This window comes from Ipomoea triloba, chromosome 10 (genome assembly GCF_003576645.1).
Source record: "Ipomoea triloba cultivar NCNSP0323 chromosome 10, ASM357664v1".
NCBI classification, from domain to species: domain Eukaryota; kingdom Viridiplantae; phylum Streptophyta; class Magnoliopsida; order Solanales; family Convolvulaceae; genus Ipomoea; species Ipomoea triloba.
Genome location: NC_044925.1, coordinates 8,443,962 through 8,498,962, shown reverse-complemented (window position 1 = coordinate 8,498,962; position 55,001 = coordinate 8,443,962). Strand labels below are relative to the sequence as shown.

Below are 55,001 nucleotides of genomic sequence, written 5' to 3'. Positions count from 1 at the left end.
ATCGACACACCACACTCGCCGTCCCCGTTGTCGCAACGCCTATGGCATTGTATTAAACTACGTAATAAAAAAATTATTTTTTAATTATTTATTTATAAATTTCGAATTTTATTATTATATTTCAAATTTTAGGGTTATATTCCAAATAGTAATGGGAGGTTCCTGTGTCCTTGTAAGAAGTGTTGTAATCAGAAAAGGTTATGTGAGGGCGACATATTTGATGATCTAATCTGTAATGGGATTAACCCATATTATACAAAATGGATATGACACGGTGAAAGGGATGTGGCTACAACATCTACCATGTATGTTGACAATGAAGCAAATGAAGATGATGAGTCTAAAGATCCATTGGATGAAATGTTGCCCGATGTTGGAGAAGAGTTCACTGATCGGTCAAATGAGTTGGATGAATTATTGAATGATTCAAAACTACCTTTGTGGTCGGGTTGTAGTAAATATACCAAATTGTCTGCTATATTAAAATTATTCAACTTGAAAGTTGGGAATGAGTGAAGTGACAAGAGCTTTACTGCATTACTTGAAATATTAAAGGATATGCTTCTAGATGGAAATGAACTTCCAAAGAGTACATATGATGCTAAGAAAATTTTGTGTCCAATGGGTATGCGATATAAAAAGATACATGTTTGCCCTAACGATTGCATTTTGGTTAGGAATGATTACAAAGACTTGCATACATGTCCAATATGTGGAGCATCACGTTACAAAACAAGGGAGAATGTTGCTGGCACTGTTGCAAAAATCCCCGCCTAGGCGGGCGCTCCTAGACCGACTGGGCCGAGCTGGCCAACCGCCTAGCGCCTAACTCAGCCAACTGGGCCGAGCTGGCGGCCTACTAAACCGAATTTGGCTGAGTTCACTCGCTCAACTCGACAGACTTAGCCGAGTTAACTCGAGTGAGTCGGCATTGTTAATTTTATTATTATATTTATATATATTTAAATTTATTTATTTATATAAGTAAGAGAAGTAATATATATATATATATATATATATATATATATATATAGTATGACATACACCCACACACATGAAAAAAAAAAATTTATAGGCCGCCCGCCGCCTAGGTACCGCTTAGGCGCTAGGCGCTAGTCTACCGCCCGACTAGTCCCTAGCGCCTACTGCAACCATGGTTGCTGGCAAAGCAAGTTTGAAAATTCCACCTGCTAAAGTTCTGTGGTATCTCCCGATTCTCCCAAGATTTAAGCGTATGTTGACAAATCCAAGCAATGCGAAGAACTTAACATGGCATGCAGATCCTCGAATTTCTGATGGCAAGCTTCAATACCCTACTGATTCTCCTCAATGGATAACATTTGATAATACATTCCCTAAATTTGGTCACGAGTCGAGAAATCTTAGACTTGGACTTTGTACTGATGGTATGAACCCTCACTGGAATCTAAGTAGCAAGCATAACTCGTGGCCAGTTATGTAGGTAATTTATAATCTACCTCCTTGGTTGTGTATGAAACGCAAATATATATTATTATGCTTGATGATTTCTAGGCCAAAATAACCAGGGAATGATATGAAGGGTTTAAAGAAATTATGGGATGAAGGTGTGTTAGTGTTTGACGCATACCGAAAAGGGAATTTTAAGTTGCATGCAATGCTTTTTGAACAATCAATGACTCTCCAACCTATGGCAATCTGTCTGGATATAGTGTCAAAGGTCATAAGGCATGCCCCATATGTGAGGATAATACATGTTATCATCAACTTGTTCATGGTAGAAAGACAATCTACATGGGGCATCGCAAATTTCTTGATAAATTTCATCCTTATCAAAGAGTAGAAAAGGCATTCAATGGGGTTCAAGACTATACAAATGCTCCACAACCATTGACTGGGATCAAGTTTATGAACGAGTCGAATGCATGAATGTTACTTTTGGTAAGGCTCCAAATCTTAAATCTCAAAGAGGTAAGAGGTCAAAATCAAATATTGAGATACCTACAAATGAGAAGAGTTCGTGGAAAAAGAAATCTATATTCTTTGATCTTCCATATTGGAAGACACTAGATGTGAGACATAGTATTGATGTGATGCATGTGGAGAAAAATGTATGTGATAGTCTTGTTGGAACTCTTTTAGACATAAAAGGTAAGACTAAAGATGGACTCAATGTTAGTTGAAATGTGTTATTAGTTTGATGAATTCTGTTATTAGTTTGATGAATTGATATTTATTAGTTTGATGGTTATTAGCTTGAAGTTTATTAGTTTGATGAATTGATATTGTTTATTAGTTTGATGTTTAGTTTGATTAATTGTGTTATTAGTTTGATGAATTGATGTTTTGTTTGATAGTTATTACCTTGAAGTTTATTAGTTTGACGAATTGATGTTTATTAGTTTGATGTTTAGTTTTAGTTATTTGTGTTAGGACTCCTATTGAAGTATACTTCTATTCTTAGTGTAACTCTAGGCATTGTATATATTTACTACATGTAATCTGGTACATTTGAGATATATAGATAATTCAATCCTAATCTAGTATCATCGCTAGGTTTTCACTCATGGTCGCCAATGACGGCTCTGACGGCATTTCCTCCTAGCGGACCATTTCTGATGCGGCCGTCCCTTCTTTACCTAACTCGCTGTCCTCGGCTTATCACTTTGTGAGCATCAAATTGACTAATCGTAATTTTTTGTTCTGGCAAGCACATCTTGTTCCTTTTTTGCGTGGTCGGAATCTTATGGGTTACATAGATGGTTCCATTCATTGTCCATCGGCTGTGTTGACGCTGTCCACTGGAGAAACCTCCTTCGTTGTCAATGTGGTTCCAAATCCTGCGTATGCTACGTGGGTGCAACAGGACCAGGCAATCTTGTCTATGTTAGTCTCTTCTTTGTCAGAAGATGTGATGCCGTTGGTGCTTGGTCGACAGACTTCCATTGGATGCATGGCGTTCGATCGAATTGGCTTTGGCATCTTCTTCGCGTGCTAGGGCTGTTCATCTGCTTGGGTAGCTCCAAACGTTACAGTAGGGAGATGCTTTAGTGGTAGATTACTTAGGCAGGGTGATAGTACTTCTTGAAGATCTCGTGCTCGCCAGATGTCCCCTCTCCATCGACAAGAAGAACATCTATGTTTTTCACAACCTCCAACTTGAATTTGGTCGTTCACTGCCTATTTTCCACTCGAGCTACGCCGATGACTTTGGAGGAGCTTGTTGATCTGTTAGGTGCGCAGGAGTTCGCGCACGCTGATGAGCTTTCACCGGCGAATGGTGGTGTTGCTTTGGTGGTGCTTGTTTCTCACAGAGGTGGTGCAAATTCTGGGAGAGCTGGGTGACGTGGCAGTCAATAGTGACGTGGTGGTGGTCGTAGTAGTGGCTCTGGTTTTCATTCGCATCAATTTAATTCACAGCAGTTTGGTTCTTATTCTAGTGGCAATGGATTTAATTTGGTTGGGCAGTAGCAGTTTCGTAATCCTGGGCGTAGTCAGCAATAGTTTCGTAATTGTGGGTGTGGTCAGCAGTTGTGACGTGTTATCGTCGCTATTCTGATAATGGTAAGGCCTTGCCTATCTCTAGTGTTAGCTATACATCGTTTTCTACCCCCTCTAGGTCGTTTAGTATGTCTCGTGTTCTTCATGTTCCTAGGCTATCTGCTTCTTTACTGTCTGTTCAGAAATTTGTGTCTGAGAATAATGTGTTTTTTAAATTTTACCCTTTGTATTTTGTTGTAAAGCGGTTCTTCTGTAGGGTAAGCGTTCGGGTGGCTTATACTCTCTATCGGTGTCTCCTGCGTCTCTTTCTTCGTCTGCTTTCCTTTTGGCTCGTGTGTCGTCTTCTATATGGCATGGGCACCTGGGACATCCGCACCATCGCGTTCAAGGTCGTATTTTGAAGTCATGTTTAATTAGTTCGTTTGGTCGTTTAGATTCCTTGTGTAATGCGTGTCAACTGGGGAAATCTGCGCGTTTCCCCCTTTCTTGTGTTGAGTCTTCTAGTTCTCATGTTTTAAACTTGGTTTATACAAACATTTGGGGCCCTGCGCTTGTTCTATCAATTAATGGCTATCGCTATTTTGTGGTTTTTGTTGATGATTATACTCGTTACACTTGGTTCTATCCCATGCGTCTAAAATCTTATTTATATGCGATTTTTGCTAAGTTTCATGCTTTAGTTGAACGTTCTTTTGTTTGCCGCATTAAATCTATTCAATCTGATATGGGTGCTAAATATAAGAAGTTACATTCTGAGTTGCTTCACCTTGACATTCATCATAGGCAATTTTGTGCTTACAGTCACAAGCAAAATGGTCGCGTTGAGCGTAAGCACAAGCACATAACCGAACCGACCGAAAATAAAAAATTTCAATCGGTTAGGATCGGTTATTTTTAACCGAACTTAATTACCTAATGGGCTGTAATTTCTTTAAAAAATTAGAATAAACATCACAAAATTAAGAAATTTGTGAATTAGTGAAGCAAATGATTTATACTACTGTAAATTAGTGAATGAATTAGTGGAAGAATTTGTGAATTAGTGAAGCAAATGATTTATACTACTGTAAATTAGTGAATGAATTAGTGGAAGAATTTGTGAATTAGTGAAGCAAAGAATTTTTGATTTAGCCTTTTGGCTCGTGTGCCGTCTTCTATATGGCATGGGCACCTGGGACATCCGCACCATCGCGTTCAAGGTCGTATTTTGAAGTCATGTTTAGTTAGTTCGTATGGTCGTTTAGATTCCTTGTGTAATGCGTGTCAAATGGGGAAATCTGCGTGTTTCCCCCTTTCTTGTGTTGAGTCTTCTAGTTCTCATGTTTTACACTTGGTTTATACAAACATTTGGGGCCCTGCGCTTGTTCTATCAGTTAATGGCTATCGCTATTTTGTGGTTTTTGTTGATGATTATACTCGTTACACTTGGTTCTATCCCATGCGTCTAAAATCTTATTTATATGCGATTTTTGCTAAGTTTCATGCTTTAGTTGAACGTTCTTTTGTTTGCCGCATATGGGTGCTAAATAAAAGAAGTTACATTCTGAGTTGCTTCACCTTGACATTCATCATAGGCAATCTTGTGCTTACAGTCATGAGCAAAATGGTCGTGTTGAGCGTAAGCACAGGCACATAACCGAACCGACCGAAAATAAAAAAATTTGATCGGTTAGGATCTGTTATTTTTAACCGAATTTAATTACCTAATGGGCTGTAATTTCTTTAAAAAATTAGAATAAACATCACGAAATTAAGAAATTTGTGAATTAGTGAAGCAAATGATTTATACTACTGTAAATTAGTGAATGAATTAGTGGAAGAATTTGTGAATTAGTGAAGCAAATGATTTTACTCTGCAGATGTTTAATGTCATGTTCAGACTTTATTGTCCAAATAAAATTGGTGTTCAATTGTATCCTGTTTAAGAGTGTTATTAATTGTTCAAACAACAAAAAAAGAATCAGAAAAGAAGTTTTCTTATATTTATGTTTATCTATTGAGAGTAATAAAGAATACATTTGTGTTTTTTTTTTTTGTTGCTTTAAAAAGATGATTTACAGTACTACACTACATCCTATAGTACTACACCTCGTCTACACTACATTCTACAATACAGCATTAAGCAGTAAGCAATTAACAAGTAATAAGAAAACTAATGAGTAGCTACATGGGTCGCACTTCGCAGGTTCGCACTGGCTCAGTATTAAACTAACAAATGAATTATATTATTTTTGAACGATTATGGGTTAGGCATATAGATTAAAATGTTTGGGTTACCCTCGGTTTTTCGGTCGGTTTCTTTATTTTTAGTCCAAAATCAATAACCGACCGAAAAACCGAAATGACCAAAATTTTTTAAACACTATAACCGATAACCGACTGAAAACCGAAATTTTTGGTCGGTTCGATTATCGGTCATCGGTTTTTTGGGCGTTCTTCACTCTTTGCTCACCCCTAGGCACATTGTTAAGACTGGTCTTATCTTACTTGCTCATGGATCTGTTTTGCCTTGTTTTTTAGGACTATGGTTTTGAGTTTGTGGTGTATCTTATAATAGAATGCCTACGCTTGTTTTGCGTAATAATAGTCCTCATTTCTTGCTCCATTGCTCTCTTCCGTCCTATTCCTTTTTGCATATCTTTGGTTGTTTGTGTTATCCTCATCTTCGTCCTTACAATCGTAATAAAATGAGTTTCAGGTATGCTCCTTGTGTCTTTCTTGGGTATCATGAGTCTTTCCGAGGGTATCGATGTATGGATCTAAACACTAACAAGGTCTTTATTTGCAGGCATGTTCATTTTGATGAACATGTTCCTTTTGCTGCTAAACCTGTTTTGCGGTTCGTTGCTGGTTCACATTCTCAGCATTGGGGCGTTGTGTGTGTACAACCTCTTAGTGTTGGTTCGGTGGTGCTCCCTTCTCCTGTTGACAGGCCTGTGGTGGCTACTCGAGTGTCTTGGCCTATGGTGGTCTCTCGCTCTGTGGCCCGAGAGCGTGATCCTTTGACGCGAAGCAAGGCTAGGGCCGAGGGGGCCGAGTTGGTGGCATTGTTAGTTGTGGTGTGTCCTGCGGAGTCTACTTGCTATACGCAGGCAGTTCGTTTTCCTGAATGGAGGGAGGCTATGGATGCAGAGTTCAATGCCTTGTTGCAGAATCAGACTTGGCGTCCTGTGCCGTTTCGTGAGAGTATGAATGTTGTAGGGTGCAAGTGGGTTTTTCACACCAAGTGGAAGGCTGATGGCTCTGTGGAGCAACACAAGGCTAGGCTGGTGGCTAAGGGGTTTAACTAGGTGGCTGGGCAGGACTTTTTTGATACGTTCAGTCATGTGGTTAAGCCCACTACGATACGTTTCTTATTATCACTTGCTTTAAGCTCTAGTTGGGTTGTGCGGCAGCTTGATGTGCACAATGCTTTTTTGAATGGTACGTTAGCTGAGATTGTATACATGAGTCAACACCTGGGGTATGTCAACTCGGACTATCATGATCATGTTTGTCTATTGCAGCGGTCTTTATATGGACTTAAGCAGGTGCCGCATGTTTGGCTTACCCGCCTTCGTTCTTTCTTGTTATCTGTTGGGTTTCAATCATCCAAGACGGATGTCTCTCTTTTACTTTTACTAAGGGGGGTTGAGAGTTTATTTGTTAGTTTATGTGGATGACATTTTGGTTTTGGGGAGTGATTCTTCCTTGGTCTCTTTGCTCATATCTAAATTGTCTATGGCTTTTAAGATTCGTGATCTAGGTGCACCAGGGTTCTTTCTTGGTATTGAGACTTTGGCTGTTGGTGGTGGTATGTTGCTTTCTCAGAAGCGGTACATGCTTGATATTTTGAAGAGGGCAGGCATGTTTGATTGTAAGCCGTTGGCAACTCCAGTTCCTGTTTCTCGCTCTTCGAGTGACTCCTCTGAACCGTATGTGGATCCCACTAGATACAAAAGTTTGGCTGGTGCCTTGTAGTATCTCACTGTGACTCGTTCTGATATTTCTTTTGAGGTGATGCATACACCGACTATGGCATATTAGGCTCGGCTGAAGAGGGTTCTGTGATATGTGAAGGGAACTACGCACTATGGTTTACAACTGCGTAAGTCTTCTCACTCTGTCATTCATGCCTATTGTGATTCAGCCTAGGCTGGTTGTCCTGTGGATAGGAAGTCCACAAGTGGTTTTGTTGTATTCTTGGGTTCTAATCTTATCTCGTGGGTGTGTAAGAAATAGAGTACTGTGCCTAGGTCATCTACTGAAGCTGAGTATAAAGATATTGCGGATGTGTGTGCTGAGGTTACCTAGGTTGTGTCGTTACTCCATGAGTTAGGTGTGCCTGTAGTTTCTCCTCCAAAGTTGCGGTGTGATAATCTTTGAGCCACCTACATGTGTGTCAATCCTGTGTTTCATGCTCGTACGAAGCACATTGAGATAGACTATCATTTTGTTCGTGACAAGGTAGCTGTAAGGGAGCTTCAGGTCAACTTTATTTCAACTAAAGATCAACCAGCGAGCATCTTTACTAAGCATTTGGCTGCGCCTCGTTTTGCCTTTCTGTGTGACAAACTTCAGATCGCTGCTCCTTCCAGAGCTTGAGGGGGAGTGTTAGGACATCGTAGGGGTTTTTTTTTAAAAAAAAAATATACGACGTCGGTTCTTAGCTAAGAACCGACGTCGTAGGGTAATTATTATTTTTTTGAAAATGTACAACGTCGGTTCTTGGCTAAGAACCGACGTCGTATGGTAATTATTATTTTTTTTTTGAAAATATACGATGTCGGTTCTTGGCTAGGAACCGACGTCGTAGGGTAGTTATTTTTTTTAAAAGAAAATATACGACGTCGATTCTTGGCTAAGAACCGACATCGTAGGGCAACTATTTTTTTTAAAGAAAATATACGACATCGGTTCTTGGCTAAGAACCAACGTCGTAGGGTAATTATTTTTTTATTTTTAAAATATATGACGTCAGTTCTTGCTAAGAACCAACGTCGTAGCCTATATACGACGGCGGTTCAATACCCGACGTAGTTTATTTAATATATTATGTCTAGAAGAACAACGTCGAAGAAAAACCGACGTTAAAAGTCTCAAAAAATTGACATTAAAAGCCTTATTTTTAGTAGTGAAGGCCTTGCTTTTTTAATTTGTAGCATCCAATACTTCATTAATTCGATTTGTTTCTGGTGGCAATGTTTTCTTGTAAAACAACAAGAAATTGATCATCTTAAGAATGTATAGTGATCTCCACAGCACAACCTGGGGAATGTGGTTGAGTGAAAAAGACTTATAAATCCGTAACCAAATGTCAAGGGTTCGATACTTGACTTTGGGTATGTAGCAACCTTAAATCTCTAGGTTAGCTATGCAATCCTTACTTTGGGAGGTAGCAACCTTAAATCTCTAGGTCAGCTGTCTGAACCGTGAGTAGTGGCATCTTCCACTCTAACTCCCGTTCCCCATAAGCTTGTGCATGGATGCAGGGTTTTTGTGCTTAAGGTGCATCAGTTACTTAGTTGAGAACTTAATGTGCATTTTTTGTTAAAACTTAAGGTGCATCCCTCGACGGTCGCCGAGCGGCTTAACTCGGTCGACTAGGTCTAATTTGGCCAAGTTAATTTTATATATATATGACATCAGTCGCCTCCGCGAAGGCTCGAACCCACTCCCTTCCATATAGGAGTGTAAACCGAGTGCCACTAGACCACAATGTGTGTATTTGTAATACTTAAGATGGTCCATTTTTATAAACTGAAGGTGTGTCATTTTAACACTTGAGGTACGTTGTTCTAACACTTAAGGCGCACGTTTTTTTTTTAATTTCATAGATTTGAGCCGTTGATCTAGATTTGATCAACGACTCAGATCTCACTGCATTTTCGCTCCTGAGACTTCCTACGCACCTGATTTCGACCCTATATATATATATATATATATATATGTATATATATATACATATATATATATACACATATATACATATATATATATATGTGTGTACATATATATATATACATATAAACATATGTATATACATATACATACTATATATGTACATACTATATATGTATCTACATATATATATAGTATGTATATATATATATGTATATATATATATATATATATATATGTATATATATGTATATATATATATATATGTATATACATATATATGTTGTGTGTGTATACATATGTACATATATATATATATATATATATATATTTATATATATATACGGGATAAGGGTCAAATAAGCCCTCAAACTATACTGAATTGTGCAATTAAGCTTTTCAACTTCAAAAAACTTCAGTTAGGCCCTCAAACTTGTTATTATTGAGCAAATAAGTCATCGAATCTATTTATGACTTATAATTGCATATCAACTACAATTTTGGCCAACTTCGACGAATCTCCGACGAAATTCCAGCCAACTACGACGAATCCCTATATATATATACACACTATCATTTAATTAAGATGATGACACCTGATAATTTTATTTTAATGTTTTAAATTAATGTGTTCATATGAAGTCACTATATTTAGTTTATTTTCAATAGGGGTTCTTGGAACCCACCCATATGGGATTCAAATGACAATATTGTTCAAGTGAAGATTTATTAGAAAACTCCCTTTTATTCACACACAAATTTTTATGACAAGGTTTTGAGATGTCTTATCGTCCTAACAGTAAACGATAAACAAATTTTGGAGACAGATTTGGAGGCTCTGAACAAATTAAATTTGCTTTGATCTTGAGTTTCTATTGATGGATTTAATTAATTTGCGGTTCAAATTAATAAACCCAATAAATAAAGGAAATAATAAATGGATAATAATACAACAGGAAAGGCAAAGAATATGTATATCACGGAAATAATCTTGTATTAATGTGTTGTAATGCTCTTATCATAGATACATGATGTCCTAACAAGACAAAGAACTATGCCTTTATAATAGCTAGTCTCCTAACCGCCTCACTAAAAATGGAGAGTTGGTTGTAACAAACTTGGACCGCGTCTGGCCGAGCACCCCTGGACGCCTCGCCGACCACCTCGGGCACCCCAGCTGAGCACCTCCAGGTAGGGATGTTAATGAACCGAACATAAATGAACGAAGGTTGTTCGTACGTGTTCGTTTGTTAAAGATTTTGGAGTGTGAGTGTGAGTGTGAGTGTTCGCTTGTTAAGGTTTTTGAAAATCTTGTTCGTGTTCATTTGTTAAGCGTTCATTAGTGTTTGTTAATGTTCACGAACACGTTCACGAACTTGTTCGTTAATGTTAACGAGCACATTTACAAACATGTTCGCAAACGTTAACAAACATGTTCATGGACGTTCATGAACAATGAATAACCAAACACCTGCATATGTTCATGATCACAATTCGTTCGTGAAAAAGACATAATCTACGTTCACAAGCATGTTTGTGAACATGTTTGCAAACATTATTAATGCTAAACGAGCTTGTTCGCGAACATTATTAAACGAACACAAATAAGCACAAATAGTTTGTCGAAAGCTCTGTTCGCTAACATCCCACACCTAGCCGAGCACCCCAGAGGTGCTAGGCCGCGGCCTTGGGCATGACCCAAGCATGTGCTCAGCTTGGGCCATCCGAGTTGAGCACGGGGCTATACCTCAGGGCCTTGGGTCCACTTGAGCCATGGGCTCTACCCGAGTTGCCGAGTTGAGCATAGACATTATTTTGAGTGGTTTTTAGATATTATATTTAAAATATTTTTTGTTATATTTGGTTTAAATGGAATAAATATAATTTTTACTTTTAAATCTAATATACGTAAGATTTACATTTGATATCCGAACCAAATTTATATCCGTAGATAGCATAACTAAAAAAAATATATAAACCAATAGTAAATAATGTCTTACTAAAAAATATATATATAAACCAATAGTAAATATATTTACCAAAAAAAAATGTCTTACTTTAAGCATAAGTAAAGTGTTTATATTAGTACATGTAAGTAAAAGAAGATAGAAGATAGTGAGAATATGATTATAAATCCAAATGGGTGATAGATAATTTTATTTTTCATTTAGAAAACATGTTCTGTTTTCTCCTTAGTATGCTTAATTTGTTAAAATATGGTTTGCTGTATCAGCAGCTGGTTCCATTATTATAGTGTAAAGTGAACTAAAATGTCTGTTTGTAAGTGATTAATGAAAGTTCTTTTTTTTTTTTTGAAAGAGTATAGTTTTTAATCACACAATAGGGAGACAGATGGAAATGAGGCAATTCACTCAAGATCAAAATTTAAACTTGAGATTATATATGTTTCCCAAAGGGCAATATAATGCTGCGCTACTGCCCATGGCCAGAGATGAGAGATAGATGAATCTCTTATCTATATATGGATCTCCCATCTACATATAGATATTATATATTACAATTTAATCTTTTGAAACATATATCATTAAAAAAGCATACACCCAGCCAGCCAGCTACCTTAATTTATTATTTCTTATTTCCAACTAAGATTAAACTTCGAAGAATGTAAGTGTAGACTTCTGCTTTTCTTCTAGAGCTTTGGATTTATCAATAGCCAAACAAACTCTGATGCAGTGATTGAGATCGCGATTCATTTTAATAAGAGAAGAATAATCATGTTTTAAATCTAGAAATACACTGCTGCAATCTTCGAGACTGGTTAATGCTGAGGAGAGCTTTATGTTCAAGCTATTGTTCTTGTCTCCGCTACGGGCCACCTCCAAACTCTCCCTCAATCTGATATACATACCATACCCATATATTAGTACTCGATCAACATAATATAATATATATAACAACAACATGTGCTAACAAATTCAGGAATAACCCTAACCGGCTAAGGATACAAACTTGTAATCATAAAATCACAAGTTCAAACCTTACTCCCTTGGATTGAGCTAATTAACTATGGGTAACTTAGGCTGGTTTATTTCTTTGTGGTCTTTTATCAACTAGTATCACAATGCGGGATTTACCTCCCCAAAAAAGTTGTGGGGTTTCTCTAGTTGCCAAGATGACTAAGAATACAAACTTGTAATCAGATCCTTTTTTGATTAGGACCACAATGCAGGGATACGAACTTGTAACCACAAAGTCACCAGTTTGAATCCTTACCCCCTTGATTTAAGCCAATCAACTATGAGTAACTTAGACTGGTTTACTTTCTTGACTTGTAACCACAAAGTCACCAGTTTGAATCCTTACCCCCTTGATTTAAGCCAATCAATTATGAGTAACTTAGACTGGTTTACTTTCTTGTGATCCGCTGTCAACTAGGTTCACAATGCTTTCTGAAAAGGTTAATTGTGGGGTTTAATTTGTTGACAAAATGCCTAAGAATACAAACTTGTAACCAGATCCTCCTAATGCACACTCTTAAATAGTGGTTGCCATTTTTCTAGTTACCCAAAAGAATTAAACAAATCCAAAAGAATTAAACAAATTGAAATTCAAGTGCGCGCATATATAGGTATATGTATATACCTTTCTCGGGTGTTACTGTAGGCGTAAGTGCAGAGGCTATCAATGGTTTTTCCGAGAGTGGCCGACTTACTTTTATGGATCATAGACCTGTAATCACTATTGGTGATTGAAGCTACGTGTTTCATAGCCTCTGATATGGCCATGGCCATTGCCTGGTTCCAGTCCGTGGCTCCCTGCACCACTCTCTCGCAGAACTTTTTGTCGTCTGCCGTGACGCAGAAGTTGCTACTGTCCGCATACGCAAGGCTCGTCAAGGTTAGATACACGCCTAACCATGCCACACTAATAATGCATCTCTTCACACCCACCATTTTCAGCCTTACTAGCTTCTCAAAACCTTTTATTTTTACTTTATTCGATCTATTCTATTTATTATGATTTTCAAGAATTCTGATCTGAATTGAAGTCAAAAAATATATATGTGCGTGCGTGGGTACTGTTATACAGAACAGAAATTATAGGATGCTCTCACCATGCTATGTGGCTTGCCATTATATTCTCATCTTTTCAAGCTTTGAAATTTTCAAAATGAACTGACAGTAGTTAACCACAAAACTTAATTACTTTATGGTTAAAATATATATAATATGACTATTAATACATGATGAATTATTGGAAATAATGGACATATCTAAATCTCAAACTTATAAAGTTATTAATTTAGAGTCATTTTCATTTTTGGTCCTACTGTTGTTGTTGGAGCATTGTCAATTTTAGTCAACTTTATTAATTTTTGTCATATTACGGCCAGTCTTATTTAGTCTTTGTCACTTTTAGCCCACCGTTAAAATTTTCGTCAAATAACCGTCCAAAACATGGGTATTTTAGTATTTTCATGCTTTGATTATCTCCTTTGCCATTTACAGTGGTTTTCCTTGCACATTTTCATCCAATGAAGAGGTCCGGCGAAAGCCATGCCTTTGTAATGTGGCTCATATGGCTTTCGCCTGACCTCTTCATTGTATGAAAATGTGTAAGAAAAACCACTGCAAATGGTCAAGAAAATAACAAAAACATGAAAAGACCAAAAATACCCTTGTTTTGGACGGTCATTTGACAAAAATTTTAACGGTGGACTAAAAGTGACAAAGACTAAATAAGATTGGCCGCAATATAACAAAAATTAATGAAGTGGACTAAAATTGGCAATGCCCCAATAACAGTAGGACCAAAAATGGAAATGACTCATTAATTTAAGTAGTTACTATAAAATTATAAGAACTTGATGTGTGTTGTAAATATAATTTTTATGGCCATTATCTTTGTATATATATATTCCTTATTATATACAGTTTTTCCCATGTTGTGGGTGTATATATAAAGTTGGCGATTTTTGCATTCCGCAGTTCTTCTTGTCCTATTTTCTCTATCTTCATCTCTGTGTTGTTCTGAGCCCAAAATTACGATAGATTTACACCTGTGAAGATTAAGCTAAGAAAATTAGCATTTTAAAACGTTGTCAACACGACTTGCTACGATAATGTCTAGCTAGTCACTACGATTTTTCTTCTTGTTTACTCAATGAGGGATGAATTAACATTGTGTTTGGTAGATAGTACAAACACCCATACTATCCCTACAGACAGAAGGCACTTATTTAAGTACTCTAACTAAGACGAATGACAATATTACAACTATTGATAATAGTTAACCAAAGAATATATATATATATATATATAGGCCACTGCTCTCGTAAGTCCACCTTTCCCCATGAGTCTGTGTGGACAATCTAGATCCATGTATCTTTGAATTACTTATGGCTAAGATTTAAAGGCATTATTTTAAAAACATTTTTACTGTTGTAATTCTAAGGGTTAATTTGTAATTTTGGAATGATTATTTATTTGGATTAATTTAATTATATGTGATTTGCATGTTTTTAGGAACATATCATGCGTTAATTATGGATTTCGAATTTCAAAATGGGATTCTGAACTGTGCATCGTGGGTTTTTATCTGTGCATCTCCATGGTAGTTGCCAATTATGTAGATTTTTTTTTTGTGAATTTTTTATGGGATTCTGAACTGTGCGTCATGGGGTTTTATGTATGCATCTCCATGGTAGTTGCCAATTATATAGAGTTTTTTTGTTATGGGATTCTGAACTATGCATGGCGGGTTTTTTTGTGTGCATCTCCATTGTAGTTGGCAATTATGTAGACTTTTTTTTTGAGAATTTTTTTATGGGATTCTGAACTGTGCATCAAGGGTTTTTATGTGTGCATCTTCATGGTAGTTGCCAATTATGTAGATTTTTTTTTTTTTTGCGAATTTTTTTATGGGATTCTGAATTGTGCATCGAGGGTTTTTATGTGTGCATCTCCATGGTAGTTGTCAATTATGTAGAGTTTTTTTTATGGGATTCTGAACTGTGCACCATGGGTATTTATGTGTGCATCTCTTTGGTAGTTGCCAATTATGTAATTTTATTTCTTTTTTGCAAATTTTTTATGGGATTCTGAACTGTGCATCATGGGGTTTTTATGTGTGCATCTCCATGGTAGTTGTCAATTATATAGGGTTTTTTTTGTTATGGGATTCTGAACTGTGCATGGTGGGTTTTTTTGTGTGCATCTCCATGGTAGTTGCCAATTATGTAGATTTTTTATTTTTTTTTGCGAATTTTTTTATGAGATTCTTAACTGTGCATCGAGGGTTTTTATGTGTGCATCTCCATAGTAGTTGTCAATTACGTAGAGTTTTTTTTTATGGGATTCTAAACTATGCATCATGGGGTTTTTATGTGTGCAATTAACCCTATGAATAGAAGAAAAGAATAAAAACAAAATAAAACGTAAATAAACTCCTACAAATCACTTGTGCAATAACCCCAAAATCTCCAAAATATCCCTATCAAATAAACATTGTCCAATTAACCAGCCAAAAAAAGTGAATAATATTAAAAACAACCGTTTAATACACACCACTGATCATAGGCATTGAAAGGTCCAAAATTGTCCACACGGACTCATATAAAAAGATGGACTCATTTGATCACTAGTCTATATATATATATATATATATATATATATATATATATATATATATATATATATATATTTATTTATTTATTTATTTAGATATTTATATAACCGTTAATAGAAATTCTATAAAATCTTTAACAATTAACTAAATTGAAGTATTTCAGTTAAAAAACGGATAATCGAATCTTTTGGTTTGTTCAGTTAACCGAACTTTTACCAAAGTTTGCACACTGCTAGTTATAGATAGTGGGCTTTCGCCAGTGCTTCACCAATCCTTCTTTAAGGGTACTAAATTCAAAATTGAAGATGCTTTATTGTGTCCATAATCTAAACATACCTTGCTAAGCTTTAAAGACATCATATCAAATAGTTTTCATATCGAAACCAAAACTGTAAATAATCTGGAGTACCTCATCATGACTCGGTTAATTGCTTGTGAAAAACAAGAGGTTGAAGAACTTGTTTCTTTATCTTTTGGGTTATATTATACTTACATATGACCTAGTATTCATTGTATTGCACTAACTATGAAATTTAAGGATCAACATTCTTTTTAATTGTGGCATGATCAATTGGGTCATATTGAGAAAAATATGATGGGTCGAGTTATTTTCAATTCTGCTAGACATTACCTTTCTAGCTCTCATGTATTTTTACTAAACGAGTATACATGTGTTGCTTGTGCAAAAGAAAAATTTATTGAACGCCCATCACGTACTAAGGTTGGGTATGAATCACTTATTTTTCTTTAAAGATAGCAGGGGTTAAATTTGTGGACCTATTAATCCATCATCTGGACCATTTAGATATTTCATGATCCTTATTGATGTTTCCATTCATTGGTCAGCATTCACTAAATTTGTTGCGAAAATCATTGAGTTAAATGCATAATTTTCTGAATATCCAATTAAATCAATCAAAATGGATAATGTTGAAGAATTCAAGTCAGTTGTATTCGATTATTATCATATGGCTTTGAGCATCAAAGTGGAGCGTCCTATACCTTATGTCCACACTCAAAATGGTCTAATAGAATCTCTAATTAAACATATTAAACTAATTGTTATACCTTTTTTACAAAAGTCTAGCTTACCAATTACTCCCTCTGTCCCATCTTACATGTCCTACTTATTATTCATTGGTCAAACCAACTCTTTCTTCTTTGTTTATTTTCTTTAGTAATTTTTACTCATTTTAAATTTGATTTTTTGTGTTTAATAATACTTTTAGTGTAGTTTCTAAACATAGTACTTTACTCAAATGATGAGCATGTCATTTTATGTTTCACAAAGGATCATTTTGGTTGTAACCCAACACCCCATACACACTTCCAAAGTGTGGAAAGGGGGCTGTGTTGTTTGCTTGTTTAGACCAGTGCTCCTTTATTCCACGTAGTCCCCAAAGCAACATCGAGGACGATGTTTGGTTTAAAGTGTGGAAAGGATGCATTTCGCGCTTAATTGCTTGAATGCTTTAATTTGGTCTTGTGGTCATGATGAGTGGTGCGCTTGCTATTTGGAGAGTGAGTCGTTGTTTGTGTTATCTAGGGAGAGTTTTGACTAGATGCCAATAAAAAATTTATTCTTGAAATATCTTTGGGAAGTTACCTTTTAGCACCCATGAGAGTGTTTAGAACCAAGTAGGTTTACATTTTTGCATGCTTGCATGATGTTTACCTCTTATTTGGATAGGACCTTAGTCAAGGATCTTTCGAAGTGGGAGTGTACACCTTTTAATTTGACAAAGATATTGTAAGCAAAGCCCGAAATTGAACTAACCTAGGTAGGGCATGGGGCAAAAGGTGAGCCTATTGGTGAGCATTAGAGTGAAAAAAAATTCCTAAATCCTAAGAAAATGGTAATAGGGGTTGTATGAAGAAAAGTAGAAAAGGCAAAAGGCCACTCCTAGAGGTAAAAACCGAGGGAAGCCATCTTGCTAGGACTGGGCAACCATTGCATCAACCTTCGAACAAGCGTAGAGATCTACGTAAAGTCGGTTGTCCAAATGAAATGATCCTAGAAGATGAGAAAACAAGAGAGGATGTGAGCCACTTCGCTAGGGTTCAGGTACCCATTGCACCGACCTTCGAAAAGGCATGGAGATCCATGTGAAATCGGGTGCCCGATGACGTTACCCTAGGAAGTGAGAAGAAAGAGGGACTGCCCCAAGCCATTGGCGGTGGTGGTCCATGCCCCTACCCTCATTTATCTTTATGCATAAGGCTTTGGCGTTCGGTTGGAAGGGTTGATTGGTTGGTGTACATCATTCCCACTAGTGGGATCGGCTTAAAAGCCATAGCTAAATCGGAGGTGAATTTAATTTTGGTTTGCATGCTTGCACATGGTGTGAGAGGTGTGTTCTCTTTGATTTAATGTCTATCTTTAAAGGGTTTTTGCTTCCCGAGAATATTTCTTGAGTTGTATGACATCTAGCTAACACTCTTTGTAGATAGCATGAGGGATTTCTCCCTCTCCGATAGCTTTTGCATTCAGTTTTGATTGACCGAATGTCCAAATTAAGTGATCCTAGTTATCTTTGGGTACTTATGTGCTTGTGATTGAAATGACCTTCTTGAGGGCAAGCAAGGTTTAAGTGTGGAAACTTTGATAAGGACCCAAGATAACTTGAAATTAGGGTCTAAGTTGGATTATTTAGTAGTGTTTAGCATCCTTTTGTGAATAACTTATGACATTTTATGCTCCAATGCGTAGGACTAGTGCAAAACTATTTCTTTGGTGTTTTAAAGTGTTTTTACAAATCCCGGGAGCCATTGGGCGAAACATGAGGACGTAACGAGCATACAGAGCGAAGAAGGAGTCTTGGGACGGGGTGGAAGATCACTCCACGAGTGGAGTCGGCATGGATCGTTTCCAGTGCTGATCCACGGCGGGCCTCCACGCGTGGAGCCCGCGTGGACGGGGAGTGCGGAATGCTTAAATGAAGGGGCAATTTTGGGAATGCTATTTAAAGGTATAGTTAGAAACTTTAAAGAGAGTTGGATCATTTTTCAGATTACATTTTTAGATTAGCATTTTTCACTTGAGAGCTCTTTATAGCAATGTTGAAAAAGATGCTAGGCACCCCCTAGGCGCCCAATTTAATTTTTTTATTTTTTATTTTATTAAAAACACCTAACTCCAAATTCCAAGAAGATGAGTAGATATGTTAATTTACTTTGCACTTAATATACTAATTGTTAAAGCCTTCAACCAACGACATTTAAGGCCTTTAATTTTCAAGACAAAATCAATTTCCAAGGCCTACAGACTACGCTACAATCCATTGCTGACTCCATTGCTTTCAACATGTGACCTTTAATGTACAGACTCCATAGTCGACCACGGACCACCAACCTCTAGCCGGCGATCTCCAGGCTACAATCTCACCGACCGCAGTCCAACCACTGCGTCAACCTCGCATCTCCATCCATCGAACCATCGCTGATAGATCTTAAATATCAACCTCCAATCTCCATCGCCGGAAGCAGAAGCTACGCCATCCAACCTCTAGACCGGCGGCGACAAATACCACTTCAGGCGTCTACATCTTCTCCAGAAGTGAAAACTATACCATCCATCGCCATCAGATTTGAAATCACGTCGCATGCAGTACAGCTCTCCTCTTTCCAGCGAAAAAAAAGTGGGGGGGGGGGGAAGGGGGTTGAGACGGGGTCCCCGGTCTTCCTCGACACGGCCCCCGGCCGCCTAGCACCTAGGCGCCGATTGCGATTTTTGCAACATTACTTTTCAGAGAGAGAAAGAGAGATTTTAGAGTTTAGCTTCCATTGATCCAAGATTGAAGAACAAAGATACTTTGAAGATTGTATTTCATTGCTACTAGGTAAATTCTACCCATAATCTAGTTTTATATTTCAATTGTATTTGCAATTTACATTCCTTAATTCAATTAGGTTTTTGAGATTTCAATTTCATGAAGATGAGTAGCTACTTTCATTTAGGGATTGAATTGTGCAATGTTGTGCATGATTAGTGTTGATCTTCAATTCTAATTTGTGGAAGTTGATTCACTCTATTTTGGAATTCTATTCTTGTTCTTTGATTGTTGCTTTGATTTGACTCTAAGAGTTTTTGGCCAATCTCTTAGAAGATTGAGGCATTGATCTAAGCATGATTAGTGATTAGTATTGAGGTTAGCTTTTGCAATTATAGATCCAATGGAAATCTAAGAGTAGACTAGTAGGAAGGTGTTGAAGCAAAAGTGTTTGATGAAATGCCTCTAAAGCTTTTGGTTACCTAACAAGTATTCCTAAGCTAGAGAGCCTTAGTACACTAGTTGTGGAAAAGGATTGTGAGTTAACACCCTTGAATAGCCAAAGTAGTTGAATCAACATTCCCCAACTTAAGTCACACGGTGAGGCATCACAACCGATCATGATTCATTCCCTTGCTTTATACAATTGTTTGTTTCGTTCTTGTTTACTTTAATTGATCAAACTTTCTACCAACAAATGTTTACTTCATGCTGGAAAAATTTTCTTGGAAAAAATGGCGTTGGGAGATGATGAGGCTAATTCTGGAAGACCAAATATGGTTATGGGCCAAGTCAAATATGATGAAATGGAGGCTCAGCTTTTAAAGAAAACAAGTGAAATTAACAGTGGAGGTTCGGCTGGGAAGGGAGAAGCAAGTTCTACTAGGCCTAAAAAGGTTAGAGTGCTCAAAAGTAGTGAGGAATGGATAGGGGCGGTAAGGGAATATACTGATAAGGACAAGGGATTTTTTAATTTGGTGGTAGAGGCCTTTCATGAGGTGAATGTGTATTTGTTGACTATGTATGACAAGAACCGGAAGGAGTATAAAGAAGAGAAGGATATTATGGCAATGAAGGCAGCTTCAATTTTTCTAGAAATAGCACAACAAAGTTCAATGTGGAGAAATGATAATGAGCTATTGGGTAGGAACTTGAAGGCAAATCAAAAGCTTATTAGGTGGATAATTTGTGAATGGGCTGAGAAGTTGGATTTGTGAGATAAAAAGTTGATTGAATTAAAAGAGTTGATAGTTATTCTGAAAAATGGAATTTGATTAATTGGGTCGTGTCACTGGAGTTTCGTTGGTGAAAGTGGACTAATTGGGTCTACAATTAATTTGGTACACATTTCTAGTAATATTGGGTTTCGTTAGAGCAATCATTATTGCATGGACCATGGTCCGCTGTGTGGCCCATAAATAAAAAGTACATTTTTAATATACTAAACGTACATTATTTTTGTACATATATTAACAAGCTATCCCTGACTATCTTGCTCTTAGTAACAAGTTCCCTCTTTTCTCTTGTTACTAAGCTGTCTACAGATCCCTTGATTCCCCTTATCTTATTTGTTGGTCCTGCATGTAGTTGGTTGGTGGGGTTGATAGCTCTTAATGGTGGTTGGTTTATTCTGCATTTATGAAGGCCATGAAGCATTCAATGCTGAAGTTTTATGACTGGCTTTCTCCCCATTATATATTATGTTGCTGCTATACCCCTTCACTATAAACGTAACCACTCACACATTTATCCTATTACCGACTCACCCCTGTCATGGCTTCTAGCAGCAAAGGAAAGGAAACTCTGTACGAGCAGTATGCTAACCTTAGTATCTCGGACGATAATGAGGTGGAGGTCAACATTGCGACGGAGGATAATGAAGATCTTGACACTAAAAGCTACATGCTAGTTGGCTCCCTCATGACCGAAAAAATGGTTTGTTTTAACTATCTGAAGGAAACCATGGCACAGACTTGGAGACATCGAAAAGGAATGATGGCAGAGGAAGTAGCACCAAACTTGTTCATCTTCTACTTCTGTCATAAGAAGGACAGACAAAGGATCCTTGATGACGGGCCATGGTCCTATGACCAAAACCTTCTCGTTCTTCAAAAGATAGAAAGCAAAGATTCCCCGTTTGATGCAGATTTCTCTAAAACTGAGTTCTGGGTCCAAATCCATAAAATCCCCCAGCGGTTCTCAAATCCCAAGATCGCAGAGATTATTGGAGCACATTTAGGAGAGTTCATAAAGTCCGACTTGGAACACTTTGATGGCACCCGGAGCGCTTTGATCAGAGTAAGGGTCATTCTGGATATTACCAAACCCCTAAAGAGAAGAATCAAGATAAAGGTCTCACCAGAGGAAAACATATGTATGGAGTGCAAATACGAGAGGCTCCCAACCTTCTAATTCGTTTGTGGATGAATAGGGCACGCAAACAAGTACTGCCTTAGACAGTTCGACACTCAGAGCACAGACATGGTGAAAGCCTATAGTCCGGATATGCGTGCTGGTGGTCGACGCGGTCAGATCTAGAGTAGCCGTTGGCTGCTTGCACAACTTCCGACCAAAGCAAGGTTGGTGACCGGAGCAACATGTGAACGAGACAAACTGATAGAAGGCGGGACATCGGAATCGAGGTACGAGGTTCAACCTAGACCATTCGTTGGAAATTACCCTCTTTACCTAGGGGACAATACTAAGCTTGCTGGAAGGACAGATCAGAAAAGGTCAGACATTTATGAACTATCAGAAACATTAACGAAGCAGTAGAGAGAGCGGGCACTCCTTTTCAAAGTCAAACATTGGCTATGGGCTTTTTAAATGGTGAGCAAAATAGAAAATGGACTGAGGATCCAGAGAATATGCCTTCTGAGGAACCCATGATGGTGAACCAAAACTTTGCCATAGTTAACCCAAAAAACTTCCCAGAGGTGGGACCTGGTGTTCAGGCCCACCTAGACAAATGATCATTCTTGCCTGGAACTACTGTGGTTATTATTAAGTCATTCTTTGCAAGACACATCGACATGGTTATTAACGAGGGGGATGGAGACAAAAAATAGCGTCTTACCAGTTTCTATGAGGAACCTGATAGAAATAGACGTCCAGTCGAATGGAACCTCTTGGAAACACTATCAACGCAATTCACCCTTCCCTGGGCAGTTGTTGGAGACTTCAACGACATCCTCAGTGCCAAGGAAAAGATAGGAGGTAACCCTCAACCGAATTGGCTCATTGATGGATTCAAGACTGCGGTCGAACGAAGCGAGCTCACTGAGCTTGACAGGGTGCTTGTCTTAGATAGCTGGAGGGATAGATTTCAAGGGGCGTGTGCTTGTTCTATCATTACCTCGCGAAGTGACCACCTTCCTATTTTAATCAAGGTTGTCCCGAAACTAGTAACTTCCAGTGTGTTCAGAATTTCCATGTTTGAGAATCTTTGGCTGAAGGAGTCCCAGTGCCGTGAGGTAGTTATTCAGAGTTGGAACCGCTCGAGAGGCGACAATATTCATCATTGTTTTGGCAGATGCAGTGAGGATATTCGGAGGTGGGGGAAGGTCTTCACCAAGAATTTTAAACAGCGCATTACATATTGGGAGAAATGAATGGTGATCCTCAAGAACAGATTAAATCCCCGCGGTTGTGCTTTGTTCCAATTAAGATGCCCAATTCCAGCACCTAAGAGTTATAGAACATCAAAATGATTACTGGAAGCAATGTGCTAAGGAGTTCTGGCTCAAGGATGGTGACAAAAACACTACTTTCTTTCACAACTCAGTTCGGAGGAGGCGGAACAACAACCAGATCGATAGGCTCAGAGATGAGGAGGGCTCTTGGGTGGAGAAAGGTATTGACCTCAATAATCTGATGCTCAATTATTTTCAAAACTTATTTACTGAGGTTCCTGGTGATTTGAGTTATGCTCTTAATTGTCTAGAAAACAAACTTTCTCACACTCAGAATGAAGCCATCATGAGAAAATTTACAAATGAGGAATTAAAATATGCTGTTTTTTATATGAAACCAGATAAATCTCCGGGTCCGGATGGGATCCCCCTGGGATTTTTTCAATTCTTTTGGGATATTGTGGGAGGTGATGTGGTGAATTATTGTGAGGAATTTAGAGTTTCTAAGACCCTGTCTCTTGATAGTAATGCAACTCATATTGTTCTGATCCCAAAAATCTCTAATCCTACCAGTATGACTGATTTGAGACCTATTGCACTTTGCAATAGTCTCTACAAAATCCTGGCCAAAGCATTAGCCAACCGAATTAAACCGTTCCTCCATACACTTATCTCTGAATCACAATCAGCCTTTGTCCCAGGAAGGTTAATTACAGATAACCTCCTTATTGCTTTTGAAGCTCATCATTTCATGAGAAGGAAAACCCAAGGGAAGTCTGGGTAGTTGGGTTGAAACTTGACATGAGTAAAGCATACGATAGGGTTAACTGGAGTCTGGTGGAGGGGGTCTTGCTTAAACTTGGTTTCTGCTCTAAATTTATCTTGATGGTCTCGGGTTGCATTAGGTCAGTCAATTACTCCATAATCCAAGAGGGGCAATGCTTAGGTCCAATTTTTTCAGGTAGAGGGTTAAGACAAGGGGATCATCTTTCCCCCTATCTTTTCATTTTGGTTATGGAATGTCTAAGTGCTCTAATTAACAGAGAAGTCCAATCTGGGAATCTCCAAGGGGTTTGTGTTGCAAAAGATGCTCCTCCTATTTCCCACTTGTTGTTCGCGGATGATTGTTATATTTTCTGTAGAGCAAACTCCTTAGAAGTAAACATTCTAAAGTCTATTCTCATGGATTTTGGTACTGCTTCTGGTCAGTCATTGAATCTTATCAAGTCTTCCATTTTCTTTAGCAAGAATGTTGATACCATTTTTAAGGAAGTTATATATGATATTCTTGGTATAGCTGAAGGGTCTTCTTGTGGGAAATACCTTGGGCTTCCATCTCTTGTGGGTCGAAGAAAGAATGAGATATTGGGCTTTATAAAAGATAAAGTGGTGGCTCAGATCAACAGTTGGAACAACAAATTTCTGTCAAAGGCCGAGAGGGAGATTTTAATAAAAAAATGTTTTGCAAGCAATCCCCACCTGAGCATCTTCTTGCTTCCTCATGAGCTATGCAATAAGATTGAGGTGGCCTTGAATGGATTTTGGTGGACAGGTAACCAGGAGTCTAGAAAAGGCATAAGATGGAGAAGATGGGACGATCTGTGTATGCCTAAAAAAGTAGGGGGTATGGGATTTCGAAAAATTAGAGAATTCAACACTGCCCTGCTCGGGAAGCAAGCATGGAGGTTGATCCAATATCCAAATTCCCTCGTGTCCAGAATTTTCAAGGCAAAGTACTTCAAAGACTCCAACTTCTTGGATGCAAAACTGGGGAGCAGCCCCTCGTTTGTATGGAGGAGTATCCTTCATAGTCAAGCAATTATCAAGGCAAATTGTAGATGGAGGGTGGGGAATGGCAATTCTATTAGGATATGGGAAGACCCCTGGCTCCCCGATCAGCAATCACACTTCGTTCAAACTCCTGAACCAATTTATCTTCATGATGCAAAGGTCTCCTCACTACTGAACACACAAGGCTATAACTGGGACACTGAGATCCTTGATGACTTATTCTTGGCCAATGATAAAGAGCAAATACTAAGGATCCCAATTCCTTCATTACCTCATGATGACAAACTAATTTGGTGCAGGGAAGAGAACGGGAAGTTCACAGTGAGTAGTTGTTATAGAAAGCTTGTTGGAGAAATGGATGCACAAGAAGATGCAAGCAGGACTCAGTTTTGGAAGCTGCCAATTCCCCCCAAAGTCAAGAACTTTTTATGGCAAGCTTGTTCTAATTTTTTACCTACTGCAGATAACCTCCATATGAAGCATGTGCCCTGCCCTATCCATTGCAACCTATGCTCAAGCCATTCGTAATCTATTGCTCATCTATTCATATCTTGTAGCTTCACGAAGGATTGTTGGAGGAAACTTAATATTCTCAATGTCAATAATGCAAACCAGTTTCATAATTGGATCAGCAACAACATGAAAGCTCCAGACTCTAATTTGTTATGCCTATTATTGGTCACTTGTTGGAAAATCTGGGAAACAAGAAATCATAAAGTTTGGAGTAACTCCCCACCGAACTATGTTGTTGTTGTTGATGGTGCAAGAGGATTTCTCAATGCTTGGTCCAACATGCAAATTGTTAATTTAAAGACTGAAAACTGCCTTCACAACAGTCGTTGGCAAAAACCACCTCTTGGCTGGACAAAAATGAATGTTGATGCTGCATGCTACAATGAACTATGTATTACCAGCATGGGATTTATCATCCGTGATGCAGAGGGTAATTGAAGTTGGATCGCATGCAGATTGAAATCAATGCGCTTCTCGTCATCCAGGGACTAAAGAAAAATGACTTAGATTCTTCCTTTGAGTTAGTCCTAGAGGATATTCGTAATCTAGCTAAAGATTTCCGTTGTATTAGCTTTTTATTTGCTAAGCGAACTGCGAACTCGGCCGCCCATTTACTTGCTTGGGAAGCCGTGTTCATAGCTGATTGCATTGTTTGGGTGTCTTCACCCCCTTTGTTCTTGTCTGACATTCTCTCTTCGGAGTCTTCCTTTTAATGTATGTTGTTTGTTTATTTTTCAAAAAAAAAAAAGTATTGAAACTACATTAATTTATATATACTATCAAATAATGTACATTCAGTACAAAATAATGTACTTTTAGTGTAATAAAAATGTACCTTATATTCATGGTCCACACAATAATTTGCCTCGTTGGAATTAATTGGCTGCTATGACTGAAGATGGAAAAAGAAAAATTGGATGTGTGATGGATTATTGGAATTAATTTGGTTTTTTGGATCATTTTAATTGATAAAAAAGGTTGAAAAATTGGATGTGTGATGGATTATTGGAATTAATTTGGTTTTTTGGATCATTTTAATTGATAAAAAAGGTTGAGGACGCAAATTATGTCGTGGACCTAGGTCCACTTTGCGACGCTGTTTCACTATTTTTTTTTTTTAAAAAAATTACTAAACATATAGCCCTGAAATGTGTGAATGTGGAGGTTTCAAATTATGAATATTGAGTATAGAATTTGTGAATGTAGAGTTATAAATGTGTGATCTGTAGTAGAGTTAACAGAGTTCTAGCAGCCTTGAAATGTGTGAATATGGAGGTTTCAAATTGTGAATATGAAGTATAAAATTTGTGAATGTAGAGTTATGAATGTGTGAACCTGTAGTAGAGTTAATAGAGTTCTAGCAACTTGTAGCCCTGTAATGTGTGAATGTGGAGTTCCCAAGTTGTGAACATGGAGTATAGGACCTATGAATATAGAGTTTTGAATGTGTGAATGCATAACAGTGGTATTATAGTTACTAAACATAACCCTGTAATGTGTGAATGTGGAGTTTTCAAATTGTGAATATGGAGTATAGGGTTTGTGAATGTAGAGTTTGTGTTCTGTTGCGATGAGGAGCCGTTAACGCCGTTAATTTTTTTTTATAAAAAAATGTGAAACGGCGTCATATTGGACCCATGTCTACCTTGCAAGGTGGACCTGGGTCCACGGCATAACAACTGGGTTGAGGAAGCTTGGGCTGTTGTGGAATGAGTGGCCGAATGGCCATGTGGAGATGGGCTGCAGATGGTCACATTTAATGGGCCTAAGGAGATGCAAGCCAAATGGGCCTTATGTGTTCTAATTTTGGATTCTTATATTAGATTTAGCGTATGGTACGCTTTAGCTTAAATTTTGTTACCCATTGGGCCTTTATAATTGTTAGGCTAGATGGTAGCCCGTTTGGAATGTTAGGGCTTTGGCCCTTTATGTTTTGTAGGCCTTTTTGCCCATTGAGATTGTAAGGTCTTTGGACCTCAAGATTGTGAGCTCTAGGTTATTTTTGGGCCTAAGGCGTTTGTAAGGCTTCGGCCTCTAGATTTTTTTTCAGGAAATGCATTTGTTTTGAAAAAAGAAATATGTATATATATAGAGAGAGAGAGATAAATGATCATGTGAAACAATTGCCTTAGGTGAGAAATAAGATGTAACTATAGCTATAGGTTGAGTTCAAATCAAGGGTCTAAATTTGAGATTTTTTTTTAAAATGCGGTGACATTATTCTAATTTTGTGTAAGTTAATTTTTTTTGTCTTCCAGTGTACATTGTTCCTTCTTCCAGTGTACATTGTTTCTTCTTCCAATGCACATTATTTTGTCATACAGTGCATATTGTTCATTCTTCTAGTGCACATTGTTATGCCATACAGAGGATATTATTATGCCTTCTAGAGTACAATGTTGTGCCTTCATAGTGAATATTGTTTGCCTTAGAGTGCATATTGTCGTGCCTTGTAGCGCACATTGTTGTGCCTTCCAATTTTTAGATCATAGGTATTATATATATATATATATATATATATATATATATATATATATATATATATATGAGCACGATTGACAAGGGTGTCGATCATTACTTTAGAATTTTTTCACATAATACAAAATAGTCATAATGATGAGAGCTTCAATATTGTATTAAGTGTTCAATCATAAACCGTACAGATTACATAATTATATATACCGAAGGAATCATAAGTCTACTGAGACAAAGACTCATACTATGACTCAACTACATAGAGTCCTAATAATAATAATAACAACAACAACAACAATAAGAACAACAACATTTATTTAAATATAAATTATCAATTTTTATCATTAATTAATTAATCAACATAACTAATAAAACTAAAACATATATCTCAAATTTGAAGATTTTTAAAAATAAAATGGATACTTGATGCCCTCCATTATTGAGATCTTGATAAAAGAAATAGGACAAAAAGAAACTAGTGACTTAAATAAATCTTCAAAATCTTCAAATTTGAGATATATATTTTAGTTTTCTTAGTTATGTTGATTAATTAATTAATGATAAAAATTGACAATTTATATTTAAATAAATGTTGTTGTTCTTATTGTTGTTATTATTAAAGCATCTTTATCTGTTGTTTATTTGGGGTTCATGTCAGAGAAAAAACTAAACGAAGAAAATCACAACTGATATGGAGGCTTCAATTTGGAGAGTTAATTCTCCTGCAAAATCAGATTTTGCAGGTGAAGAAAAAAAAAACATCGCACAACTCGCGCGTTGCGCGACAATTCGCGCCCCAGTGGTCGCGTGTTCCTCACGCACCCGTTGGGGCAAGTCAGAGTGGCCGCCAACTGGCGGCCACTCTGACTGTTAACTTCCTTCTTTTTTTTTTTTTAATTTCAAATGTCAGAATATAATTGTTTCTTTGTTTTTTTTTCTTTTTTTTATTTTTCATCTTCTATTCTCTCTCTTAATCACACTTACAAAAACTCCTGAAAATTCACAAAATAAACCCACTGATATGGATGCTCTTATTATGACTATTTTGTATTATGTAAAAAAATTTTAAAATAATTATCGACACCAGTGTCAATCGTACTCATATAATTATATATTTCCTAATTTATTATACAAAGTATGGTTAGAAATCATTATCAATAATAATTACAATATATATATATATATATATATATATATATATATATATATATATATATAGGCCATGTTTGGTAAATAATCAGCCTATCAGCCAATTTTGGCTTATTTAACCACTATTAGTTGTTTGGTTAATAAGCTTTTTGCAACTCCAAAATACTAAAAATCAAAAGGTTACTCAAAACAGCCTTTTCAATTAGCTTTTTGAGAAAAGAAATTATACCAAACAGCTATCAGCTAACAGCTAATGTATCAAACAACTTTCTACAATCAGCCAATGTTATCAACTAATCATAACTTTTAACCCAAACAGCCAACCCAATCAGCGAACAATCATTTACTAAACAGGGCCATAGAGTTATCTTCTTCAGCTGAAATAATGATTTGACCTGAATGCTGGATAGACGGAATAGTGAGGCAGTACTTATACTGTGGACCATGGGTCATGGTTGATAATGCAGTTGTGTTGAAAGGATATTGTAGTTGTGTTGAAAGGATACTGCAGTTGTGTTGAAAAGGAACTGCAGTTGTGCGGAGCAGAGGCCGTGTCATTCATTTGGAACTGCAGTTGTGTTGAACGGATACTGCAGTTGTGTTGAAAAGATACTGCAGCTGTGTTGAACGGATACTGCAGTTGTGTGGAACGGATGAACGGCCTCTGTTCCGTGCAACTGCAGTTTCCTTTTAACACAACTGCAGTATCTTTTCAACACAACTGCAGTATCCGTTCAACACAACTGCAGTATCAGTTATGATCATGGTCCACGATATAATTTGCCATAGTGAGGGGCATGTGCAATTGATTTTAACGTCAGGGGTGACAGTGAAATAATCCCCAATAAAAAAAAAATAAAAAAAAAAGGAAAAGATAAGCAAGAAAAATCAGCGGCCATCAATCAATTATTCAAAGTCAAGATTCTATGCTCCACAGCATTTTCTTTTTTAAATTTTATAATCTTTAAAGAAAAAAAAAACAGTAAAACAACGTAGGCACGCTACCTAAAGAAAATGACGTCATCCGCGACATCAGCACAGCTCACAAAGGAGACGTGACAGCAGCATCTGCTGCGTCACCCAAACCGTTTTCACACTTGCACCTACAACCTCATCAACTCAACCGCCCGGGTCGGGTCTTTTAAAGACTCAGTCCAACATTGTTGCGTTAAACTGGATTTGCATGCATACCATTTTGCGGCATTTGATTGATTTGCATACTTTTTGTTTTCTATTTCTTTTAGGATTCCAAATTAGAAAATGAGTAAAAGTTATTCTTTAAATATAATATATTTAAACAGATTAATAGTAAGACATAAATGTATTAGAAATATATATAGGCCGGTTTAGAAGGCAATTAATAATAAAAAAATAAAGTTAATCTTCAAAAAATCTTATTTCCCTATTATAAAAAAAACAGCCCTGATTAGATGTTAATTTTTTTTTAAAGTAAGTCTCCTATGAAAGGGTCTTAAGGAGTCACCGGTTGTTATCCGTGAGATGGATCGAGTTTATATAAAAATGTAATATTTATATTAAAAAATGTAATATTTTTTCTGTTTATTTTGTTTGTGGTTTGATTAATGATGTTTAACTAAAATTATTTTTAATTCAATTTTTTTTATAATATTGAATTTAGTATTAGTATATAAAATTTATATATTTAAAAATTACATTAAAAGTACTACAGTAGTAAACACAAAAAAGTAAATTTAAAAATAATTAAAAACTATCTATAAAAATATGAAATGAAAAAAGAGTTGATTTGACAAGTGAATAGTAAATCGGACAGAGAGTACTAATAAAGAATACAGTCTTTGTTATCTATAAGAAAAACTGTTAAACGTTTAAGGAAAAATATAATATTTTAAATTAAAATTTAAAATTATACATTTTTATTTAAAAGTATTACACTTTAATTATACATAAAAAAAGTTACTTCATTTTTAATTAGTATTATAATTACATTTTTATTTTAACGCGAACCATCTCACGAATAAAAATTCATGAGAACGTCTGTCCATCTCACACTCTCACATGAATTTTTTTTTTTTTTTTTTAAAAAGAGTAAGTTTTAAAATAGTGTTATTGGGTAAAAGCATGGGTCGGATAAGTTTTACAGGTGGGAGGAAATCCAGAACCCGAATCGATCAAAAATGAGAAACTTGCCCTTCGCCTGTTTTCTTCAACTCGACTCAACCTTTTGTAGTATTTACGAAACTTCCCAGGGGGACAAGTGGGACCGATCTTTGTCCGTTTTCGACTCATAGTAGCGGCGGCAGCTAAATTTTTTCCTTAATTTCCAAGTCCTCCAAACTCTAATCTTTGATGGGTTTAGGTTTCTGTTTGATCTTGGCAAACACAGATGTTCTAGCCTGCTTTGAAATGGAAAACAATTAGTGGGTATTAATTATATTTTTGTGATCAATTTCACCTTCTCCCAGTTCAAGTCTTGGCCTTTTGGATCTGCTGTCGTAGGTTCTCGGAGTTTCTGTTTATTCAGAGTATGTTGTAAATCTTGCTGTGTATTTTGAAAGATTACTGGATAAGGGATTCATAATTCATTCATGTTAGTTTAAAGCTCTGATGGGCTGATTTTGTTTCTGGAAATTTTTTCTATCAATCATGTAAGGCCAGAAATTGTGAAGTAGAATTAGGTGTTGATTGAGCAGTTGTATTTGTTTGCATATATTGAGGATGGCATTGATACTGTAAAGAATAGGAATAGGAAAAGGAAAAGGAAAAGGAAATTGAATTTACTGATATAGGATTGGAGGAGATATGGGTAGTTCTTTTGAGCCATCATCATCCATAAGTTTCACTTCATCATCACAGACATCGAATGGGTCGATTGGGCAGATTGTGCCACCTTCTGGTGGATCTAGTCTTGAAATTATCAGTTTAAGTAAGCTCAGCAATAGTTTGGAGCAACTCTTGTCTGATACAACTTCAGATTTTAGTGATGCTGATATTGTTGTAGAGGGGACTACGGTTGGTGTCCACCGGTGTATATTAGCAGCTAGGAGTAAGTTTTTTCATGTGCTCTTTAGAAAAGAAAAGGAGGGCGTTGGAAAGGAAGGTAAACCGAGGTATTGTATGGAAGATTTGCTGCCTTATGGTGAGGTTGGATACGAGGCTTTCCTCACTTTCTTGAGCTATCTGTACACGGGAAAACTGAAGCCTTCTCCACCAGAGGTTTCTACTTGTGTTGACACCATATGTGCACATGATTCTTGTAGGCCAGCGATTAACTTTGTCGTGGAAATGATGTTTGCATCTTCGGTATTTCAGGTGCCAGAGTTACTCTCACTTTTTCAGGTAGACCAAAGTCTTTTAGCATAGTATGTGCAATCTTATATTGTTCATAATTACTGTATTTTGAATAAGAAGAATCAACTTCCTGTTTGTATGGAGTTCGTGTCTCTTTGATCATCTATCAAGCTGAGTACTACTATGCAAATCATTCTAGAAGTCTTTGCTGAAATAACATGGTATATTTGTTAAACTTTTGTAAAAAATGAATTGTTGTATGTGCTGTAAACATACTTTTCTAAGCATGGAAATAATCTTGATAATTATAATTGCATTGGAACGAAAATGATTTCCTTTTGAAGAGCTCCGTTGTGTGACCTATGTAACAGGGAGGAAAGCAACAGAGGCATACTCTGTTTCATGATGTTGATAAAGAAAGTTGATATATATATTCTTCTCTTCTTTTTCATTGGGGGCTGTGGAAAGGAACATAAAAATGAGGGCGAGAGATTAACAACTTTCCAGAGGCGTGCGTATGTAAATTGTGAGAGCATAAACACTTCACAACTACAGAACTAGCTTTCTCATGGTTTTACAGTTAACAATTGTGTGGAAACTTCAAGTAATTAAATACAGAGTGGTTTGATTTTTTTCAATTTTATTTTTAAACTATCTTCTGTGGCCGAATGTGCCACAGGTATGTATTTAGTTCGAGCCTGCTGCTATTTTTTGTTACATAATATCTTAACTAGAATAGAATAATAAAGCAGTTGAAGACATAAAGTTATAATTAAAAATCATGAACAATCAATTTACCTGGTCAAATTTTCTTCAACCAAGTCTGAATTTTTTTTCTTTTTACATATAATGTTGAATTGCAGAGGCGCCTTCTTAATTTTGTTGGAAGAGCTGTAGTGGAAGATGTCATCCCTATACTAGTTGTTGCCTTCCATTGCCAATCAAATCAGCTTCTCAATGAATGCATTGATAGAGTGGCTCGATCAGATCTTGAAAGCATATTTATTGAGAAAGAGGTCCCCTTTGAGGTTGCTGAGCGCATTAAATTGCAGCGGGTCAAGTCTCAGGCAGATGAAAATAAAGCCATGCCACTAGATCCACTGCGTGAGAAAAGAATAAGGAGAATATACAAGGCATTAGACTCGGATGATGTTGAACTTGTCAATCTTCTCCTGACTGAGTCTGATGTAACACTAGATGAAGCCTATGCTCTTCATTATGCTATCGCGCATTGTGATCCCAAGATTGTGACTGAGGTGCTAAGTCTGGGTTTAGCTGATGTAAACCTTCGGAATCCTCGGGGTTACACTGTGCTTCATATTGCCGCAATGCGCAAGGAGCCATCAATCATAGTGTCCCTTCTGACAAAGGGGGCTTGTGTATTGGAGTCAACATGGGATGGACAAAGTGCAGTTAGAATCTGCAGGCGGTTAACTAGGCCGAAAGATTATCATGCAAAAACAGAACAAGGCCAGGAAGCGAACAAAGACAGGATATGTATTGATGTCTTAGAGAGGGAGATGCTCAGGAAACCAATGGCTGGAGATGGGTTATCCTCTTCACCAATGATGGCTGATGATCTGCACATGAAACTCCTTTACCTGGAAAATAGAGGTATATTTCTGGATATTCTAGTCTTTGATTCTCCACATTGTAGCAAGGCCTACTTCTGGAGACTGTATTCTCTATCAATCATAGTAAAACATCACTTATTGCTGACTACGATGTGTGTCTAGATAATGGTTATGACATGGGTAATGCCTAAAATACTATTTCGGATAAATGGGGAGTAGTTATGACCTGGTCGGTCTTTCTCAATAGGCCGATCCTTCTGACCTTTGGTAATGATAGATGAACCTGGTGCAGCATCCATATGTTTCAATACTTCAAAATCTGACTGTAATATATCCATAACCTTAAAGCTATGAAAATGATTTAAGCATTAAAAATGATTTTTTGTATACAATCTCGTATTGAAACTGTTTTACCATGTGCATGCCTCCAATACTTCTGGCAGCCTATTTCTCAGGATGGGTAATTTCTACTTTGGATGTGTCCTAACTTGGAATTTGGAAATGCTGATATACTGCAAATTATATCTGTTTTCCCAGCATGAGACTTGTTAGCTATTATCATGAATTGTGTGCTCCTTAGTATTGTTTCATTGAAACTGTTTTGATTTTGGTAATGAATGGGGTTTGTGATGATAGTTTTACCTTATAAGCACCATTGAAAGTGAATAATGATCTTAAAATATTTCCACTATACTTTTAGTGCTTGTTTGGTCTACAGTTTAGTGAAGCTTAGAAACATAAACTAGGCCAAACACTAAAAACTGAAAAGGCTTTTAATAATAAAGCTAAATAAGAGGCAAGAAGCATTTTTGAATAAGCATCACGGTTAAGGTTTTCCAAAGAACTCCAGCTTCTGCTAGGTTGCTTTAAATTGTCACTGATTGAAATCTGAGCATCAATTCTATCTACTGCACACCAAATGTTCTGTATGTTCAAGTAAATCACTGATGTACATTCATATGACCTATTACAGTGGCATTTGCACGACTACTATTCCCCCTTGAAGCTAAACTAGCCATGGAAATTGCAAATGCTGAGATGACAGCTGAGTTTGCCGGTTTCTTGGCATCTAAAGGTTCAAATGGGAATTTGAGGGAGGTGGATTTGAACGAGACACCAATAATGCAGAAAAATAGACTTCTGTCAAGGTTAGAAGCCCTCTCAAAGACAGGTATCTTTCTCCCTCTCACTCCATTAATTTCGGGTTTGACTGACTTATGTTCAGGTTTGCCCGCTTTCCATTAGTCTAATAACTTCATTTGTGTACGGTGACATGAAATGAAAGAGGTGTATCAATAAGAATTATTCCCCTGCTTATTTAAATACAACAGAAAGAAAGAAAAAAAAAAACAAAAAAAAAAAAAACTGAGAAATGAGCCATAGTAAGAGGAATTAATTAACAGTCAGAGCAAGCAATTACTTATGTGTCACTGATGTGACATTGAATTCCATTGATTGGATTGATACTTCTACCTCTTATTTTTAATCCTTTACATATACAAAGAAGCATTGTTTGAAATATAATATAAACCAAGATTCAAGCAAATGGCATATCAAGGCAGGTAAAGTTATTGCATTAAAATTAATGCAGGGGGTTCAGACGTAATTGAAAATACCATTTATCTTTGATTGAGAGAAAGTTGGATATATTGCATCATTGACAATTTCACTAAAGAAAAGGAACTCCATTGAGCTTTCAAATGTGGCATATAAAGGTAATATGCAAATAAAATAAAAAAATGAGAGAAAAATACTATTATATAGAAGCAAGGATGAAAGAGAACCTTGAATTTGCACAGGGGTTTATACTGTGAGTTTGAATTAATTTTTTCGAACCTTGAATTCCAAAGGGTGTTTATATTTTGGCAGTAGTTTCATCTTTTCAAACATGTTCTAATTTTCAATCTCATGCATATGGTTATCGAACTTAAATTTCTTTTACCTAGTAAAAGACCTCTTGAATGCAAGATTATAAATTTCTGTTTCTGGAATCATTATTCTTAAATTGCCATTTTTATGAGTTTGCAGTGGAGCTGGGCCGACGTTATTTTCCCAATTGCTCTCTTGTTCTGGATAAGTTCATGGAGGACGACTTACCTGATCTATTCTACCTAGAGAAGGGCACTTCAGAGGAGCAAAAAATTAAGAGGAAGCGATTTAAAGAGCTCAAAGATGATGTCCAAAGGGCATTCAACAAGGACAAGGCTGAAAATCGTTGCTCTGGCTTGTCTTCATCTTCGTCTTGCAATTCTCTGAAAGACCATATGAGTTATAAATTTAGGAAAATGTGAAAGTATATAGTGGATCCACTCTCACAAGTACACAGTTTTGAATGGAGAATGTTGTCCTCAAAACTCTCATGTAAACGTAAAATGTTAAGAAGAGCAATTACTGTTGCTTACCCATATTTTAATACTTAATGATGCTTACTAGACTACTTTCAGATCTATAGATTAGAGTGAACTAAAGCTCTTACACAATAACTTAATGTTGTGCAGATTTTCCCATTTCCTTCCTGTAGTTCTACATTTCTACCATAGCAGTAGTTTTGCTTGACACATATTTGTTGTCATTTCTGGTATACTGAAATTAAGCATGGATGAAAAGATCCCTTGTAACTTGATGTGTAGAAACATATGGACAGTCATTATGTAGAAACAAAGTTTGTCAATTGTCATTTTTGGGAGTAATCCAGAGTTTCTACTGACAGATACATTGATTAATCCCCTCATTGGATTGTAGGCACATCTAAGGATGTAATAGTTGTCTGGGAGATTTAAAGTTCTTCTATTCATCTTTTTGCTCAAATAGGCAAATGACACAATTTAAAATTATTAGTCACCACTATAAACTACAAACACAAGTTAAATAAATGTATTACAAGAATTACAGTTGTGCTAAGAAAGGAAAAAGACTTAGATTGCTATTTTTCATATCAAGGTAGGATTGGAGGCAAATTGCTACTTGAGTTTTGGAATAAAACCCAAAACTCATGAATAACATACCAACCTAATGTCTTTTGGTTCAGACAAATAGTGTCATTGTAGCCAACAAGGCAATAACTAAAGTTAGTAAAGTAGCAATTAGTAAAAACTAAATAGTCAAGATTTAAGAACTAAGAACTAAATCAAAGTAAGGGAGATTGATGGCAATTTATATCGTGGACCAAGATGCATAATGCATTGTGCACCCCGATCCAAAACGGCGTTTTGGATCTTTTTAATTAACGCCTTTTTTTTTGGAAATTCTGTTTCCCATCGGCCGTTAACTTATAAGATGAATTATGTGTATGTTGTGATGATATTCTGTGCATTCTGTGTATTCTGACCACAAATTCTGTACATTCATCTCAATTATGTATGTTAATCACTTGAGTAGTGTAAGATGAGTTATGCGTAGGTTCTGATGTGTAAGTATTTGGTGTTATAATTTATGTACATTATGATTATGAATTATGTGTATTATTGTTATGGATTGTGTGTGTTAACCATTGGAGTAGTGTAAACATTAAGATGAGTTATGTGTATGTTGTGATGATATTCTGTGCATTCTGTTTTGACATTTTGTGTATTCTGGCCACGAATTCCGCACATTCATCTCAATTATGTATATTAATCACTTGAGTAGTGCAAGATGAGTTATGCGTGTTAGGAACATCATGTAATAGGTTTTGATGATACCAACTGTTAAGTAGAAATCCCCGAGTCTCGACGCATAGGCAAAACACTGTAAGTTCGACAAGTAAACCAAGAGCGAAAATACAACCGAGTAACTTTGAGCTCAACTCGGAAAATATTTAAGCTTGAGGTAAATTTGTTTGAACATCTTAGAAGTCTCGTGTATTGTAATCATATAGACAGATCAGAAGAAGGCATGGGACAACACTGGAGGAATAAGGGTCTGCGAGACATCAACTAAGTCTCGAGACATAAGCAGAGTTCGAGAGGTAGGACCTCTCGATACAGTTATCCAGTTCGAGACATAAACAGAGTTCGAGAGATAGACCTCTCGATATTTGAGTTCGAGACATCAAGCGATCAAGATATCAACCTTGGTCTCGATACACTAACAATTCTCCAACAAAGCTGAATGACGGTCATACTTAAAGTTTGGAGAAGAAGAATATCATGGAGATGGAATAATGAAGAGGTGCCGAACGTGAAGATTTCAAAATGGGCGGAAATGGATGACACGTCAGATTTCCACCACAAACGGTCAAAAGGTGCACCAATGCTGAAGTGGTCTGATTCCCTACAAACAAGGAATAATGGGAATATAAAAAGAGTAACTTTTACCAAAAGACGAAAGTGGAGCATGGACTCAAGAAAAGTGAACTATGGAACATTCACTACAAGACAAAGAGGTTCAAGTTACAAGATCACCACTCTATGAAATATGCTGAAAATATGCAAGACCCATGATCAGCATGGGAGACAAATTTCAAACGGAATAATTTTCCCTCCAACGGAATTATTCCTCTACTCTCATATATAAGGACGTAAAGACACAGAAGAAACAGGGGTTGTGAAAGAGGTCAAGAGGTTAACAAGAGGTGTCTGATAAAAACGTTCCAGTGCAAAGTGCTTAACTTGGAATATCATCCTGATATTCAATACAGCGAGAGAACACATCTTAGTGTTCGAAGAGAGTTACAAAGCTAAACTGTTATACATCCAGAAGGTGACCAAAGCTGCTCTACATCGAAGTTGATTCAACGATAGCTTGTGGTCAGATTGGAGTCTGTTACATTCAACTGTGACAACCAAAAACACCTTGCTTTGGATTAAGCAAGAGAGGTGGAGTAACCTGGCAGCTGTCCGAGTGAAAGAAACCTGAGGCTTGACGCGGGCTTGGTGATCAAAGGTCAAGTGCTCGAGAGGTGGAGTAGCTGGAAGCGGGGAGAAAGACCTTGGAGAGGCGGAGTAACCTGGGAGCTGTCTTGTGAAGATCCTGAGGCTTGACGCGGGCTTGGTGATCAAAGGTCAAGTGCTCGAGAGGTGGAGTAACAAGAAGCGGGGCGAAAAACCTGAGGCTTGAGGCGGGCTTCGTGATCAAAGCTCAAGCGCTCGATATTGTACTAAAAAGGGAAGTTTTTAGTGCAATCCTTCCAGGGAGTTTCTGGAAGAAGAGTGGACGTAGGCGGGTTGGCCGAACCACTTAAAAATCTCTCTTGCATTTACTTACTGTTTTTATCTCTCGCTAACCTCTCGATTGCACTGCATATAAACACACCTCTCGAACTAACTCAAACTCGTGCTAACTAAAAGGGGATAACATTTCCGCTGCGCATAAAACTTTGTCTTCACCTCGTGAGGTATCGAACCTAAACATCCTAAGTTCAATACACACGAGAGGTCGAAAAGATTTGCAAAATCTTATACAAGTCTATTCCCCCCCCCCTCTAGACTTGTACCCCATCCCCTTGGGACCAACAATTGGTATCAGAGCAAGTTCTCTGATCGATATAAACCTTTGTTTATATTGCCTAGAGATCCTTCTTTGAAAAATCTTCTTAAATATTTTCAAAGCACGAGATAATTTTTCAATATGGACAGCATGTTGTCGAGACATCTTCTCTTTGATCTTAGCAGGTTTGACGACTGGAAAACACGCATGCTTGCGTACTTATCAGCCCTCCATGATGAGATGGCCGAGGTTATAACTTCTGGACCAGTCAAGATCCTAATGGTTAATACTGCTGCAGTTCAAACCCAAGAAACACCAAAGTACATCCCAAAACCTAGGGAAGAATGGACCAGTGATGATAGGAAGAGAAACAACCTGGACAATATTGCCAAGGATATTCTCTTCAGAGCTATAGACGAAACCATCTTCCCAAAAGTGAGGAAGTGCAAAACGGCAAAAGAGGTATGGGATACTTTGATGTTAATTGGTGAAGGTGACGAACAGGAAAAGGAAAACAAGCTCACCGTGGCCATGAAGAAGTTCGAAGACTTCAAGATGAAGCCAGGAGAGAGCATCGACAGCATGGAGTCTCGGTTCATGAAGCTCACAACCGAGATCAGTGACCTTGAAAAGGAGATCCCACAAAAGGAGCTGAACCTGAAGGTCTTACGTGGCCTCACTAAGGAGTGGGAAGTAAAGGTGATCACGATGAGAGATCACCGAGATCTGAAGGAAACCACAACAGACAAACTCTTCCGGGATCTCAAAGCCTTCGAGTTCGAGATGTTCCCAAGAGATGAGGACATTGTGGATCGACGAAACGTAGCACTTGTTGCTGAGCAACCATCCACATCTTCAAGGTCAGACTCTAATCCTATGAATGTTATGTCTGACGAACAGTTTGCTCTCTTTGTGAGAAAGTTCAGGAAATACATGAAGATGAACCAGGAGAGCAACAAAAGTTCACCTTCCTCCTCAAGAAGGAAAAATGAGAGATATCCATCCAGAAGGACGGAGGAGGAAAATCAGGGTCTATGCTACAACTGTAGAAGACCGGGACATTTCAAGGCCGAATGCCCTTACCCACTAGTAAGCAAGCATCAGGGCCAAGAAGGCAAGGATTCCAAGAGAATAGAGGAATCCAGGGAGAAGCCAACACAAGGTGGCTTCAAAGGATCATCAAAGACGTATCAGCGCAGGAAGGCGCTTGTTGCTGAAGAATTCGAGAGGACAATCGAGGAGTCCGAGACGTCGAGCTCCAGCGAAAGCAGCAGCAGCTCAGAGGATGAGAGGGGGCTCATCTGCTTATACACCGAGGAAGAGGAGAATCAATGCCTAATGGCCATTGACAACGAGGTAACCTCTACTCCTACATCTCGCTGCTCTACTTCTACCTCTCGTTGTTCTTCATTTAAAAGCGATGAGGACCCCTTCGAGATGTTGGAATCGCTCAGAAGGAACCTTAACATCGCCAATAGCACTCATGCTAGAGTGATGGATGAAAACAGCAAGCTAACTGCTGAAAGAGATATGCTTAAGAACGTCTCGAAAGAGAATTTGGAGCTGACTCTCAAAGTAAGTGAGTTAGAAGCCAAAGTAATCCTACTATCTGAAGAGTGCAAAGCTCGAGAGACGAGAGAGCTTAATCTTCGAAAGGTCATAGCATCATACACTAATTCCTCCAAAGCTATGGAGAAAATGGTGGTTGATCACAGACCTACAAGTGATAGAACCGGTCTAGGGTTCCATCAAGACCATCTCTCGAGAGATAAACAGACCAATGGTTTGGGAACTTCAAGAAATGGAGGATCTCAACCCAAACCAAATAAAGGTCATAAAGGACCAACAGAAAAGACCAGAGTAGCTATTCATAAACCGTCCCTATACACCAGCAATGGAAAGTATAGGAAAGCTACGAAGAATGGCCGGGTAAACAATATCGAGAGATCACCTTGCTATCTCTCGCAAGGCCATTCCAAGTACAAAAAGAGCTACATTCCATATAATGCACCTCAAGGCAAATATGGAAGGTCTGAGATCCACATAGTTAGGAACTCACGGATGGAGAAAGGAAGACTCTATCCATCTAGTGAGAATTGGTCATCAAATCACAAGTTCTGGAAGAAACCTCACTTTCAGCAATTTCACATGACCAAACAGCGTATGAAAGGCATGGTGCATAAGCCGGTCGAAAAGTCTCTACCTAAGTTGATTTATGCACCAAAGAGGCCTAAAACTTTTGCTAGTATTCCTTATAATTATCAAACGTACAATGGCTACATTGCGCCTAGGCCTGGAATAATGGGCACAAGGTATAAATGGATGCCTAAACTCACTAACCCACCAGGACCCAAAGTTTGGGTACCTAAACTTGCTTAATTGCCTTGCAGGACACCAGGGACATGTGGTTCATTGACAGTGGATGTTCGAGACATATGACGGGAAATCTAACACTGCTAGAGAACATCCAACCTATCGAAGGTCCCTTGGTGACATTTGGCGACAACGAGAAGAAGGGACGCACAAAAGCTGTTGGTGAAATTCAAAAGAATGAGCTGGTTATTAAGGGAGTATCCTACGTCGAAGGGCTCAAGTTCAATCTCCTTAGTACAAGCCAGTTCTGTGACAAAGGCTACAAGGTTGTCTTCACCAAAAGCAAATGTCAGATTATGAACGAGGAATCTCTCGAAGTCGTCTTGGAAGCAGCAAGGAAAGGAAACATGTACATAGTGGATTGGAGGTCTGCAAAACCATCCCTATGTATGCTAGCAAGGAGCAAGGAAGATTTATGCTGGGATTGGCATAGTAAGCTTAGTCATCTGAACTTCAAGACTATCAACAAGCTTACTAAGAGGAACTTAGTGGAAGGACTGCCCAAAGTGACGTCTCGAAAGGATAAAATTTGTGAGGCATGTCAACGGTGCAAACAGATCAAATCCTCCTTTAAGAGCAAAGCCGAGACATCATCCACCAGACCATTAAGTCTTCTTCACATGGACTTATTTGGCCTAGTGGATCCACCCAGCATAAAGGGAAAGAAGTACACTCTTGTGGTAGTAGATGACTACACAAGATTCACATGGACCGTGTTCTTAACCAAGAAAAGTGAGACAAAAATTGCCCTGCCAAATCTCTTGAAGCAAGTTCAAGTTGAAAAGGATGTCTCGATACTAAAGATCCGGTCAGATCAAGGTGGAGAGTTCATAAATCAAGTAATCGAGAGCTACTGCAACGAGAACGGGATTCATCATCAACTGTCAGCTACTCGAACGCCTCAACAGAACGGGGTTGCTGAAAGAAGGAATAGAACTCTCAAAGAAGCCGCAAGGACCATGATCTCACAAGCCAACATATCACAAGGATTTTGGGCAGAAGCAATCAACACAGCGTGCTATACCCAAAATCGGTCCTTGATCGTGAAAGGAGTTGGAAAGACTCCATATGAGTTGTGGAATGAAAGAAAACCGAATGTAAGCCACTTCCACACATTCGGGTGCAAATGCTATATCCACAACAATGGGAAGGCTCAACTAAGAACTTTTGAAGAAAAGGCAGATGATGGAGTATTTCTAGGATACTCATCAACAAGCAAAGCATTCAGAGTCTTCAACAAGCGGAGTTTAGTGGTTGAAGAGTCCATACATGTTACCTTTGATGAAAGGGCATCGACAGATCAACCATCAAAGACAACGGAAGCAGCTGAGGAAGATCAGCCAGAGTCTATCGAGAGATCAAACTTACCTCTCGAAGACAAGCAGTCTATAGTTCGAGACGTAGCGGAACTCCAGTCAGAATCAGATGATGAAGAGTCTACCAAGAAGAAAGCGCCTGACTCAGTTGATCAAAACCAGATCATAGATGTTCAACCCATATCTCAACCTTCAATGGAAGTATCAACTGAGGAGCCGCAACCCGACCTAAGATGGCTGAGAAGTCACCCTGCTGATCAAGTGATCGGAGATGTACGTGACAGAGTTCGAACCAGATCAGCATACAGAGAAAGCATGTTTGCTTGCTTTCTATCTCAAATAGAGCCTAAGGTGATCGATGAGGCTCTATGTGATCCAGATTGGGTGCAAGCCATGCAAGAGGAACTTCATCAGTTTGAACGGAACGATGTTTGGGAACTAGTTCCGAGACCTCATCATCAGAATGTCATTGGTACAAAGTGGGTTTTCAGAAACAAGATGAATGAGGATGGAATTATTGTTAGGAACAAGGCCAGACTTGTTGCCAAAGGCTACTGTCAGGAGGAAGGAATAGATTTTGATGAAACCTTCGCTCCAGTGGCACGTCTCGAAGCCATACGCATCTTTCTCGCATATGCCGCCTTCAAAGACTTTAAGGTATATCAAATGGATGTCAAGAGCGCTTTTCTGAACGGACTTCTCGAAGAAGAGGTGTACGTTGAACAACCTCCGGGTTTCTTGAAGGACGTGGGAGCTGACAAAGTATACAAATTAAAGAAGGCACTTTACGGCTTAAAACAAGCTCCGAGAGCTTGGTATGATACCTTATCCTCTTTTCTAATTCAGTGTGGGTTCACCAAAGGCCTAGTGGACAAAGCATTGTTTAGAATTAAGGACGGGGATCACATTTTATTGGTGCAAATCTATGTGGACGATATCATTTTTGGAAGCACCAATCCAGACCTGTGCGAGAAGTTCTCCAGATTGATGAAAGGGAAGTTCGAGATGAGCATGATGGGAGAACTAAACTACTTCCTTGGATTACAAGTGAGACAGCTTAAGGAAGGCATCTTCATCAATCAGGAGAAATACACCAAGGATCTGCTCAGAAAATACAATATAGAAGGGAAATCCTCAGTCAAAGTACCCATGGGAACCTCTCTACGTATCGATGTCGACAGTGAAGGTCGAGAGGTCGATCAGACAACTTATCGAGGTATCATCGGATCTCTTCTCTATTTAACTGCTAGTAGACCAGATATATCCTTTGCAGTAGGTGTATGTGCTAGGTTTCAGGCAAGTCCTAAGGAAAGTCACTTAAATGCATCTAAAAGGATTCTCAGATATCTCAAAGGTACGCAAAGTGTTGGACTTTGGTATTCGAGAGGTGGATCTTTCGAACTTATGGGTTATTCAGATGCGGACTTTGCCGGCTGTAAGATAGATCGAAAAAGCACATCAGGGACATGTCAGTTTCTAGGTAGAAGACTTGTCTCATGGTTTAGCAAGAAACAGCATTCGATAGCTACAAGCACCGCTGAGGCAGAGTATGTAGCAGCTGGAAGTTGCTGAGCTCAGGTTTTATGGATGAAGCAACAATTACTGGATTATGGGGTTGAGTGTAAGGAGGTTAAAATCATGTGTGACAATACAAGTGCTATTGCCATCACCCACAATCCAGTATTACATTCTAGAACAAAGCATATTGATATTAAGTATCACTTCATCCGAGATCATGTTGAGAAGAAGGACATTACTTTGGAATATGTTGCAACGGAGGAGCAACTAGCAGATATTTTCACAAAAGCATTATGTGAAAATAGATTCTCTCAACTAAGGTTAGAATTGGGAATGATAGAATTGGAATGAATGGTCAAATCTTATCTTCTTGTATTTAGTGCCATGAACTGTTTCGCATGTGAGGGGCGGTTTCATCACCTTTATGGCAGCTTTGGAGTTACACAAAAGATATGTTCCAAGTGATATCTTTTAGATGAATCAAACTTGTTTCTCTCGCAATCTGTGTTCGAAAGGCAGTTCGAGAGGTCACCCGATCAGTTTGTCTATATACGTTATGTCTCGAAGAAGGGTAGTTCGAGAGGTCACTTCGAAAGATAACAAACTGATATCTCTGAACGGAGGAATAAGGAGGGTTAGGGATTAATCACTCAGGGGGAAGATCCTTAACCAGATCAAGACGGAGGAATAAGGAGGTTTAGGGATCAATCACTCAGGGGGAAGATCCTTAAACTCATGTGGAAAACCAAAACTGCTGTTGTCACCCAGATCCGAGAGGTAACACCCTCTGTTGTTCAAGTACCGTTTGAGGACAGGGCACAAGCCCAGGGGGAACCTCAGGCTACACTGGCCACTGAGGTTGAGAGAGTATCCCCTACCAGGTCCCTGTCAGCAGCCTTCTCTGTCGGTCTGTACGCTGGTGATGATGCTGAAGGAGATGTTAACTCTGTTGGTTTATCTCGAGAGATGGCTCGAGAGGTTGAAGGTACTGGGATCAGTGATCCAGTACAAGGGGGTGCAGAAGAACCACGTGAGATGGTTCGAGAGACAGACTACACAGTCAAGATGGGAGATGATCTCTTGGAGCATAGTCGAGAAATCACGGCTCAGATAGACGAAGCAATCTCTGCCACTGAAATCATCTCTGATGGGCGGGATGACTTATATGAAGAAGTTTCCACTCAGTTGGCAATAGAAGCACCCACTCTTGATGACTTCTCCAGGGTGATCAGGTGGATCAACTGGAGAACCAGTTCTTTCACTCAATTGATGAGTCAAGCAGCCGAAATGGAGGCAGAAGAGCAGTTTGCACTCCAGTGGTTGGGCATCTCCGAGATCCCAGCTCATCATCTCCTAGACCTTGCCCACGAAACAAGAGTGGCTAAACTGAACAGTGGAAGAACTGATAAGGGCAAAGGAATAGCTGAAGAAACCGAGGTTGAGCCTGAGGAGGATCCAGAACTTGATGCACAATTTCGAGAAGATATCAGGCTCGCCACTGCCATCTCCTTGGGACAGAACGTTGAGTTCACGAGAGGTCCAGGAGAGACCTCTGGGGTTGCTCACGATGATATCGCAACAGCCGCAATCCCACTGTCCCAAGTCAGCAACTCTGCTCTGGACGAACAGGGAGAAGCTTCGAGAGGTGAATCCGAGACCTCTGAAGCACTTCAAGTGGCACCCAACACCGTTCTACTTTTGCCACCACCCGCGTCCACACCCTCGAACACTACAGATGAAGCACAGATAATTCGAGAGGGTGAAGTTCCGTTGCTCACACTGCCAGGTTTTACTACTGCTCCTGAAATAATCATCATCCCAGACTCATCGGAGCAGACCGAAGAGCAACACAATGAGCAACTTGAGCAGAATGCCCCAAGTCCTGCTGGTTCGAGGAGTACTGATGATAACATCGAAGGTGGAAACCAGGAAGCACCTGTCGACACTACGTCTCCAACCTCACCAGCAGATGACACAGTTCCCAGCACTGATTCGAGAGGTGATGCTAAGGGGGAACCTCTATTGGATGAAAACAGGGAAGCGTCCAATACCGAAGAACCCTCTCTGGCTGACCCTATCTCCACAGTCGCTGAAGCTGAGGCTCCAGGTTCGAGAGGTGAGGAGCAAGAAGTGATCCATCCCTCAGGTGGAAACCGGGAAGCACCTGACATGGAGCTACCTTCGAGCTCTGAACCCTGTGTCCCTGTGGATCCTCAGACAATAAATCGAGAGGTGGACTCGCATCTGCAAGTCATGGGTGGAAATCTGGAAGCACCCAAGTCCCCTCCGACAAAAGGTACATCTCGATCCTCATCTCCTACTTCTGACTATGATCAACAGGCCGAAGAAATCTTCATTGGCGAAATGCGTCAATTCATGGCTGATCAATCTCAGAAGATGGCTCAGCTCGAAAGAATACTCGCTGTGGTCCGCAATGCTGCAATGCCTGCTGCTGGCACAAGTGAATCCCAAGGCCGTCATGCTGAACTTCTCGAACAGGCAATATGGGCCGAGGATGCAGCACGGAAAGCCACTGATGAAGCCGCTGTAGCTCGAGCAGAGGCTGCAAGTGCGAGGGCTGAATTAGCCGAGATGCGAGCAGAGCTTCGAGCCTTCCAATGTTCCAGTGAACTTCGACAGGATGTGATGAAGGCCATACTCGATGACCTGTCAAACCAAGTGCCTGCCCAACTTCAAGCAATCTTCGAAGGTATGTCCATCCTCCTCTCCCGTGCTGATGATGCCAACAAGGGGGAAAAGAAAGAGAAAAAGAAGGGGGAAACAACGGGCAAGAAAAGGGCAGCAAGTGAACCAGCTGGACCACCTCCAAAAATACCAAGAATCATGAGCAAAGCAGTGGAGGATGCTAAACAGGCAGAAAACCTAAGGGTCCAGCGTACACTGGAAATGGAGAGAAGGAGAGAAGAGGACAGAGAAAGAAGAAGAAAAAGACAAGAACGACAGTCAGAAGAAGAAAGGAAGATAGATCTTCTCATGACAAACTTTAAGTTTGGGAACAGAGAAGACACTGAACAAATTCTGACTCTGGAGATATTCAAGCTTCTGAAAATCACTGGGATATCTACACACAGCAATATGTCTCCAGAAGAATGCATTGCCTGGTGGAAAGATGGAGTAATTGATGGTGAGTTCGTGGGGGAAGCCTACAGGAACTACAGGCATCTAGATGTCACAGATGAATACTTAAGCCTGGTAAATCCGAAAGACCCCATCAAGACACGAGAAGCCATTAACAAGAAAAGGAAAGCCAACAAGAAGTAAGCTCTCGTGGTCCAAACTCCATCTCATTTCAATGTATTGATATCTATGTTGTTCTTGGTCTTATTTCTTTCAATCCTGTCTACTAAACTCTACTTTGTAAACATTCCCTTCTTATAATCATATATATCTTTTGCTGGGGGGGTGTTGCGTGAGTTATATTTTTCATAGTTTAGTAGAGTATGTTGTCAAACTTACCATATGCGCTGAAAAATAAAATCCTTGTTAAATCTTTCTATCAAATCAGCCATATAGAGTAAGTATAAGTGTTGGCATCATCAAAAAGGGGGAAATTGTTAGGAACATCATGTAATAGGTTTTGATGATACCAACTGTTAAGTAGAAATCCCCAAGTCTCGACGCATAGGCAAAACACTGTAAGTTCGACAAGTAAACCAAGAGCGAAAATACAACCGAGTAACTTTGAGCTCAACTCGGAAAATATTTAAGCTTGAGGTAAATTTGTTTGAACATCTTAGAAGTCTCGTGTATTGTAATCATATAGACAGATCAGAAGAAGGCATGGGACAACACTGGAGGAATAAGGGTCTGCGAGACATCAACTAAGTCTCGAGACATAAGCAGAGTTCGAGAGGTAGGACCTCTCGATACAGTTATCCAGTTCGAGACATAAACAGAGTTCGAGAGATAGACCTCTCGATATTTGAGTTCGAGACATCAAGCGATCAAGATATCAACCTTGGTCTCGATACACTAACAATTCTCCAACAAAGCTGAATGACGGTCATACTTAAAGTTTGGAGAAGAAGAATATCATGGAGATGGAATAATGAAGAGGTGCCGAACGTGAAGATTTCAAAATGGGCGGAAATGGATGACACGTCAGATTTCCACCACAAACGGTCAAAAGGTGCACCAATGCTGAAGTGGTCTGATTCCCTACAAACAAGGAATAATGGGAATATAAAAAGAGTAACTTTTACCAAAAGACGAAAGTGGAGCATGGACTCAAGAAAAGTGAACTATGGAACATTCACTACAAGACAAAGAGGTTCAAGTTACAAGATCACCACTCTATGAAATATGCTGAAAATATGCAAGACCCATGATCAGCATGGGAGACAAATTTCAAACGGAATAATTTTCCCTCCAACGGAATTATTACTCTACTCTCATATATAAGGACGTAAAGACACAGAAGAAAAAAGAAGGGGAAAAGAGAGAAAAAGAAGTGAAGTGAAGGGGTTCGAAATTCTTAAGAAGTGTCTGTCTAAAACGTTCAAGTGCAAGTGCTCAACTTGGAATATCATCCTGATATTCAAAACAGCGAGAAAACACATCTTAGTGTTTCAAGAGAGTTACAAAGCTTAAACTGTTATACATCCAGAAGGTGACCGAAGCTGCTCTACATCGAAGTTGATTCAACGATAGCTTGTGGTCAGATTGGAGCCTGTTACATTCAACTGTGACAACCAAAAACACCTTGCTTTGGATTAAGCAAGAGAGGTGGAGTAACCTGGCAGCTGTCCGAGTGAAAGAAACCTGAGGCTTGACGCGGGCTTGGTGATCAAAGGTCAAGTGCTCGAGAGGTGGAGTAGCTGGAAGCGGGGAGAAAGACCTTGGAGAGATAGAGTAACCTGGGAGCTGTCTTGTGAAGATCCTGAGGCTTGACGCGGGCTTGGTGATCAAAGGTCAAGTGCTCGAGAGGTGGAGTAACAAGAAGCGGGGCGAAAAACCTGAGGCTTGAGGCGGGCTTCGTGATCAAAGCTCAAGCGCTCGATATTGTACTAAAAAGGGAAGTTTTTAGTGCAATCCTTCCAGGGAGTTTCTGGAAGAAGAGTGGACGTAGGCGGGTTGGCCGAACCACTTAAAAATCTCTCTTGCATTTACTTACTGTTTTTATCTCTCGCTAACCTCTCGATTGCACTGCATATAAACGCACTTCTCGAACTAACTCAAACTCGTGCTAACTAAAAGGGGATAACATTTCCGCTGCGCATAAAACTTTGTCTTCACCTCGTGAGGTATCGAACCTAAACATCCTAAGTTCAATACACACGAGAGGTTGAAAAGATTTGCAAAATCTTATACAAGTCTATTCACCCCCCCCTCTAGACTTGTACCCCATCCCCTTGGGACCAACAATGCGTAGGTTCTGATGTGTTTGTGTATTTGGTGTTATCATTTATGTACATTGTGGTTATGAATTATGTGTATTATGGTTATGGATTATGTATGTTAACCATTGGAGTTGTGTAAACACTAATATCAGTTATGTGTACGTGTGTGACAATTTTATGTGCATTCTGTTTTGACATTCTGTGTATTCTTTACACGAATTCTGTGTATGGTATTGAAAATCAATAATATACAGAATTATATACTAGAATACACAATATTTTTGAATAGAATACACAGAATCATAAGCCCAAGTATTATCATTTCTGTTTTATGAGGTATGGCATTAAAATAAGTAATGTACATAATAATTATATATTAGAATACACATAATCTCTTAATAGAATATACAAAATTACACATAACGAAGATTGGACGGACGGATCGGTGTCTGTCGCATCAACTCCGCACTAACTTAGTTAAACGACGTCGTTTCGAACCAGGGTCCACGGTATAAGGATCCCGAGATTGATATACCACATCAGATAACCATAAGACCATTTACTCAGGTTTCAATGAATTAAGGCAAAAGGCTTAAAGGCCTACATGAACTAATATTGATATTTGTTTTTTACTCAAGGGTTTCAAGGGGCTTCATGGAAAGGAATCAATGGCAGTAACAATTCAGTTGTTGCCAAGCCCTGTCCCAATTGTCACTTTTCAGTTTGCCTCACAAATGCATCAACATATTCACAAAACTGGAATAAAAGTTGAAATAAATAAATATTAAGGGAATGGTTGGAAGGGAAGAACTACGTCTAGCACTCCAAGCTCCAGTATATACAATGGTCAACTCTGCAAATAAAAAGTATTTAATTAAAAAACATAAAGTAACTAAGTAAAAATTAAAAAGTAATAACAAAAATTGAAAATTGAATTATGAATACCTTTTTCAAGATTTTTACCATCATCAAGACTTTCCTCAATTTATATTGGTTGATTTGGCAACCTCAACTAATCTTGTGCACATACTAGAGCTTCCACAATTTTAGGAGTTAAGGAGCTCATAAATATATCTAATACCCTACCCCTAGTATTGAATGTACTTCCAAAGGCAACTATGGATATAGAAACTACTAGCACATCCCTTGCCATTTTAAAGAGAATATGAAATCTCTCACTATTTAGCTTCCACCGTCTAAGAATATCAAATTCAACACTTTTTGCCACAATATTTCCACTTAAAACAACACAGTTTGTTTATTGCTTCCACCACTCTCCATTCTTTGTCTTTTCAATGGGCCTTTCAAAACTGAAACCTAACAATTATAGTATGAGACTTGACATGTTGGCCACCAGAAGAGGATTCCGATTACACATGCATAGAGTAGGTGGCTACATAGTCATTATACAATTCAAACATTGCAGCTTGCACCTTTTCAAAACAAATTTTCCCCTTCACTTCACCATACAATTTGACAAATTGATAGGGCATATATTCCACTTTATCTCTTGAGTCTACAATATTGGGAAAAAAAAATCAAGAAGTTCATTTTTTCAGGATCCCCCAATGTTTTCAAACTAATTTTTCATTTGGGACCCCATTGCCTGTACAAAACAATGCAACTCAAATAAAAAATCAGAAATCAAACAAGGTTTAAAAAAAAAGATAACAAATTTATTAATTACCTTTTCACAACAAGTTTAAACTCGAATCATCATCTAACATGCAATTCAAATTAGAGATCTCACTGAAGAAAGTGTTAGAGGTGACATAAAGAGAACTATATATCCTCACTGTCATCTCATAAAAAACTTTTCAGCAAAATTACCAAGCTTTGCACAAAACACCAATCAAGATAGAAAGGAACATAATCAACTAAGTTAATAGAAATTGAGACATCTTTCTCCTTATGCTTCAAACACCTTTTGGTATTTTACAACAGTGTTAAGCATAATGTAGGTGTTATTCCATCTTGTTGGAACATCTAGATGTAAAGTAGATTTTACTTCCACTCCAATAAGATCAGCAAGATCTCTATTTTTTTTAGCCTTGCAAGTGAGTTCCTAACCCATCTCACTGCATCCCTAACACTCTTAACAGAAACAACCAACAAATTTTAACCCATCATGCACCACCAAGTTCAAAATATGGGTTATGCACCTCATGTGCATGTACTGACACCTAACAGAGGTTAGACAATAATTTGCTTAAAAAAATCCATAGCAGTATCATTGGAAGAGGCATTATCCACAGTGACAGTAAATACATTTCTAATTCCCACTCAATCAAATAGCTCTCTGAGGCTTTAACTACATACTCCCCATGGTTAGAAGAAACATGGACAAAGGATATGATTTTCTTATTCAGCTTCCACTAATCATCTATGAAATGTACAGTAATGCACACGTAATTTATCATCTGAACAGAGGTCTAGGTATCAAGGGTCAAGTTGACCCTTTGAGTGTTCACCCTAAAAAGTTTCTTAAGGTTTAATCTTTCATCTAGGCATATTTGGTATATGCATCTTGAACTATCTACCTAGCAGGGGTTTGAAACCTAGGGAAAGCAACACTAACAAACCTTCTAAACCCTTGCCCCTTAACAAACCAGAAGGGAAACTCATCTATTATTATCATCTCACACAAAGACATCCTAATGGCCTCTTGATTAAAAATTCAGGTCCCCAAAAGCTCTCAGAACCCTCTGTTGCAAAGGTTGAAACAGTATTGAATGTGAGAAGTGACTGCCTTGTATCCTTAGAATGAGGATTTTTTAGGCAGCCAACATATAGTTTCTCAAAGTGGAAGGTGTAATGTTTTTTTACTCACATGCAAAGAGTTTTGCACAATACAGACTCCTCCCTTTAATCAATTTACCCTCAAAATTAATGATCCTTTCTAAGTGATCTCAAATTTTGGACCTAGACTCAACCTATTTCCTCTTCTTTGTAAGAACAACAAAATGAGTTTCAATAGGCTATTGAGGTTTTGCCTCAGTGCCTTAGGCTTCTACTCTATATTCCACCTCAGTTGAGATGGGAAGATATCTAGATGCACTAATGCTTTCCATCTATAAGGATGAGCATCAGTAAACAAATGACCACAATGCCACATAAATATAAATAGTTATACAATATGTCAATATGCAATTGTTCATCAACATAAATCCACATAAAGCAAATTAACCTTCCACCGTAAATTTCATAATCAAAATTGATTAATTGAATTATAATATTCATATATATGGATTTGGTCAAAATTTAGGGCTCATACAATCATACAATGATACAGACATATAATATGCATCAACATAAATTCACATAAAGTAGATTAGGCTTCCACCATAAATTCCATAATGAGAATTCATTAATTGAATCATCATATATATAGAATTTCCTAAAACTTAAGGCGCATACAATCATTCAAACATATAGTATGCATTAACATAAATCCACATAAAGCAGATTAGGATCATCAGGCTTTCACCATAAATTCCATAATAAAAAATTTAGAATTCATTACTTGAATCATCATATATATAGAATTGCCTAAAATTTAGTGTTCATACATTCAGACAGAATATTTCAAGAGTCCAACCTAAAATTTAGTGTTCATACATTCAGACAGAATATTTCAACAGTCCAACATTCAAACAAAATAACATAAATACACAATATATCCATAATCAAAATGACAGAATTTAATCACAATTCATCATTCATTCAGAATAATGGAATATTCATATATATCAACACCATAAATCCATAAATACATAATATCATAATGTACGAATTTTAAGGGTCTTCTAACCATAAATTAATAAATGTACAACAATATAAAAAAAAATTCAAATTCATCAGGTATATGGAAAACGTAAAAAATTAGGGCTTAGTGTCTCAGTAGCTCACTTACAAATTAGGGCTCATGAGATATACATTACATTTTTACAGATTTATAGAATATATCAAAAACAGAAACACTACAAGTATACAAAAACAGTACTAAAAAGGTTTGCAATTTACTTGTTTTCTCACAATTTTTCTCGAAGAACTAGGGTTTCGAGCAAAGGCTGCAAAGCAATCACCTTATTTTGGCTTTTACCATGGATATGAGTCCAAGGTTTGCAGGCTAACTAGCTTCAACCACAACACCACCGCCATGAACGGCAAAAGTATCTTTTCAATCTGGTTTTGACTAAACGTGACATTACCACTATAGTGGGACATGTGAAATTACATAAAAGAGTATGTTAAATATTAGTTAGTAACATTGTTAATTAGGTTTGTTACAAGAAGGGCTAATTTTGCACAATGAAATATATTTAAGGGACCACATTTACTTAATCAATAATTAAGGGACAACATTTTAAAACTAAAAATAATTGAAGGACCAAAAATACTTTTTCCCTTATTATTTTATAACACATAATATGTTTAGTTTAAAAAAAAATGAACAAAATAGATGGAGAATTACCTATAACCAACGAGCAATAATAATAAACATTAATGTCATTCTCAAAGAGCCTGTAGTCACTTGGACTCAATATAATCTTGTTAGTCAGTCCAATACCCAAGAGGCTGGTGGGCCTAATCAATGTGAGTAAGTTTTCAATCGGCTGGACAAGAAGAAAAGGAAGAACAAAACTACCAATGAGGTTGAATCTTGGGCTTGTTTGGTTATCAGCGATTAGATTTTAGCGGTAGCGGATTGTGTTAGCGGTTATCAAATAGCGGATTATATTAACGGGTTTGACCAGTGGATTGTATTAGCAGTTTGTAAAAAGATGTTTGGTAAAATTAGCTGTTTAGATTAGCGGTTAACATGTAAAATGACCAAAAGGGTATACATAATATATATATATATATATATATATATATATATATATATATATATATATATATATAT

At 38.0% G+C, this 55,001-nt stretch overlaps 3 protein-coding genes across 3 annotated transcripts; all 3 read left to right on the top strand.

Moving 5' to 3' along the window:
- Window positions 1-21,491: 21,491 nt before the first annotated feature.
- LOC116033096 lies at window positions 21,492-22,130 on the top strand. Its single transcript, XM_031275851.1, has one exon. It carries the CDS (start codon window positions 21,492-21,494, stop codon window positions 22,128-22,130), a length of 639 nt encoding a protein of 212 aa, XP_031131711.1.
- Window positions 22,131-22,531: 401 nt separating this feature from the next.
- LOC116033095 lies at window positions 22,532-26,092 on the top strand. Its single transcript, XM_031275850.1, has 5 exons — window positions 22,532-22,654; window positions 22,787-23,281; window positions 23,400-24,130; window positions 24,256-25,572; window positions 25,699-26,092. The coding sequence occupies exons 1-5, from the start codon at window positions 22,532-22,534 to the stop codon at window positions 26,090-26,092; spliced, it is 3,060 nt and encodes a 1,019-aa protein (XP_031131710.1).
- Window positions 26,093-32,059: 5,967 nt separating this feature from the next.
- On the top strand, window positions 32,060-36,680 carry LOC116032325 (BTB/POZ domain and ankyrin repeat-containing protein NPR1). The gene is made up of 4 exons (XM_031274827.1): window positions 32,060-32,596; window positions 33,412-34,162; window positions 35,096-35,293; window positions 36,151-36,680. The coding sequence occupies exons 1-4, from the start codon at window positions 32,060-32,062 to the stop codon at window positions 36,411-36,413; spliced, it is 1,749 nt and encodes a 582-aa protein (XP_031130687.1). The 3' UTR covers window positions 36,414-36,680.
- The last annotated feature ends 18,321 nt before the right edge of the window (window positions 36,681-55,001 follow it).

What these genes read in the sequence shown, in the direction of transcription:
- LOC116032325 (XM_031274827.1), top strand. Translation starts at nt 32,060, where the DNA reads ATGGGTAGTTCTTTTGAGCCATCATCATCCATAAGTTTCACTTCATCA. An exon ending in AGTTACTCTCACTTTTTCAG is followed by an intron (nt 32,597 to 33,411) that starts GTAGACCAAAGT and finishes GTTGAATTGCAG; the next exon opens with AGGCGCCTTCTTAATTTTGT. An exon ending in CCTTTACCTGGAAAATAGAG is followed by an intron (nt 34,163 to 35,095) that starts GTATATTTCTGG and finishes GACCTATTACAG; the next exon opens with TGGCATTTGCACGACTACTA.
- LOC116033096 (XM_031275851.1), top strand. Translation starts at nt 21,492, where the DNA reads ATGGCTTCTAGCAGCAAAGGAAAGGAAACTCTGTACGAGCAGTATGCT.
- LOC116033095 (XM_031275850.1), top strand. Translation starts at nt 22,532, where the DNA reads ATGGGCTTTTTAAATGGTGAGCAAAATAGAAAATGGACTGAGGATCCA. An exon ending in ATATTCGGAGGTGGGGGAAG is followed by an intron (nt 23,282 to 23,399) that starts GTCTTCACCAAG and finishes GCCCAATTCCAG; the next exon opens with CACCTAAGAGTTATAGAACA. An exon ending in AAAGTCAAGAACTTTTTATG is followed by an intron (nt 25,573 to 25,698) that starts GCAAGCTTGTTC and finishes CATATCTTGTAG; the next exon opens with CTTCACGAAGGATTGTTGGA.